Genomic DNA, 72,089 nt, shown 5'->3' on the forward strand with positions numbered 1-72,089 from the left:
CATAACCAATATTGCATCATAATAAATATATATGTTTATAAACAAATTTCTGGAGACTAACATTCTACACTGTTAATTTATATTCATACAACTTTATTTATATTGGAGTGTATATTTATTTTTCATTGTAAAGATTGTGTATCAAGATTTGAGGCTATATTTATGTAAGTATTCTTTATGAGTAAAATTATATATCAATAAATAAAAAAACTTGAATGTTGAGTTGGTAAATAATTAAAAAAATATTTAAATTTGTTTTTTTAATTAATAATTCATCATGGGTACTTCTGAATCGATTATAACCGCTGTATGGCAAAGATGAGTTTTGCTCCAATACAATAATTATCATATGCTATATGAGACACAGATGAATTGCGTACGTTTTCATCAACCTAATACACTGTAATATTAATAGACGCAGGTAACGGGTTATTTTGTTTTGTTACGCCAAAGAAGTGTAAATTCTAACGCGCGTACATAAGTACACACACGATTTTTTTTTTGAATGTCTTTACGTTTTAGCCCCTCCAGAATCTCTCGTCAGCATACTCCATAATGTATAAAAAATATTAAACAATAAATTTGTATTTTGTCGGTGACGGTACGTGTCTGGCACGTCGGATGCTTGTATATATGAAATGACGTTTACACTTTCACTCTCATTTAAATATATATATATATATATATATCACATAGGTCAAAGTTTGAACACATAGGTGTTTATTTCATAATACTTCCTAATTACACAATAATTATTATTATATCGAATTGGTTACGACATTAGTTTTATTGTTTCTTCTGACATTTAAAGAGGATTATAGTATCACAGTGATTACAATGAAATGTACTCTTTTTCTTGTAATTGTGAAATTATAATGAAACGAATTTTACAAAACAATGATGTCTTCAATATTATAGTGCAATACGCAAGTCAAAGGTTAGGATTTATGATGCAATTCACATAATATAATGAAGACTTTTGACATGATAGATGTTTCATGTTAATTTTTTTTATTCAAGACAGAATGGGCACGAAATTTAAGAATTTAGGTATCATTATTTATTGAAAATATATAATATAAAAAAATGTATGCGTAGAGCACGCCCGGCAGTAGTGACTTAGAGTATTAATACGCTTCATAACTTTGCACTTTTTACTACACTGGTACGCCTCTTTCCTGATTACCTCGCGTTAAATTAGATGACATCAGAAAATCGATATTTTTTAAACTAAATATAAAATACTTATATTAAAACTATAAATTAGGTACTTATTCTAAAATTTCTTTGTCATTTTTTTATATCCGTATTAACCAGTGGCGAAGGGTCGAGGTAGGCTGCTAAGATCCGACATAAATAAATAGTACACACTAAACTTTGTATGTCAAACGTATTTGTTTTCATTGCACTAAGACTACGATTTTTTAGTAAAATTCAATTAAACCCTGCTATATCCAAACCATAGTAGATTCTTTTTTCGACCATGTCCGATCCTAATAGGATCATACGGGCCTTCACAGAGTAGATGTTTGTATTGACAGATTTTGTTTTTTACGAGAAATGGATGTCAGCCACTTGCTCAACCTATTAGGTCCATACCTTGACACACACAAATTGAAAAACAATATGTGTGCTTGCCAGACCCAGGATTCAAACCTGGGACCCACGGCGTTAATAGTACATAGTCTAAAAATATTCGTTTATCTATAAGAAATCTAAAATTATGCCATTAAACAATACATCATTTTAGATATTTTATAGAGAGAAGAATATTTTTTATCGATTATGGTTTGTAATTAACTATTTCTTTTATTCAACGAATAATTCACAATATTTAAGAATATAAGCCTTGATTCAGAGGAGCGCTGATGAGCAGGTATTAAAAGGCCAATAGTTAAAATTTGTCGTAATTAGTATGTCACCTCGTAGCATAGTGCATAATGCGTGGACTGTGTTACTTTTACTTTTTTCAAAAAGATTTTTTCTATTGGTTATAGGTAATATATTTTTCAAAAGTGTTTTTCAAAATTATGTATGTTCGATTATGGTTTGGTTTATTAAAAAATAACCAACAATATTCTTAATTCAATGAAAATGAGAAATAATAACTATGATTGATAAGTGTTCACTATTTTGTCGGATCGCCCATAGTGTATTTAATCTATTAGGTATGATTTGGTTTAGGCAGTGTTTAATTGAATTTTAAAAGCTAACCAGCACCATCTTCAAATTATTGTATTGTTAGTTCAATGAAAACAAATAAGTATGACTGAAAACAGTGACAACAACCTACCTCCACGCCTTGCCAGTAGTATTGACTACCTAAAACATTAAAGGTACAAGTCGGTTATGGGGAAACCAGCGGCAATAGCCGATATACTTGATTATTTGTTGGGTTGGGTTAGTTTAGGTTAAGTTAGGTTAGGTTAGGTTAGGTTTTCATTCTTGAATTCATGAATTTTGCCAAAATTGGCTATGATAATTAGTGCGGTTCTCGCCTGGCTTCCCCATAACCGACTTGTACCCAATGACATTAATATGGATGAAGCATCTAGAAAAAAATGACACTCACTTTTTTGTCTGGACTGCCGACTGTTCTAACGCCATTACAATAAAGGTGATATTGCTATAAATTGCCGATGCCTTTTGTCGGGTCTGCCGAATGGCATAATTCATATTTTATTATCAATATCGTTCGCTCAAATAAACATTGACACTAGAAACACTGTTCTAACGCCATTAAAATAAAGGATATTGCTATAAATTCCCGATGCGTGATATCGCATAATAGAAATTGCGAAATTTTTTCACATGACGTCTACCTATACATCTGCGAATGTCGCTATGCGCGAATTTACTTGCTAGCTACTGTACCGAGTGCGTTGTCCATTAATAATGTCATTACTTGTACCACATTAAACTTAATTATCAATAAATTGTATTAAATTATTGTAATATTATGCTTTGCAATTCGCATTCTTGCTTTAAATATGTAAACAATGGCAGTTAGTTAGCTTCAAGTTTAACAGACTGAAATGAAAATCCGTTAAATGCCAATGGCTGCCAATATAACGAAAATACAATAAAAACCCTCCCTCAATAAACAGCCGTCATTCTGAACGTGGATACATTGTACTACTACTTGATCCTCTTCTTTTTCGATTGTCTGTGGTTCGAGTCCCATCGAAAACCCATATCACTCTTCGATGAAAGGTGACTAATTGTGTTTTGTTTGCGAGAACAAACAAAAGCCGCTGAAAACACCCTAAAGCGGCCATATTGGATTCACGCCATTGTTAGAATTTCTTTATAATTATAAAAATATAAATCATACAGCTAGATATTCATTTATTACAGAATTAATTATTATAACTATAAAAAACGTTGTAATTGTTCGTTGTTTCAATCACATTTTAATTCGATATTACATACCTACTCATTTCAGTTTTTATATGGATACAATATATTTTATTAACAAACACGTAACAGTTTTTTATGGTTGTTTATTGTTTCACTAGTGCGAATCGACTACACATTATGAAAATATATATATTAGTGGCGAAGGGTGGAGGTAGGCTGTTAATGTCCGACGTAAATAGTGCACACTAAACTTTGTCAGTCAAACGAATTAATTGTTTTCTTTGGACTAAGAATACAATGTGTAGATCAAAGCCTGAACAAAAACGATGCATGAGTGCGAGTGAGAAAGTATTCGGCACCCTTACAATCTCTGCGACACGCGCTAGAGTAAGATAAAAGGTCTACTAGCTACAAGCTAGTTTCCAAAAGTATCGCCATCAAATCGAGGCGAAACGCTTCACATAGCGTCGATAACTTGCGAGCTCGTGTTGCTAAAATTGATATTTTTTGTGTTAAACATAAAGTCAGTGGTAAATATTTTTGGTTAATTAAGTAGAAAAGATGGTTCTGTGTGTTGTCTTAAAATGTGGTAGCCGTACTGATAAGCAAGAAGATGGTATTACGTTTCATAAGTAAATTGATACATGTTCGTGATAATTTATTTGTATTTTATTATAAATTTTAATATCAGTGACCTAGTGTTTCTTTAAAATAACTTAAATTATGGATATCTTTATCTAATGGTTGCATTTTGACCGCTTAAAATACTATATAACGTAAAAAAATAGAAAATTATATTTAAATTCTGAGCGTCTACTGCGAGCACTTTGGGCGAGCATTAGCGAAATGGTCTATGATCTCCAACATTTGTAGACGAATGCGTTTGCTCGCTCACAAACCAAACGCAAGGCACGCGGTTTCATTTAGCAATGCAACGGGTGGCGTCTAGATGTATCTATAGTCTAAGGTGTAGATAGTGTTTGTTAGTTGTTATGTTACTATAACTGATGATTATTCTTAAATTGGCGATGTGTTTTTCAGATTTGATAGCGGCTCAAACGATGATAACAATATGGTTTCTTTCAGTCATTCTTCAAAGTTTCTTATTCTCATTTTTTCTGCATGGTATAGGACAGTGGTGGAAAAAACTGTCGATCGCGTTTGATTCAAAAAGATTGTCACAAATAAAACTGGTCGTTTTTGATATTAAATTATTTTAATTAAATACTATATAATAATATATAATTAATATTTTTTTAATTAAGTGTTAATATAATATTCTGAAATAAATAATATACGTTTGACATTTTGTGCTTATTTTTCAGAACTTGTGCATAACTTTGCCTAGTTTTCTATCGTAGAATGTATACTTCCCGTTGTTACGTTTGACTTGCTAAAGATAGCTACCAAAAAAATAAATATAAAAAAACGCATCCGGCTACTTTGTATGCAATGCGAGTTTACATACAAATGTAGCACGCAAATTTTACGACAGGCGCTTTACGGGTAGTTGGGGTGGATTCAAAATTTTAATGTAAAGAAATATATAAATAATTTTACGATTAAGGCTGCGATGCTTAAACGTACTTATGTGCATTGCTCTTCTTAACCATATAGTCTAGTTGAGATGAAACCTGTCAACATCGTCATAGGTAGGAAGCTGAAATTTGGCAGAAATGTAGCCTTCAACCTCCTTATTCATCTTTGATTCTATAACAAAGTATATAACAGTGGCGAAGGGTAGAGGTAGCCTGTTTAAATGCGACATTAATAGTTCACAATAAACTTTCTTAATCATATGTATTTGTTTTCATTGAGCTAAGTCTACAATTTACAGATGGTGTTGGTTAGTTTTTTTTAAATTCAATTAAACACTCCGAAAACCAAACCATAAGTGATAATAGTCAAAAAATTATCGTCTATCTATACTACAATATGCCATTAAACCATACATAATTTTGGATATTTTGTAGATAGAATAATATTTCTTATCTTCTATGGTTTGGTTTCGGCAGGGCTTAATGAATTTTAAAAAACTAACCAACAGGATGTGTAACGTGTATTCTTAATTCAACGAAAACAAATAAGTATGGATGAAAAAGTGTGCACTATTTTGTTGAATCGCCCATAACATACCAAACCTATTATGGTTTGGTTAAGGCAAGGTTTAATTCATTTTTACAAACTAACCAACACCATATGCAAATTTTAGTCTTAGTTCAATAAAAACAAATACGAATGACTGACAAAGTTCAATTTGCAATATTTATGTCGGATATAAACAGACTACCTCCACCCTTAGCCACTGCTATATAATATATATCAGTGACAAAGGGTAGAGGTGAGCTGTTAAGATCTGAAATAAATAGTCCACACTAAACTTGTCAGCCAAACGTATTTTGTTTTGAATTGTCAAACGCAACCAAGTAGTGTGCCGTAAACAGGACTCAAGCAAAATTTTAAGTAGGGATATTTTATTTGAACTTCAATACTAGGAATACAATACTTACCTTACTATATTTACCTAATTCTGTTCAGCAATTTGTTTTTTTTTTTTTGTGATTTTACAGCTTTGACTGCGACTCGCTGTCATATCGCCTCTTTTCTTCTAGAAGGGGATCCGTCGATCAGGTCCTCACTCCTATTCTGTTAAATAACTTTACAATTTTGCCTAGCTATTCCGTCTTACCCACCGCCAGGACACCTTTCAATTCGTCGACATTCTCATAGATATCCGCAATTCGCAGCTGTACTCTGTGAGGTTCATATTTAGGGCATTGTAATTGCTATATGTACAAAGTCCTCTAAAACATGACATTCATCGCAGAGTTGCGATTCGCTTCTTCCCATGATGACATCAAATCTTTTGCCCAGTGTGTGCCTTGTTCTTAGTCTCAGTATTAACTTAAGCTCATTCCTCGTCAAAGAAGACTCTACAAACCAGGGCACCTCTCGTGGTGATGGTAGAATAGACTTACTCCATTTCCCCTTTGCTAATGATGCCCTATGGTGAAAATCTATCCACATACTTTGGCCCATTTTCTTTATAGCCTTATTCCAGTCCACGTTTTCTGATATCCACTAATATGGTACCCCTGAATGGCCAACTTCCTTTGCCAGGTCATCCGCCCTTTCATTGCCCTCAATATCCATGTGCGATTGGAACCATTGAAGGCGTAAATTTGTTTGTTGTTTTAGCAGATGTGCAGTGCTCGATAATTTTAAAATGTGCGATTTTTTTTGTTATATACCTACTTAGACGGACAAATGCAATAATAAAATGACGTACTACTACTACTATAGATATTAGCAAGCAACAATTTTTAGCGCGGCAGGCGAAAAAAACTAACTTTCACAAAATATACTGTGACATCATATTTGTCCTTTCTTTATCTGCCACAGTGCATATAAATAATGTATTACTGACTATTATTTAATAAGTTCAATTAATAATATCATATAATATTAATAGACATTGAAGATGTAGAAAGGCGAATCGTTAAATACTTAGTCCAAATTCTATCGAATAGTTTAGAACTCTCATTAATCATAATTTATGTTATAGGTAATAAGATTACCTAAAAGTTTTGTAACAAAACAACACAAAAACCTGTTAATGTTTGTAGAAATAGGTGTGTTCGACATTCCAAGTTTCTTATTAAAGTTTATTGAAAAATGTAACGTTTTATCAAGTCACTTGTTACTGGCCCACACCCATGGACCCCACATACTGAAGCGGACCCTCAGGCTAGGATGTTTGGCGGCCCCCCTACCTATCTTTAAGAGTAAAGGCAGTGTGACGCACTGCAGTAGCATTTTCCAAATGGCGAACGCGGTAAAATTAAAGTGTATTTTTAGCGATTTTTTGTAGTTTTAATATGTACATCCATTTGAATTATGGGGTTGTCGAGTATAGGCACACAGTTAAAAATTGCATCGTAAAACCATTTTTTTTAATCATTAAGCGACTTTTTTACTATTAGAGCAAATTTGTGATCTGTGTTTATCTCATCTTATCTGGTCGACTCGTCACGCCGGGCCCTTCCTGAGCCCGGGCCCCCAGGCTAGAGCCCTGTCAGCCTCCCCTTTGTGGGGGCCATGCCCACACCCATCGCAAATCATGTGGTATACCTTATCAATTAAGTAACGGTGCAACCACTAATCATTTCCAAAATTTCCTAACAATATAAATCTAAGGTTCTATTTCAGACTCCACTCCTTTCTTCGTATGACTTGACGTGGCGCTTTAGCAAAAAATGCTAATTCCCTTACAGCGTCGCGACGCCTCTTTCGCGAAACAATTGAATACAAATGTGCTTTTGACGTTTGTCGAATGGGCTTGCTCGTTTTTAAGGCTTTCGCGGAACTATATTATATGTATATAGCTTTAACAGCTGTCAAATGATTTTATTTGACATATCCTGAAAATCATTTCTGATTCCTGAAATAAATTCTGTCGTTATGTTATTTTATAACTTGAGTAATTCAATTGTTATAGGTATATTCATTATAAGAAGATTATTTAATCCACCTTCTGGTATGGCTATGCAGATAAAGTTGTTTTATTTTATTAAAATAAAGAGGAAGAAGCAATAGCCTGAGTAACCATTTTTAAACTGCATGTTGACATATCTAGGCTCCGTCTATATATGCATGCGGTTTTTCAGTAAAAAAAAATAGTAAGCCATCTGTTACTGTTTTATTGCTTCGAAATTTTTGCAAAAGTAAAGAACACATTATGATGATTTGCATATTAAAATACAATATGATTCACCTACCTACTGTTTATTTTGTAATTATGTTCAGAATTGTATCTTGTATATCACCTCATACTTACTTAAAATTTTAATTTTTGCTGCGATTTGCTGCGTTTTTTCTTATGGAGCAGTAAACTATACCTATAAATAAGAGACAAAGAATGCCTGTAGAAGAGCTGTAGGCGATGAGTGATCGAAAAATATTTTTTAAACAGACATATTAATGGACTTAAAGATTAGTGCTGTTTTCTTTTCATCATTTTAATCATAAACATAATAAAATACAACATCCACTTTTATTTGCTGAACCTTGCAAACTGAATACCACTGAAAATAAACCAAACTAATAGAACAACAAAACCGCTGTGTTATTCTCATACTATTTTCGGTATTCTACGATAAGCTAGTCGCAATCAGGTCATCATTTTTCTAGGAAGAAACGCATATTATTTATTAAAAAATTATGACAGGCAAGACGTGATAATATATCCCATTTTTATGTTTTTCAACTGTGCGAATTTTAAATTGTTTAAATAATTACGTCATTTTTGAGTTGGTAATTATATTTTCGCAAATATCTTTACAAATTGTCAACTTTAAATGTTAAGTAATCTTTTGCTAAAGAGTCTTTCCCTCTGGTTGCATTGTCGTCCTGTGGGGGTAGGCAGATTGAGCGTCACTTGGGGGCGGCAGTTACTCGAAGGGCGGCAAATCGAGGAGAATCATTTAGTATAATAATATATAGACCTTAGATTATAGAAAAATATAGACATAGCTAAAATTATTTTGTTTACATGCTGTACCTACAATAATAGTATCGTAAAAATGGTATGGAAATAATGTATAATATAATAATAATGTGTATTGCTAAATGGTATCTACAAATCAAATGTGTCAGAATATCAACCATATTGAACCTCAGACTCTGTTAATTTGGATATATTTATTCGCTTTTTATATCTAAATTTAATTTTGTATGTTTTAGTGGTATAATATTTTGTTAGTAATTTATCCATACAACGCATTTATCAGATATTGGAGTCGTGAAAGGATGATAAAAATACTGTAAGTATACGAAATGGGGCCGCATTTTGTATAGGCCCGTTACTGCCTGATTGTCATTGTAGAGAGAGAATCTTCAACGCTTAAATCAAAACGAATTGTCAATAAGAATATTACATCAATTATGTGTCATCATTAGCTGAATGAAGGCCTCCCGTATCTAATTCCAGTCTTCTCGGTCCCTAAATTTTCACTGCTACGTGCATCGATTGTACTTTATGAATTCGTCTTTGTGGGCATTTAGTGCCCTTTGGTTACCACTCTATGATTGCATTTATTCACCAGTTGTCCACTCACCAAGCGACATCTCAATCACACTGCCATTTCATCTGCTTAGAGACCTCTAACATAGCAGAGCCTTGTCTACCTCCTTAATCAATTGGTTTATTTTGTTGTCTTTCCGCATTATGCTCAACATACACCTTTCCATGTTACGTTGTATTACTCATATTTTTTAGATTTCTCTTACATTTAGGGTTAATATATCTTATGCATATGTGAAGCAGAATGGGAGGTCACTTTTGAATATATTATTTAGGAACCCAAATGCGCTCAATGACAGTTAAGTTCTGCGAGGAATTTCGTCATAATTATATACCATACAATTATGTATATAAGCTCATAATTATAGATTAAAGAACTGTCAAACTAATATCAAAAACCTTGAACACCAATCAGCATTCACCGCTTTCGAAAGCGTTTGAATTCGGAATAAAAACCGCCAATCATTTTGTGTACGAAATTCCAATTTCAAAATCTCACGTCAAACAAAAAACAGAAAGACAAAATGGAGGACGGTGGAAATTCCCCCGCGGATATAACACAAATAATATTCCATTCCTGTGAACAGAAATATTTAAATGTACTTTCGCGCAATATCTCGTAACTACACGCGAAAACATTACAGGCAGGCTCGTTTACAATAATAATTATAAGTAATTAAAAATAATTAAAACACTGACATTACAAAGTACATTCCAAAATGTTTGAAAATTGGATGATTTTTAACTAAAAGTAATCATTTCTCATTAAATTAATCATCAATAGATACGATTATGATTACCTACAGTCTACAGAATATATCGAAGAAATAAAGTACATTTTAAACGTAAAACAATCATAATTGTGCCATAGTAATATATGAGGACTTTCCTTTCGGTGCAGGCCATCAGTGTCTACTCGGCAGATACACAATATTAATAAATTTATATAGGTTTCTCTCAGATATTCCGATGGCATGTGTCAAGAGAGTTCTGTCGTAAAAGAGCCATGTATCGCACTGGAAGGAACTGCCAAGAAAATATGGCTCCAAGTCAATCAACGCAAGACATAATAAATTCAAGCTCATCATTTATGACCAAACCGATGGGCTATTAATTTAAATTGGGTTGACAAGATGGAGTGGATAAGTTTTCTGAGAATCTTCGTCCAGTACCAGGCGGGTTTGGGGACGTCAAGGCTTGAGACACTGACTGAGTTTTAGGCGTCTAAAACCACGAATTTCAAGTACCAACGTACCTAGAATCAAATTCTGTAACTGAGAATAATTATTATCGAAGGTCATAGTGATGGCACATGAAAATAGCGGTTTACTTTTTTCTATTATAGGTTCTAGGGATTTTGTTTTACTTTGGTTAGATAATAATGTATGTTTACTTAATTTATGAGAAATATGAATGTGTTTAAGAGTTTTATATCATTTAATAATTGTATGACATGTTTGTACTGTTTCGAGGCCCCCTTTTAAAACTTCTGACGTCAAAGAAAATCGCCGCTGCCTATTGAAAAAATCCACTTTGGTTTTTAGTACATTGTGATGATTTAGGCGTCCCCTTACAAAGTTGTGGACGCTGTTTCGAATCCCGCGTCTGGAAAAAATCACATTTTACTAAACGACGTGTAGTTGATCCAGAGCAAAGGCCCAATATGTCGGACAAAATGGTTAATAGTATACTTCGAGAAACCTCCACTATATATATTATGTAAATAATATGTTAATTTACATTTTTACAACGTTATTCTTAGGTCGTATTCTTATTTGTCCGGTGGTTCTTTGTCCGGTACACTCTTGCAATCGATTTTTAACTATCTTCCCGACTAATTAGACATTTAAAACTTTTAGAATATATCATAACACGATACCAATGCATTTTTTTAATACTTTTAGCCATGTTTAAGTAGAATTGAATTCATTTTCAGTTAATTCTGTTTTGTATGAAAAGTTATTTCGACACCATTATCGGTTGCTAGAGGGGTCTGGGGTCCTAGCAACTAAATTATTAATATATACGTGCGTTACTATGGAAATCAATATGACATGTCAAGTACAAATTTTTTTGATCGTTTAAGCTAGTCAAGTCAAGTTTATATGGTTCAACAGAATTTAAAAACGTTGTATATAAAAAGTTCTTTTTATCTTGTAATTATTACATATTTTTATTTCAGCTGTAGGTCATTATTATATAATGAATTTCTTTATTTTATAATAATGATGCCAATTTATAGCGTTAGATCCGAGGTATTACTTGTTACAAATGGACTGTCAAGTTTTTCATCTCTAGTAATACTTCCAAAAGAAAACCTTACAGAAATCTACATAAACAAATACACAGACAGAAATCAACTTACCCGCACACTTCTACCATGGATACTATAGTATCACATTCGCTGTAAAGCTGTGGATTTCAAACATTTAAATTATTTTCATTCCAATATAAGACAATCGAAAAACTCTTCAACCAATCTTCGGTTTTAATCAGTTCTATCAGCGTTGAAATTCGGCGTAAAACTACATGTATTTTTCTGTAGGTACGATAATTTATTAAATTTATATAGAATCAGTGGTACAGTCGCGCCGGAGCGTACCGGGGAAGCCTCCACCACTTATCCAGAGTAGGTATATTCTATAGACAAGGCGGCTATCGGCGGCTGTCGACGGTACAGTTTAAATGGCTAACTTATTGTAACAATTAATTATGATACATAAATATGATAAATTACCGTCAATAGCTGCCGGTATCTGCATTGTGTATGGAATAAACCCACCGGCACAATTTTATTTAGCACTACACTACACTACCTCATAGTATCTGTACAATCGGGTCAAAATTAATTATTCATTTTTTTAAATTAGCAACTTAGGAATTTAATGTTTTAATCTAATGTTACATACATAAAATCTGATATATCCATAAATATGACTAGCAAAATGTATGGTTTGAGTTGAGGTAGTGACTTAATTATTGCTAATTCTGTAAATTGGGAGTAGAAAAGAACTATTTATAATCCAGGAAAGGGACAACTGATAAATAATCAGAGGGGGTAGAAAGAAAAAATCAAGAGAAATGTGGAGCAATTAGTAATGATTTTGTTTATATAACCGTCTTGTGAAATTGCTTATTTTCGTGTCCTTCACTATTAAGAGGGCTCGCACATCAGAACTCGCCGCATGCGTCTTACGACGAATTCGTCGATATGACGTCATCTTAAACCAAGAAACAAACATTATCAAATGGAGCTTCGCAGATTGGCCGATGCAACTGCAACTCTGCGACCCTGCGACATTCGTCTAATTGCATTGGGCCAAAGCCTGCATGTCGATCTCAAAAAATGTCGGCTCCGCGCAAGCGCACAGATGCACAAACGGCCATTTCTCTCCAGACTGTCGCCGCGTTCGGAGCAGCCACGATGCGGCGAATGTCGATATCGCTAGGCAGATGTGCGAGGTTTTATTAAGGAACACCGTCTGCCCGTTCTCGGAAGCTTTGATTTATGGCGGTTAGGCACACGAGGCGAGTTGTGATGTGCGAGCCGGCTAAGGGTTGTGACTCCTTTCAAATGTTATGGCGATCTTTTCAACGTCTTTGACTTATTCGAACCATCGTATAATTATATGAAGGCGATCTTCCTCTTCCTCGTCGACCCTCGATGTTTTGACTGACGATAAGCCTTTCCAAAGTAATAATAACAAATTGGCATATTTGTTAGTTAAATAACCAATCTATATCTATGGATGCTATAATCCACACAAATTCTTCCCATTACCTCAAGTATTAAACTTGCCACAGATGAACCTGAAACATTAAATAACATGCAAATCAATTAACTGAAATTTTGCAATTATAATAGGTAATTAATGTATTGATTACTAGTCTACGTAATCTTTTTTGTGTTATTGTTTTCTGTCACGATCAATTTTTACCTATTTCCCATATACCCAGAGACCTGAGATTCAGTATACACGTGAATAATGCTGTCATAATAAATTATGAGCATAGTTTGGTAGTCCATAAAGAGTCCGAGAGCCGATGCTTTCCATTTTAAGTCATCGAAGATTGCCAGCAGAATAGAATAAAATATCTGGATCTGCACAGAAGAATTTTTCACAGAAGCTACGTAGGTGGTATAAATGTCATCTACATTTTGGAAACCACTGAAAACATAACACAAACACAAATACACACAACGACAAGGGCGGCATTTTCCGATCCGGCAAATTATATTTGGCTTCTCCCATCTACACTTTTCACACACACTCGCACATCCGGAATACCCATCTCCATTTACACATACTTTCTCACAATATTCAGACATGTATACAGTTTGACCCAAAATAATAACGTGATTAAAAATACAAATATTATTATAAAATAAAAAATAAAAATATATGAGAGGGTTAAATATAAATACAAAGACCATTCGAAAGTCTCAAATGACTTACATACTTAACACTATCACGCTCCAACATCGGAGCATATGGAAAACGGGAGGAGGGCACAAGATCTTACAATTTTCCTTGCTCCATTGCCACGTCCTGCGTACCCTACAATGTGAGGTCTGCAGCGCGTAGATTCAGTAAATTAAATTCGGTAGTTAACTGTTTTCAACATTCTGTAAATGAAATTTCGATCTTCGATGTTAAGTAGGTACATTCTTATCTACTGTTCTAGAAAAAAATCATATTTCTTTATGTATATTAATGTTTTTATTGTGTGAAGGAGGTCAACTCAAGCAAATACATTCAAATTATATAGATATGGTTGCTATGAAAATAATAAAAACATTTTAGACAGACCTACAAACTTATCTGAAGAATGTGATGGGGGATCCACTGTCGAAAACTACCCAATCAAGACTCGTAACTGGACAAAATATGACAAAATGGCGTCCTATGGTAGTTCGTAGTTCTATTTTTGGCTATTCCACAGATAAGTTTGTAGGTCTCTACATTATGTTCAATACTCAAAAATGTTTCATACAAACGAAAACCCTGTTTCACACATGAATATATATTATGTGGCAGAAGCGAGGGGTGGAGGTAGGCTGTTAAAATGCGACATACACAGTGTTTCCACTAAACTCTGTCAGTCATAATTATTACGTTTTAAGATTAGTAAGTGGAAGACATACCTACGTACATACCTTGATTCAAAATTACCAAAGATGATAGCATATATTCATGGAATTTGAGATAACACCTCGATGGTATAGTTTATTAGGTAATTTTCGACGTGATTAATTTTGTACATATTGCAATAATTGGTCAAATATATTGGCCTGTTGATACATTTTTTTTCTTCTAATAAACGTGTTTTTGAGACGTTCAAAATTATGTACTCACGTTCAATCACTATCCATGTCTTAAATGTTATGTACTAGTTGAAGTACCCGCCTATTTATCTTACTAACACAACAATAATAGTAGGTAATTAATTATATTTTTCAATATCGACATAACTCTATATAGTAGGTCAAACGAAAATAATAATTCTGACAGCAGTGAAAATCAAACAAATGAATATCAAATTAAAATCGAATCCCAAATATGCACACTGTATCTTAAAATCAAAATTGGAAGGGTCACACAAACAAGCATACTTAATATTTTATATAAAGTATCTATCTATATAATAATATGATAAAAAAGTCAAATTATGTTTGTTTTATTTTTCTTTTTCTTTTTAGCCTATAACTGACGTCTAAATATTATAAAAAATACAAAGTGTGTTTGTTGAAATCTTTCCTGCCAATTCCAATTTTAAATTTACACAAAAGATAAAGTTTGCATATTTTGGATTCGATTTTTTTTTTGTCTGACTTGGCTGTAAGAAATGTTGTTATTTTCATTTTGATATTATGTTGTATCCATAATAAAATTATACTAAAAAAAATTATATTAAGAAGTTAATATAAAAAATTATATTAAGAGTTCGTAGGGACCATCCCCACATCGTTATCATGTCAAAAATACACGTCAGATATTTTTATCATTGTCATAATAAACCTACTAAATTACTTAAATGAACTATTTAATTTCATTTTATCCATCCAAACCCGTCGCAATTTTATAGAGATAATTATTATTATTATACAAATAAATAAACCAATTATTATATTCAATAGAGCCACCTACGTACATATTAAGAAAGCTATGGCATCTATTTTTCGCTGCCGGGGGGGTGACTCAGTCCCATACCGTCGCCGTGGTACAAATTTCATTCTACAAAGGATGTGAATGTATTAGCGTTAGTATACGCATACTGGGGAGCGAATCAAATGACCCCTTGCTGAGTGAAAACGCTCGCTGTATGTTGTTATTCAAAACTGATACTTAATGATTTATCTTTAATAATTATTATTATTAACGAAGTTCATATTTTTAAGTATGATTTATATATGTGATTAAGTAATGACTAAGATAATCATAATATTTACCCTGAAAAAGTACTCATTTCCTCATTAATAAAATTATATTATTATAAGTAGCTTGCTTCATAATATATAATATGTGAAATTAAGTAGGTATGTATATTGGCTAACCCCCACCATCTAAAAAGTTGTCGAGCCGCCACTGATTATAGGTATAGAAATATTTTAATATTGCACAATATAATTATTATTTTTCTGTTAGTAGATAATATACATATTTTTTTAATACTAAATAAACATAAATAAGATTTAATAAACTTAGATTCTTATTAATGAAAATACGTAATATTAAAGTATTCCAACATTTTTTATTTTAGGCTTTTAAAAGTTATGTTATGTTCAATTGTAATATGTCACTTCTAATAATTTAATCTTCAGTACATCAATAATTATGAAATACTATGAATGAGGATTACTTACTTATGAAACATTATATATCTATAAAATATCTCTACTATGAACATGGTGTGCCCAGAAATGAAAATATTTTCACGAACACACACAAAGAAACCGTATAAAACAAATGATGGCGCTTTCACGAACACCATTAGAGCGCAAAGGAAAATGTACACGTACACCATCAAGAGTTAGAAAACAAACAGTGATACACATTCAGAGAGCTTTCCAAACTGTGCCGATATAATTTCAATAACGTTGTCAATCGGCATTGTTCCACTGCTGGACAAAGGAATTACAGAACAGTAACAAAACAGAACACGACTAAACAGAACATGACAAAACAGAACAACGATAAATATAACTATTACCTTTCAGGAAAAACATTAATTTAGTATTGAAATTAGTAACAAAACAGAACACGACTAAACAGAACATGACAAAACAGAACAACGATAAATATAACTATTACCTTTCAGGAAAAACATTAATTTAGTATTGAAATTGTTCTATCTCTATTATGTTGATAGATTTTTAATAGCACAGATTTTCAATACGCCATAATAAATCAAATTATATACTCGTAAGTTAATAATTTCCGCATTACTAATCGCTAGAAAGCCTCAAATAAACGGGACTTAACTCGTTGTTGCCGGCAAGCTTAGGATATCTCATCTAAATCAATATAATATGTTCAAAATGATTGAGTGACTAGGTACAACGAAATAATCAGTTTAATAAAATATTGATGTATTTACGCCGAATGGCCAACATGCAGTGATTACATTATACAATTTTATATACTCTATATATAAAACAATGCATTATTTTCAAAATAACGGTATTGTAAAAAAAATGAAAGTATATATTATTATACCTTGATGATTTCACTTAAAATTTGTTTTTGTTTTTAAATATTAAATATTTAAATATAAGTACGTATATGTATTTCGTTTAAAATTTAATTATTAAATAGATTCCACATAAATTAATGTTTCATTTTTCCTCTGGCTGTTTTGTCGTGTTCTGTTTTGTCAGTGTTCTGTTTTGTCCGGTCACCCTTGCATCTGCGCGCGATGGGATAATGTTACTAGTTAATTTCGTCGTTGTTAGGTAAAACGCATGTAGTTCAATTGCTAAAGAACATTGAATGGAATCTGAGATAAATCGGTTACACGTAAATTTTACGTAAAACATTTCACCGTGGCACAGTTTGCCGTGAGCTTTCTTATCAGACAGAGATGACCATATACTATACGGTCTCTAACTTTATTGGATAGAATATGAACATTAATTCAATTTTCACAACTGATTTTGGCAAAATTCATGAATTCAAGAATGAAAACCTAACTTAACAAATAATCCAGTGGGTATATCCGCTATTTTCAAAATTCGTTTGCTGCCGGCTTCCTGTAAAGTTTAAACCGACAAGAACCGTGTTTTATTTAGACATGTTTATACATTTAAGTTTTATAAGTATTTTTTTAATTAATATTAATCAAATTTAATTTAATTAATTTATAAATAGATACAACAAAAATAAATGTTTTATTTTTTCCCTGGCTGTTCTGTTTGTTCATGTTTTGTTTTGTCTGGTTACCGTTTATTTTAGCATGACGATATATTTCGTCTTTAAGTCGCATTTTAAGAAAATATTCAACTTTCAACTTCGCAAAAATCCTAAAAGATTTAGAAACAATATATCCGGATTTACAATGATATCCTACACAAATGCAGATGTAATTCGTGAACATCAACACACAGATGTGACAAAAATCCCGCTCAGAAATGTATATATATACAATTTGATATGAGATATGACTGTATATATAAGTTTATTAAGTATGTGTGCATAGCGTATACAGACAAACGAGTGAGAGAGGGAATTTTCCTTGCCATTTGCATCCTACATACACTTTCTGCCGAGAAATTCGGGAGACTCACTACAGAAATTTAAAATAATGTTATACCCACATGCTCAGCGTATGTCGAAATGGAGCTTTTATAGTATTTTAAGAGCATAATGCTGGACATTCCCTAAACGTTGTAGATAATCTATTTATATAATTTTGAAGCCTTATTATCCTTTATACTTATTTTAAGCATTTGATGACTGCATAAAGTATTTTTATTACATAAAATAGTATTCTTTTAAACCTTTCGCTTTAATGTTTTTGAATATAGTCATATTTCAGTACATCCATGTGCAGTGGTGTTAAGATTTTTTACAAAACCATTAGTAAAATTAATGTTAACATTATATAGTGACATATTTACGATAAAAAAAATTATTTTATAATCTTTGTGATCCTAGGCATTTTATTATTCAAAAAATGGGCACGATTCATTTGAAAATAATTCTATAGACACTGATTAAAATACTTTATGCAGTCATCAAATATTTAAATGATAATAAGGCTTCAAAATTGTATAAATAAAAATTATCTACAACGTTTAAGGAATGTCCAGGGTTATGCTCTGAAAATTCCATAAAAGCTCCATTTTGATCTACGCTGAGCATGTGGGCCGTTAATAACAATTCAGTTCAATTTATTATTTTTTTTAACATATTGTGGACATTGCAAATTATAAGTTTAAGAAGTTCACAACATGCCATGAAACATTATTATTGAAAAGTAATAAAAGGGATACCTATAAATGAAAATATAAAAAGAGAACATAATATAAACATACAAATCAGTGAAAATACAATTGCAAATATTATAGAAGTTCAAAAAAGATACCGAGTTTGCTAAGGAGACCCTATTTTAAGAATTTATAAAATAGCGTCCACTTAAACTCACCATCACGCAAGTGGAATATATCAACACCCGAAGCAATTTGGTTGAACATAGCTATCGCCCTCCCAATTGGCATTACCAGTGGCAGGTTGGTTCTGCATATTGGGAGAATAAACAACTGATGCTTTCTATATTTCTAAGATGTGTAAGTATGTCTTATATAAGTATAGAAAATTAGTTGTGAGACTAAAATAAAATAAAATATAGTGATAAAACGGATTCTATTAGTGCTTTGGCGGTTTTATTTGCATCCGTGATGTGGCCGTAGCGAGCCGACAATTTCTCCACCCCCCACTCTTTATAATTTTACCCCTTCCATACTACACCCACTCATTCGTCCCCTATTCAACATTTTCAAAGTCTCCGGAAAATTTTCATTTCTGTTTTCATAAATTCCAGAAGCAAACCAGACTTTCTAAGAAAATATCGTGACGTAGGCACTGTCGAGTAGGTAAGTAGGTATGGTTACAACTCAGGGAGGACGAATCCAATAATCAGAAAGAACCCAAAACCCTTTTAGGTACTTACTTATTTATTTATTTTTTTAAATAACGATTACAGCATATTATAATAATTTTTACTAAGAATATATTTATAAATGCAGCAGGCACGAAGTCCCAGCTTGATAAGGGAGAAGGTATTTACTTTAAGCGATAGATTATAAGCGTATATATTGGCAAATATTAATTTTCACGTTCCCACCAATATCACTCGTAACTCTACGCCGGCTTGCACATCACAACTCGCCTCGTGTGCCTAACCGCCATAAATCAAAGCTTCCGAGAACGGGCAGGCGGTGTTCCTTGATAAAACCTCGCACATTTGCCTAGCAATATCGACATTCGCCGCATCGTGGCTGCTCCAAACGCGGCGACAGTCTGGAGAGAAATGGCCGTTTGTGCAGCTGTGCGCTTGCGCGGAGTCGACTTTTTTTTAGATACAACATGCAGGCTGTAGGAAATGCGACATGCTGCATCTGCGGGTCGTCTCGCGTCGCAGTTGCACCGGCCAATCTGCGAAGCTCCATTTGATAACGTTTGTTTCTTGGTTTACGATGACGTCACATCGACGAATTCGTCATAAGACGCATGCGGCGAGTTCTGATGTGCGAGCCCACAAAGGTCTTCAAGATGCCTCGTCGCAGGACAGATGCTATGTTTCATGATGCTGTGTATCGTGCGATTAGCTTATTTGATGACACCATAAAGGTTGATTTATTTTTTATTAACTATATAATGTTTGTGGACGTGTTAAATAGGTTAAATTTATAATTGTATATATTATCATGTTTCTTTAATGTTTACATAAACACATGCTGTATTTTCTACATTCTTGTTATATTAGTTGTTATATGTAATTCAGATGTTTTAATAATTTTGTATGTATTATGTATTATGGCGCATTGGCCAATCGCTGTAATGCCGTAATACTCTTTTTCTAAACAAATAAATAAATAAATATTATTTGAAATTTTTATAGATATAAGAGTATTTTTCTCGAATATGGTTTGGTAAAGCAGGGTTTAATGAATTAAAAAAAAAACTAACCAACACCATCTGTAATAATAAATGTATTATGAATTCAACCAAAACAATTAAGTTTGACTGAAAAAGTGTGCAGTACTATGTCGGATTGCCCATAGCATACATAATTGAATTTTAAAAACTAACCAGCACCATCTGAATATTGTATTCTTAGTTCAATGAAAACAAATAAGTATGTCGCTACATTTCAAAATCAGCCAAGTCCACCTTTATGTATTTTTTACTTTTTTCTGAATTGCTGAAGAACTACTGCTTTCTAATATTTCTGCATTATCAAAATGTGGAATTTATTCATTTTAAATATTCTATAGTCGAAATAATTTAAACTTTCACCCTTGTGACTGTGTATTTGAGAAAACAAAAAGCTGTTTTTTCTCCTATTCATCTATTATGGACTTGGCTGATTTTGAAATCTAGCGACACAAGTATAACTGACAAAGTTTGTTGTGTACTATTTATGTCAAATCTTAACAGCCTACCTCCACCCCTCGCCACTGCTCTGTAGTGTAGTATATAGCTCTAAAAATGTACTACATACAAAATTAATGGTTTTATTTTTAAAAAAATGTTTTATTTACTTTTTTACCAAACATTTCAAACCACCTCGTATTTTAAAAAGTCAATCTAGCTGTCCTTCATTTATTCAGAAGTCAATGAAAGCATGGATACAGTGCTGTAGATAATATAATATAATATAATGTGTTGTACATATACTGTGTACATATTAGTGCATTTATAAAACAATTGCTATGTCATCCATCAAAAATCACCCCGAGCCCTGTAATTAAGCATAAACCGATATGTCTCTTTTTGAGCGACACGGGACCGGATCAAGATTATTTTCTTTTTATATACCTATACAGAGTAAGTATTAAAAAATAAGAGTTAACTTAAATTTAATAATAATTATATTCAAAATTAGTTGTATTTTAAATCTCTGTACAGTTTTGATTAGATTTTAGATTTTAGATTTTGTAAATTATGCAGTCGAATAGTAGCATGCCAAAATTCTGAAAAAATCGTACGGCACCTCAGCTAACGATGACTACATAAAATCTAATACCAGTAGCGAAAGGTAGAGGCAGGCTATTAAGATCCACCATAAATAATGCACATTAAACTTTGTTAGTCATACGTATTTGTTTTTATTGAACTAAGACTACAATTTACAGATGGTGTTAACCCTGCTTAAACTAATCCAAAATGGTTTTGGTATATTTTGGGCAATGCGACAAAATTGTGCACACTTTTACATACATACTTATTTGTTTTCGTCGGATTAATGATACACATTAGACATATTGTTGGTTCATTTTTAAATTAATTTGCCCCTGCCTAAACCAAACTATAATAGATAAAAAATATTATTATATCTATAAAATATCCAGTCATTTATAATTTAATTGCATAATCTTAGATATTTTATAGATCGACGAATATTTTTGAATATTATCTATTATGGCTTGGTTTTCGCAGGGTTTAATTGAATTTTAAAAACTAACTAAATTGTAGTCTTATTTCAATGAAAAAAATACGCATGTATGACAAAGTTTAGTCTGCAAAACCCATATTGTCCTGTTTCAAAAAAATATTCATTCTCTTTTAGTTTTAGCATTTATTTAGTCTCTTTTAGCAGACGTTCTCTCAAGGTTTTTAACAACGTAAAATCTAAATACAAAATCCCATGTATTTTTTCAATTAGTCTAACGAAAAAAAATATGTTACCACCCCAAACAATGTAAAATCATGAACATAGCCAATACGGCAGAATAAAAATAAAGGTGTTTAATTGGATTTAAATCTGTCACTTCGACCACCATCTAACCGTATTCTACAAAACGAATAAATATGGCAATGAATTCGTTCATATTACGAACATAATAATTAATGACTTCATCTATCCATAGGCAACTGTAGTAACAATAATAATATTTGCTAATCCGCCTCTGTATAGACAGGGCCATCAAATGATATGCCAGATAGCAGAGCATCTATAACGAATGGCCATCAATTACGAATGTTATGGTTAAACACTTATACCCATATCCCATAAGATGTTTTGCCAATAAAAATGTCTAAAAGCAATAATAACCTCGACCACTCAAACCAATTTAATACCCACAACTACATAACCTACTCCGATATTACACAATGTTGATTTCGACCTTAGGGTATTGATATTTTTAGCTGTGTAAAATAAAGGTACAATGTTGAATACTATATAATACACTTAGCATATTTTTATGGATTGGACCGGAACCGACTTCTATTTGTCTTATAACTAGAATTTAGCTTTAATTTAATATGCAATATTATTATAATAATCAGTTATGTATTATGTAAGTATATGTACAAAATTAATTAGGTGATATACATTTACTTGGATGTTCTGCCAGTGAGCCATTTCTGAGAAGGTCACACCGGGGCTTGATACAGGGAGTGAAAGACAGTAAAAAAGTATTGTCACTTTCTGTTATTAGCCAGATCGCACATACAAACTCGTTTCGAAATGGAATACTTTATAGCGCCTGATAATTTTACGAAACTATTAACATAGTTATCTAATTGCATTGTTTCATGATGCTGTGTATCGTGCAATTAGCTTATTTGATGGCACCATAAAGGTTGATTTGTTTTTTATTAACTATATAATGTTTGTGGACGTATTAAATAGGCTAAATTTATAATTGTATAAATTATCATATTTCATTAATATTTACACATGCTGTCTTTTTATTGTTATTTGTAATTAAGATATTATTATACATTTGTATTTATTATGTATTATGGCTCATTGGCCAATAGCTGTAATGCCGTAATACTGTTTTTATAAATAAATAATAATAAAAAAAAATATTTTATATAAAAAAACAAGTGTGTTAGATATGTATTATATTATATGGCATATCTAACTCAGACGGTCAAATTAATATTTCCAAGAAAAAGAGCAATAATTTATGAACCAGAACGGCGTTCCGGTGTATTTCCGTACATTTTGAGCCCTGTCGACTGCAACACATCAAATTTGTGTGATATGATTTTTTTGTCGTTTTTTAGTTTTTTTCGACAACCGATAAATACCTGTTGGTGAGTGCACATAGTGCATGAAGATGCTGTAAGGCGAAACCCGGGTCGCAAAAAACTGCTCAAATGGAATAGTACAACACTTAAATCCATTAGGTATTAAAAAATACATTATATTTAGAAGAAAGTTGATATTATGTCGAATCGACGCCGTTTAATTAGTAAATTTCATATTAGATATAGAAACACAGAAGTTCCCATACAAAGTTGTCCAAAATTTAACACTTCTTTTGGCTGTCCTGAAAAACAATCATTGAAGACTTTTTCATTTCGTACATACACAGAATATACGTACCTAGCAATCCGCACGCTCGAGTTGTTTGAGAGGATCACTCTACCAGTTTCGTTATCTATATTCATGCTGGGCTGGTTGTCGTCCGAGGCTGCTGTGATGGTGTTATATTAATCGGTTGTTTCTTAAGAAGGCAAGATGATTAGCCCAGCTGTCTGGGACTCACAATTGTACTCGGCCAAAACCAAATGCAGCCTATTCGACGCTTGCATTCTGACGGTGCTGCTTTACGGTAGCGAATCATGGTACCTTACGAACAGATGTTTGCGATTGATACTAGGTATTTATATACTGTGGTATGACTTTATGAGTTACGAGGAGATAAGGGAACGCACCAAACAGCCTCTCATTACGCTGAGAGTGAAGAGACGACGTTGGACCTGGCTCGGCCACGTGCTGCAGATGCCAGAAGAGAACGTCAACCTGGCTTGCCTGTTCTTCAAGCCGACCGGATTTCGGCGTCCTCGTAGGTCGCTAAATACTATATATAGAGTGTATACGGCGGAGCTACGGGATGCTAGTTTGACCTGGAACGACGCAAAAAGACTGGTAAGCGACAGGGATTCTTGGAGGCGCCACGTGGTGTCCATATGCTCCAACTAAGGGGCGGATATGGCCGAAGAAGAAGAAGATACAGAATGTTATCCTAGAATTAAAATAATAATAAGAAACTGCGATTACTTGAAAATTCACATTGCATATTATGATATCGTGCATAAGTATATTTACGTCGGTGGGGAATTATGTACAGATCTTTTCACGGGTACTGGACAGCATTAAATAAATTTAAAAATGCATACATAATGAAGTTCAGTCACGTAAAGTCGAACTCAATCAATAAAACAATTCGTTTGTTTCAGCGCACAATTCGTTTGTTTCAGCGCGATCTTGTTTGAGTGGCACAACCCTTGGACGCCGTGCCGCCGCATGAGAACGGCCAGAGGCGGCCTCTTTGCCACCGCCACCTAAGTGTTAGGATGACAAGCATGTTTTCATATTTTTGTTAATGTGTAAATAAAAAGATATCACATTTTGTTTAATGGAGATTGCAATTTGTTGGACGTTCTTTCATTAGTGGGCCTCCGCCGCGGTCCGCTAAAGGAAACACTCTCGGCGACAAGTTATCCAATAGAATAAACTAAAAATATTATTATATATTTTTGATTCAATTTTCTTTGAGCGCAGTATTTTAAAATGAACCGATTGAAAGGAATAAATACAACACCAAAACTATTCATCAGAAAGCATCATAATAGTATTCCCTACTCCTCAAGTAATCAACAATTAATCTCCCAGAAAGCTGTTCAATTTATATATTTTTAGTATCGCCAAATTCACATTTCAACTTTTCAATTGCCACTAAAAAAATTCTGATGATTGCCATAAATAAAAATTTCTTAATATTTAAGCAATTCAATTTTTTGTGTCGAATTTAAAGAAAGATGCATATCCAATGCGTCGATCGCAGAGTGGGTTTTGATCGATTGCACTTCTTCTTATTGTGCCATCCCCTAGCGGAGATCGGCCACCATCAAGGCGATCTTGTCTTTGTCATCTGCTATCCGGAACAGTTCGGTGGAGCTGCACTCGTACCAATCACGGAGGTTCTTAAGCCACGAAATGCGGCGCCGTCCTCTGCTACACTTTCCATTGATCTTTCCTTGTATGACAAGTTGGGGAATGCTGTATTTTTGTCCTCTCATAATGTGGCCGAGGTATTGTAGTTTCCTGGTTTTGATACTACGTAGAACTTCTCGGTCCTTCCCCATTCGATTGAGAACTTCAACATTTGTCACCCGGTCAGTCCAAGGAATTTTGAGGATGCGTCTATACAGCCACATCTCGAAAGCTTCAAGTCTCCGCACTATAGGCCCATATAAATTGAGTCATGAAACATAAAAGGGTTACATGAAGCGCCTAGTTTCAAAAGCCCCTAAAACGGTTTTAGGTAGTTCTGAGAAAAATGAGAAAAACGATTTTAGGTAGTTTTGAGAATAATGAGAAAAAATCACTATTTATTAATTCTGTGAACTTTATGTTTTTATTTTTTATTCGTTACATTCTAAAGAGTATTTTGGCTTTGTATTTTAGGGGTATTTTAAAAGCACACCCATCCATTTTAGCGGGTTTTGAAATTTACCCTAATTTTTGATCATACGTATTAACGGTTTTTGGCTTTTTATAAAGTTCAATCTTTGGCCATAATACAGGTTACAAAAATATCCATCTAAATACATATCTAACTCAAAAATTTTCAAAAACCGTTTTAAGGGCTTTTGAAACTAGGCGCCTCAATGTAAATTGTCCGTATTACATTTTGCCGTATCACCTGAGAGAGATAGCTGTATAACGTTGAAATCAAAAAATGACACGTTTTTTGCATCCTATCCGAAATTGCATCCAATTTTTTTATATTGATTTGTACAAAATATCTTATAATAACGCTATCATTACTATCATAATCATATATGTAGCTAAGTTTCAAAACCGGCTATAACACTTTTTCATTTTGTTGAGAAAATCAATAAAAACTTTTAAATTCAAACTAAAAAGGTTTTTAAACGCTTCAGCAGTGTTATAGCGGGAATTGATAGACGCATTGATTTTGTTTCATAAATGACAGTAAATCGTAGTGGATTTTGAAAGAGGCGGTACAATTTTCATGTAGAGATTTTAATAAAGAATCCATCAATATTATGTATTTTAAATATTTCAAAAAAGTGTTATAGCAGGCTTTGAAATTTAGCGACACATATTATATAGTATTTGATAGGTAATACTTGATTCTTTCGAACACCTACTTACCAACCTAATTTTGAATCATTCTATATCTAATTTACTTAATTATCAATTTTCTTCTGGTTTTCCCCTGCGGATATTATTTAATGAATAATATCGCGCACAGCTTTGAAATATTGAGAGTTTCTCATAACAAATTTATATTAATACAAACTTTTGCCTAGCAGTGTATTATTTTATTTTCATACCTATTATACTCGTAAGACACCCTATTTCCACATAGGAAAGTTTTATAACAGAACCAAACCAACATCAACACTTCAATAACGCCATTTGGCGTCATCCCGAATTAGATCTTAATCTACGTGTAGTTTTTTTTTAATGTTATTCGGTATTTGTTTAATGGACGGAACACATCGATTATCGTAAAAAAATGCGTTGTGAATTAAACATATTAGGTCGCAAAAAATGAAACTCAACTAAAACTGACTAACGAATATAAATTATTTCAATCTCTATTACTATAACGTAGGAATATTTTTAGTCTAGACAAAAATATTAAGGCTATACCTCAGTTGAGGCATGGTCTAAAAAGATTGTGGCCAGGCGATGCGCGGATCGAGGGTCGCGGGTGCAAATGACGCATGCCGAACGAAATATAATTTGTCATATAAATCTAACATGCGTCCATTTAATGTTCTGTTTATTTCTTTCTTAACTTTCTTCTTTAAGCACTACGGTGCATGGTTGCAGCATCAGTTCCGTGCGGCTCCGTCTCGTGACGGAATGAGCACTTGAAATCACCTTCTTTCAGACACGTTTAAAGCGTCATAGAAAGTGGTCGTGCTGAATATCCACGGCTGTGCATATATGACGGGCTGTGGTGGGAACTTTAACGTGTTCTATTAGTAACAATAATAATATATTCATTGGCATGTTTTCATTTTAAAGTAAATGGGTAACGTTTTTAGTCATCTTTACACGATTTAAGAATTAATACCCCCGTCGCCATCACGAAACAAATTGACGTATTGACACCTCGACGTTCGCGCTCCGTATCTCACCGAGTCCAAAATTTCGTCGCGCCTATAGTTGAAAATTATTTGCCGTTTCACTGATGTATCGTCTTAAGCATGCAGCTACGTTTGAGGTGGGGAGATGAAATTTGGGAGGAATTTAGTCCTCAACTAACTGTCAATCACAATAGCGCAGACCAGTGTTGCCAACTGTCGTTGACAAAAACATGCCAAACGCGGTAAGAAAACAAGCTATTTGGCAGGAAAAAATGCTAGATTTACTTATTCTACCAATAACGATGTCAATCATAGACTATTATATACATCCAGACGCCACCCGTTGCATTGCTAAATGAAACTGCGTGTCGCGCGTTTGGTTTGTGGGCGAACGAACGCATTCATCTACAAATATTCGAGACCATAGACCATTTCGCTAGTGCTCGCACTGGACGCTCAGAATTAAAATGTAATTTTCTATTTTTTTACGTTATATAGTATTTTTAAGCGGTCAAAATGCAACCAATACATTTCCTTTCGCGTATCGAAAAAAAGTGCAGATATCAAAAAAATGTATATAGTGTAAAAACCATACATTTTAACAAAATATATTTCTAAATTAATAACAAATGCATATATTGTGTCAACGGACAACGACGTTCATGTTTCGTTTCGTGTCATTCCAACAATCGTCAAACTGATGTCAGATGTCACATATCTAAGCACACTTTAAATTATATGATACCATTTCACTATAAAGCCATGTGTGTTCCTATTCTTTCAACGTGTCAAATTATGTTGTTTTATTTCTCGCGCTAAGTACCGACCTTCTTGCATTAAGTATCAGTGACGAAGGGTGACTTTTGGAAAGAGGTAGGCTGTAGAGATCTGATAAATAGAACACACTTGTCAGGTATACTTACGAGAAATAATAAGATAACACGATATTACTACTAATGAATAGGTACACGCTAATGACAACAACACACCAATTCAATGAAACTTCAAAAACTCACTGACAACATAAAATTAAGCGATCAGTTTAAATTAAGTACGTATTTTTTCTAAACATTTTTCCAACCATGTCCGATCCTAATAGAATCATATGGGCCTCCACAGAGTAGAGGGTTTGTATTAACAGATTTTGTTTTTTACGAGAAATGGATGTCAGCCACTTGCTCAACCTATTAGGTCCATACCCTGACTCACACACAAACTGTAAAACAATATGTGTACTTGCCAGACCCAGGATTCGAACCTGGGACCCACGGCGTTATAGTCCAGCGCTTAAGCCCCGCGGCCACCGTGAGTGTAAAAATCATTAAGTAGTTAAAAGTTATTTTTATTTTTAAAAAAACAGTCTATATTTATTAACATTCGATTAAACACCATAGAAATTATTTTCTTTAAATTATCTATTTATTAATTATTTAGTTTTAGGCTCTGCGATTGGAGCTTACCTTAGTTCATACAATTCGATAGACTGGGCTGGGCTACGTGACGTAATGTCCATATGAAAAAAATTGAGAATTATTTGAAACATAACCGACCTTTACTTAACGTCAAGACAGAGATGGCGCGCTGTGGTAGGTATATGTTTTAAAACCTTTACAGATTGTTTTGTAATTATCTGTCTAATACATTCCTACACACACGGCATCTCGCGTTGGCAAAATAAATAATTTTATTGAATATATAATCAAGTGATTATATAAATAAGTCAATATGCAATTAAAAAATATATTTTTTAAGAAGGTAGGCTTCAAATAATCGCCTAGTATGGAGTCTTCGCCACTGTAAGTATTATCTGATAGTCAGATATATTATGAGAATGAAAATAAATAAACTAAATACCTATCAAGCGTATTTTCAGCACATTTAAACGTGTTGGAGGCATCAAAATATGCTAGTAAAAATGCCACAAGCCAGATGCATTTTTTGCAAGCTAGATAGATATCGAAAAATGATAGATCTGGCAGGAAAACACTAAATTGGCAACGCTGGCGCAGACCATGTTCTTATAAGAACCAGTTCTAATGTTTACAGTTAGTATATTGTCTTACTTGGCTTGTAATTATTCTAGTAAACCAATTATTTTTATAAATTTTCATATGCGAAATGAGTCGTGGACACTATGAAATCATTCGTGCTAATTAATAGATATAAATGGAAGATTCTGCAGTAGATATAGGTATAGATAGATAGACCCTTGAGTTGGAGTGAAGTGGGGTATAAATACTATAGCAATACTATTTAATATTATTGCATGTTTTTTTTAGAATTCGACCTAAATTTAGATTTGTAGCATCACAATGAAATATGGTTCGTGACTAATAACTTAGGTGGGTATGTATATACCTACCAAAAAAAAATATTACTTTCAAATGCAGCCAAGTTTTCTTGCATGTTGAAACAATTTTTCCCTATTCCGTAGAATAAAACTACACTAAAAATATACCATTTTGGTAAGTCTTCATCTCAACATAGAACTCTGGAATAACGCTTGATATACATTACAATGTATATAAGTATAATATTAAACTTATAGTTTAACATACATAATTTGAAAACACCTCACTATGAAAAAATCCTTTCAAAAAAAATGCAAGTGGCCTGCATTCACTGGATTTGCACCAATGTATTTTATCAATAATTTACATGCGTCCTATCTAATTACGATGACATTGATTAGCAGAGATTTTTGCATAGTTGAGTATCAATTACCGCAATTACTAACCAGTGTCAGTATCTCTCCAAATTTTAATTGTAACGTACTTGCACTTGTCAATAATTAAATAAAAAATACAACGTTTTTAAATTTTCTGTTGAATCATGTAAACTTGACTTGACTAGCTTAAACGATCAAAAAAATGTATTTGATAGAAATAATACTGAAATGTCATATTGATTTCCATAGTAACGCACGTATATATTAATAATTTAGTTGCTAGGACCCCAGACCCCTAGCAACCAATAATGGTGTCGAAATAACTTTTCATACAAAACAGAATTAATTGAAAATGAATTCAATTCTACTTAAAGATGGCTAAAAGTATTAAAAGAATGCATTGGCATCGTGTTCTGGTATATTCTATAAGTTTCAAATGTCTAGCTAGTCGGAAGGTTAGTTAAAAATCGATTGCAAGATTTGTACCGGACAAACAAGAATACGAGCTAATAAAAACGTTGTAAAATACATAATTTGAAAACACCTCACTTTGAAAAATCCTTTCAAAGAAATGCAAGTGGCCTGCATTCACTGGATTCGCACCAATGTGCTTTACCAATTGAGCTACATCCGTCCTATCTAATTACGATAAAATTGATTAGAAGAGATTTTTGCATAGTTGAGTATCAATTACCGCAATTACTAACCAGTGTCAGCATTTCTCCAGATTTTAATTATAACGTACTTGCACTTGTTAATAATTGAATAAAAAAAAAGTTTATTCAAGGTTTAAAGTTTAATAAACAAATCAATACAATTTTCAGAGAGATATGCATTTCAGCGACGATTTTGTTTCCATCGCGTTACAGTTTCTATGGCCGACCGTCGATCACCGGGTGGTACGAATTCAAAATAAGTTACGACCATGTTAGATTAAATATTTACCCATAACTATGATGTTTCTAGATATTATTTTTGTATTAGTATTCCAGAAGTAGGTAAGTAATCGGAGTGATTACTTTGTACGAAACATTTCGAAAATTTTGCAAATCATCGAAGCTTTTTCGTAAGCATAATACAGCGATGGTCAACTCAGATTATGAAATATGCCAATATCGTAATTTGAATATGTTTAATGCTAAACACCAATGGCAAATGATGTAAGTATGCTGTTAAGATCCAACGAAAATAGTGCACATTCAACATTGTCAGCCAAACGTATTTGTTTTTATTGAACTAAGACTACAATATGTAGATAGTGTATGATAGTTTTTAAAATTCAGTTAAACCCTCCGTGATACAAGCCATAGTAGATAATAGCCAAAAAAATATTCGCTTATCTATAAAATATCTAAAATTATGCCATTAAACCATAGTTCATTTTAATTATTTATAGAAGTAAGTATATTTTTTATCGATTATGACTTGGCGTAGGTAGGGCCTAATGATTTTTAACATCATCTGTAATATGTATTCTTAATTCTACAACCTACCTCCACACCTCGCCACTGCTTACCACTAGTCCAAATATGATCAGTACCTACTCTACCAGCGACGAATACGTATGACTGTAGAATGCACGATTTCTTAAATCTTAATTTTTTGTCCTCTACTAAAATGAAAATAATTGCTATTTTTATCGTAATTTGTATGCTAGGATAAATATTTGTTGTACTTTTGTTATTTTTAAATGCAATCAATACGTTTTTAGGACACGTTGTGTGATTTTTTTATTGAAATTATTGCAAACAACCGCAAGAAAAAATGACACGGCATTAACGTCCTGCCTCTGTGCTATACGTAGCTCTAGACAAGTTTTTAATGGAGTAATATTTTAAACGTAAATAGTCCCAGAAAATTTAAGTATTTTTTATAACAGATATTTAATTTCTAATAGAATCAAAAGATGAAATAGCTAAGTAGGTAAACAAATATTTTAATATTATTAGAGTATCATCATCGTTTGTGGCACTACAACCCTTGGCGAGTCTTCGCCTCCTTCAAAAACTTCCACCATCTTGGACGAGCTAGCGCTGACACTCTCCAAATGCTTTGACCGAGCATTTTAAAATCTCTCGTGGCGCAATCCAGCTATTTCAATTTCGGCCATCCAGGTCTTCTCTTGCCATCGACATAGTTCGCCTCGCCGGTATATCCTCCGGCATTCTATGCACGTGGCCAATCCAGCCTAGTATCTGCATTTTCATATGCCACGTGATCTTTTTGCCACAATAAAGTGTGTACTGCTCCTCATTATACCTTGACCTCAAAATGTCACTATCTTGACTTATTATAAAAATATGCGTAGGTAAATCCAAGATGTTCATACTTTATTACCTTGACTTTTTCGTATTTGAATGTGCCTTCCAGCACGTAATGAATATTATTGTAGAACACTAAAATTAAATGTTTTTAAAATGTTGGCAACCACGTTCAGCCTGTAATCGCGTGACGATGTCATTAAAGTTATTTAGCCTCCACTATTTATAATTATTTACAAAACATGTTGCTATATTTTTCATATATAAAGTACACATTTTTTTTTATCAACTTTCCTTTATTGAATTTGCGCTGTATCTAAAATCGACTTACAACGTGGAATTAAAACAACATTCCCATCACAATTGCTTATATAACATTCAATGAGAATGTATAGTAAAAACGCGTTATATTAAACCAAATTACTTGGCCGAGATAGTATAAGGGTAAGCAGTATTTCTCAAATAGTTTTGTGTTGTAGAACTTTTTTATCATTGCACTGAAAAAGTCGAGCTTTACCGACATTGATCGTGTCTTAGGTTGGCTTTAAAATCATCGAGCATAAAAAATATGGTTCCATGAATTAATAAACAGAACATTAAGAAACAGAACGGTAAGAAAACAGAAAAGTGACAAAACAGAACAGCGATAAAGAGAACTATGACATTTCAGGAAAATATAACATTTGTTATTGAAATTGTTGTATCTCTATATTATGTTTTATAGATTTTTAATAACACAGGTTTTCAACACGCCATAAAATTTCTGCATTTCTAATCGCTGTAAAGCCTCAATTAAACGGAGCTCAACTCGGTGTTGCCGGCAAGCTAGATATATTTCCTTTTAATCAATATATTCTTCAAAATACTTGGGTGATAAATAACCATGTTCTGTTTTGACCCGGTTACCGAAAAATATACTATTAAATTTGCAACCTTGTGATTATACCATTGCCTTGAATCAAATCAAATGATTGCGTAAACAAAAATGTCATTCAGGGAAAAGTCTACAGTATGCTAAACTAGAAAAAATACCAGGTGCAGTGCTACCTGTCAAAATTATTGTCGATACGCACAACAAAGACGACCACTTTAAATATATTTATCGATCACACACACTTCCATAACATGCTTTCTTTCAGCTTTTTAATACGTCGTATCGCTGTCTTCCGCTCTCTCAAACATTTACGTGTATTTTCAGTCTCACCTTACAACTATATTAAAATACTCATTCTCTCTCTCCCACACATATTTACGTAGGTATATTTTCTCTCATTTTACCCCTTTTAATATTTCTTCTATCTCACTCTCTTGCTCTCTCCTGCATTGTTTACGCTATTACAACTAAGAAACTTTTAGGTACTTCAAAAAATAATACGATTCCAATTGTTTTGAAATAAAGTTATTTGCTTAATTCCACTTTCTTTAACGTTTTCAGCTGTTTAGGGCTAAGATTAGATATAGTTGAAGATTGGTTTATTACCCGAAACAGCTGTCAACGTAAATGACTCAGTTAAACTATAATTAACAAAAATAACTTTAATGTATGTATTACTTTAATTACTAACCGACGTCATGGATCACTCCATAGCAAGTTCAAGTAAGTTACAACAAAAAATCGTGGAGTGATTAGTGATGTCGGTTAGTAATTAAAGTAATACCTATTTTGATTTAAAATACAAAAGCCGGTCGCCAATGTAGCTCAATTTAGAAAGGGCTTCAGTGAGTATTAAAAGCCATTAATTAAAATGTGTCGTAATTAAGTATGACTCCTTTAGCATTGTTCTCAATGTGTGTGGGCGCGATACCCGAGAGATGCAGGTTCGATTTGGTCGATTCGATTACGGTCTTACTTTTGTCAAAAAGTTTTTTCTATTGGTTATAATATATTTTTTCAGAAGTGTTTTCGAAATTATGTATGTTCAATAATTAGAATGTTACATTCTTAAATCTTGTGTATTATTCTTTGAATAAAAAATAGTTAATTAAAAATTATTAGGAAGTAAGTTACAACAAAAAATCTTGGAAAAATAACTTTGTTTCAAAGCTATTGTAATGGGGTACTTACTAGCACGTAAATGCCAGTTCAATTATTAATAAGAAGATTTAAAATTATTGAATATTTTTAAATGTCATGTGGGCCCACGAACAGAATAATTTTGAGAACGTTTTGTATATCGTGTTAATACTGTTAATACATCGTGGTGTTACAAGTATAAAAAACCTTTTCATGTGGCCCGACTGTAATTAGGTTGTCAAGATTGGGCAGGAGATTAGCTGTTTCTGTTTCTCATACATTTGCTGCTTTTATTTTTATTTATTTTTTGTCCAAACGCAAAACTCTAATTCATGTAGTGGAGCGGAAGGTGAGTGTATATTTGGGAAGTCAATGATAAAATAAAAATATCAGTATTGTACACTACATTTTTTAAACTGATATTAGAATCTATATACATTTCATCATTCTACCTACTTATAAAATTGATCTCTTTGCAAGCTACTGACGAATCGTTTGCATTGTTTACAACGTTTTTCTTAGGTCGTATTCTTATTTGTTCGGTGGTTGTTTGTCCGGTACAAATCTTGTAATCGATTTTTAACTAACTTCCCGACTAGTTAGACATTTGAAACTTTTATAATATATCAAAACACGATGCCAATGCATTCTTTTAATACTTTTAGCCATCTTTAAGTAGAATTGAATTCATTTTCAGTTAATTCTGTTTTGTATGGAAAGTTATTTCAGAAAAATCCGTAAAAAGTGAAAGACTATTATTGGTAGCTAAGGGGATGGTCCTAAAACTAAATTATTAATATATACGTGCGTTTCTATGGAAATAAAAATGAAATGTCAAAATGACATTTCAGTATTCTATATTTTGTTGGTTTGTTTGTTTTTTATTTACTTCATATCAAGTACAAGTTTGAGCATAATAATCTAATTTGTAGTTGTAATAATCTGTTTTATATGTTTCGGAAAAATTTCTTTAAAAGTAATATTATCTACTCACTATTATTGGTTGCTAAGTGGGTCTTAGCAACTAAATTATTAATATATACGTGCGTTACTATGAATTATGAAATTTCAAAATGACATTTTAGTATTCTATATTTATTAATACATATAATTGTCAAGTTTATATGATTCAACAGAATCCGGTGTTTTTGTCCGGTACAAATATTGCAATCGATTTTTAACTAATTTCCCGACTAGCTAGACATTTGAAACTTTTAGAATACATCAGAACACGATGCTAATGCATTATTTTAATACTTTTAGCTATCTTTAAGTAGGATTGAATTAATTTTCAGTTAATTCTGTTTTGGATGAAAAGTTATTTCGGAAGAAATCCGTAATAGAATCCACTATTATTGGTTGCTAAGGGACTGGGGTTCTAGCAACTAAATTATTAATATTAATATATACGTGCGTTACAATGGAAATCAATATGACATTTCAATATTCTTTCTATCAAGTACAAATTTTTTTGATCGTTTAAGCTAGTCAAACCAAGTTTATATGATTCAACAGACAATTTAAAAACGTTGTAGGTATATAAAAAGTGCTTTTTATCTTGTAATTATTTTTTAAATATACTTTATGTTGCTCTTAGAAATATAATCTGTAGTTTTCTATGTTGCAAAATGTAATCACGATAGACTAGGTTGACAGAAAAATACCACTTAATATTATTATTATGTGGAATTTACAATATCTATTTAGCAATAATATGTCAAAACTATACCAATTTATTAGTCAAAATTCGTTTAGCAGACCTACCCATTAAATGATTAATAAACCTATATAGTATTATTTACTTAATTTTAAATTAGTAACCGACTACCTAGATGTGTGTAACTGTATGTTATGTAGCTAGCAGGTATGTTATAATTGAGTCAGTTCTTTGAGATTACTTACCTGTAATGTTTTCACAACTAAAAGGTTTTAACGCGCGGCACTATTCAAAGAACAACAATATTTTTGTCTACAACTGACAACTCATGTTAATTATCTTTATTCACATTTTTACTTCATAACTAACTACGTGAGGAAAATTATTACACGTCTTAACTGACTCTTTCATTCTATACATATGGTCAAAAGCGCACCCGGGAACGCGATCGTGCGATCCGGACCGCCCCATATATGAATTTGTGTTAGTCGATATTCACTCCATAGGTGAAGCAAATCGAAGAACCCTTCTCGGTCGAAAAGTCGTCAAACGTCGTAAATCATTTAAAATTATATGCGCCTGTCCAGTGACGTTCCGTCGGGGTAGGCAGATTGAGCGTCGCTTGGGGGCGGCAGTTACTGAAAGGGCGGCAAATCGAGGAGAATCATTTGGTAATAGAAATAGCTACCTAAACTTAGTAATAACGAAAATATCTTTCCATTAAAAAATCAGCTCACTGGTCGGAAATAAAATGTATTAATTAACATACAAGGTTTAACAGGACTGCATTTTTTGTTGGGTTTGCGATGTCTAGTTTACTTCCGTTGCGCTTCGACGTTCTTGGTGACCAGAAATCGATTTAATTATCCCGAAATCTTTATATCGCAAAAATGACATGTAAGAAGCCACAGTATTACCGACGTCAAAAAATGGGGGAAAATTTGTATAGATTTAATTTTGTATGTTTGGTATATAATATTTTTTTAGTAATGTATCCATACAACACGTTTCTTCGATATTGGAGTCATGAAAAAATGATAAAAAATACTATATAAAAAATGGGGCGGCATTTTGTCTAGGGACGTCACTGCGCCTGCCAATAACCTACGTGGTCGCAGCCATGATCTATTCTGGATCAGATCTGTTTCCTCGAGTCAAGCCTATCAGGCAGCATTAACGAGGGGTGCATTTGCAATAATAATGTTGGTACTTTTCATTTTATTATGCTATTTTCTTCATCTCTCTTGTGAGAGTAATTTTTGTTTTAATGTAAATCTCATATTGTGAACATTAAATATTGATTTGTTGTGTCCAGAATATTTTGTTTTCTTAAATAAATAAACCATTTATACAGTAAAACCTCGCTGTACTTAACGGACTTCGTATATAACGGACAAAGTATCTGGTCAGATGTGAAGATTACTAAAAACACCTTGTTAGTGTTATCATGTTTAAATCCAAGTGTCACCGCTTGTGAACATAGTTCTGCATTTGACCATACCACTCGCATTCGAATTTGAGTCCTGCTTGTAGACTGAACGTACCACTGACGTTTGCAATGTTGGCCGCTAATTCACACAGTTGCACAGCAGTTTAATTTGTTTACACGAAGTGAATGGATGCATTTACTACTCCATTCAATAAGTTTACAATGGTTAGAAGTAGATGAAGATGGCCCTCATATATATCATCCGAAAACGAATAAACAGGATTTTATTTGTGTTTTTTTATATAACGGACTTTCAGATTTAACGGACACCCTCTCACCTGCATTAGCCCATTATATTATCATGGTTCTACCGTATAATATCGTCACCTCAATACTACAACTAGATAACTATGATTTGGTGATTGTTGGAAAAATTAAATTTAAACTCTAAACTTGTGCTTGTCTAATTGGGTACAATTAAATAATGTTGAATTGTATGAAGAAATATTGTAGATATATTATTTTATTTATTTAATACATTTATGGTGAGTTATCTAATATTTTCAAACACAAAATTTACCAGTTTTATCCAGTTTTATCATTTTGTAGAGAAGGAAAATAAATGTAGAATCATATTCAATAGCTATCTCAAAAACAGTGAAAATCAAGTTATCTATTTGCAGTATTGAGGTGACGATAAAATGTAATAAGATATTCATTAGTTGACAAGTTTTTTTCTTTTTAAGTAGTGCCTTGAGAGATTTTTTTACCACAGCAGACCATAAGGCCGAATATCAATTAATAGTGTAGTAGTGGTTTTGAAACCACAGTTGCGAATGCTCCTTACTAAGCGATTATCAAGCCTACCTTAATAAAAAATATGTTATCTATATCAGTAACCAACTATATAACAGAGGCTACGTAATATATCATAATGTAATAGTTGTCCCAATTTATCTACCTACGACTTCATTGTGTCATATATTTACCAGTATGCGTTCAATAGCTGTAGTAGTCCCTACGTAATTTTATAATATCTTTGCATAGAATATCGTGACATCTTCTCTTTCTTCTTCTTTCACCCTGCCACGACCCAGCATTGGGGCATAGATCAAGTACAAGTTCGCGCACACTTCCCTCGATCCATCTCGAACTCTTGCGCCTCCTGCCATGCCAGACCTGCAGCACGTAGATCGCTTTTGTATCACCGCTGCAGGGTACGGGCCGGCCACGATAACGGAACCCTTGAGGCTGTGCCACAAGGGTACGAAGTGTCGCACTCTTTGGCATCCAGAACACATGTCCTAGCCATGTAAAGCGTCTCTTCGTGATTACCTCAATCACTGAACCGTGACATCTATTAGAATATAATCGTAATAGATCGACAAATTGCGGGCTAGAATCGAAGGCTTTTCATCATCAGCCTTCAAACAAATACATTAAAATTAGATCGTTTCAAAAAAGTTTTTTCCGCGTCGATAAATCATATTTAATTTTAAATATTAAGTTATATTTTAAATATCTATATATATAAAAGAAAGTCGGGTTAGTTACACCATTTATAACTCGAGAACGGCTGGACCGATTTTTACGATCTTTAATTTGTTGTATTTGTCTCAGCCCCGAATAGCAGAATAACTATTAAAACATCGGATAAATCACGGAAAAAATTAATTATGAAGAAAATTCATTTTCTCATACATTTTGTATCGAACGGCTTTTGACTGATATCGATTAATTTAAACGATGGAGCTCGCGCATACGAAAACAAAAGAAAATCACAAAAAGTTTAAATCCGTATACAACGCCATCTCTGATACATGACAGAAACAATTAACAAGAAACAAACAAACAAAAGAAAGTATGAACATGGCGTTTTTGACAGTTGATTCAGTTCTCAGATAATACCGAAAGACTTTGTTGTAGACAAATAGCAATTTTGATCGTGATTTTCAAACGATAAGTTGCCTTCTAAAATGTTCACTTTGTGAGGTTATCAAATTTGTCAATGTCGATATCGCGTATCGATAATTGCTTCATTATGTAATTTTGAATTGTGTGAATAATTTTCCAGTGTTATTTACAATGCTGCGAGTCAGAAGATCTAATCTATATAAAACAAAGTCAGGTTAATTACACCATTTATTTTATAACTCAAAAACGGCTGGACCGAATTTTATGATCTTTAATTTGTTGGATTTGTCTCTGCCCTGAATGAATAACTATTAAAACATCGGAAAATTTCACGGAAAAAGAAATTATGAAGAACATTCATTTTCTTATACATTTCGTATGGAACGGCTTTTTTGATGATGTCTATTGATGATATAGAACTGATTGACTGATTTCGATAAAAAATTTTTGTTCGTCTCGGCTTCGAGAAGCTTCCTCGCGCATTGGAAAAGTAAGAAAATCACAAAAAAAATCCGTATACACCGCCATCTCTGATACATGAGTATTGCAATTCAGTAAAGTACATCAAATACATCTGCAAATATGTCACCAAAGGCAGCGATATTGTGGTTTTTGGCGTTCAAACTCCCAATACCAACGATGAAATCACGCACTATCAAGTTTGTCGATATGTGAGCTGCAATGAAGCAATTTGGCGTATTTTCTCATTCATGAACGTCATCCCACTGCTGTACATTTGGCGGTGCATCTGGAGAATGGTCAACGAGTTTATTTTAATGCATCGAATGTTGCTCAACGTGCTGTAACACCTCCAGCGACAATATTGACCAGTTTCTTTTCAATTTGTCAAAGCGATCCGTTTGCACGAACGTTGCTCTACTCTGAGATGCCACGTTATTACACTTGGAACGCTTCATCGAAGAAATTTCAACGTCGGAAGCAAGGCGATGCGGTTCCTGATCATCCGGATGTGCATTCTAATGATGCTCTTGGTCGCATTTACACAATTCATCCGACGAATGAAGAATGCTTCTACTTGCGGTTGTTGATGGTAATTAATGTTCGTGGGCCGACATAATTTGAATCACTTCGAACTGTCAATGATGTAGTGTGTCCAACATTTTGTGCTGCATGTCAACAGCTCAATTTGATTGAAAACGATATTCATTGGGACATGAAAATCGCTGTAGCAATTATTTCTGCATCTCCAAGTCAGATACCCACATTATTTCGACATGCTTCCCATCAAATCCACCTGAACTGTGGAACAAGTACAAGGGTGACATGTCAGAAGACATTTTACATCGAATTCGTGTCAGTTCAGAGAATCCCGATTTCGAAGTGAATGAGGAGATACATAACCAGGCTTTGCTTTTGATCGAAGACATGTGTTATCTCAAGTTAGGAATGCCAACGCCACATCATGGAATGAATGACGCTTTTAATCGAGAATTGGAACGTGAACGTGAATATGATCGAGATGCATTGAACCGATCGGTTCGATCGAATGTACCAATGTTGAACCCCCAACAAAAGGAAGTGTACGATACGTTAATGAAGGCAATTGATGATGGAAATGGTGGTTTATTTATCCTCGATGCGCCTGGTGGAACTGGGTGGGTGGGACTGGCCACTGTTCGTGTGAGATCCGAAATTTCTGTAGCAGTTGCTTCTTCTGGGATAGCGGCCACGTTGTTAAAAGGATACCGAACGGCTCATTCAGCGCAATTACTCAAGATGTTTTGGTGGCGCAATGATTCTACTATCTGGTAATTTCCGCCAAACACTACCAGTCATTCCAAGATCAACCGCTGCCGATGAAATGAACGCTTGCCTCAAATCATAAACTCTGTGGCGCTATGTGAAGAAACTTCAGCTGACAACAAACATGCGAGTTGCATTGCTAAACGATCCATCTGCCGAAGATTTCTCTAAGCAATTGCTGACTATCGGTAACTGCCGTGCTCCTGTCGACGAATCGAACAGATTGATTTCGTTTCCGCTGAATTTTTGAAATTTCGTCTCAGCGAAGGACGACCTCATCAACAAAGTGTTCCCGAACGTCATTGCTAACCACAAAAATCACAATTGGTTGAGTGAACGAGCAATTTTTGCGGCAAAGAACAAAGATGTGGATCACTTAAACTTCACAATTCAAAATCAAATCGTTGGTCCAATGCATTCCTTCAAATCTATCGACTGTGTAATAAACGAAGACGAAGCAACCAACTATCCAACTGAATTTTTAAACTTATTGGATCTGCCTGGCTTGCCACCGCACAATTTACAACTGAAGATTAACTTGGTAGTTATCATGCTTCGAAATCTGAACCAACCAAAACTATGTAATCTATTTCATTTTGATTTGATTTTTGCACATTTATTGAACTTAATTCATTTTGAGTATTTTAATTCAGCTAATAAGTTTACACAAGATTATTGATTGTGAGGCGGTACGAAGTTCGCCGGGTCAGCTAGTTAACTTATAAATTAGTGTTCTCTATATTTTATACGGAGTTGAGTCATGGACCCTAAATTCAAGGGAGCGGAAGGCAAGGGAGCGGAAGGCAATTGATGCCTTTGAGATGTGGTGTTGGCGCCGAATGCTTCGTATTTCTTGGACGGAGCACAGCACGAGCCAGTCAATCATCCAGAGACTGCAGATAAATAAGCGGCTGGTGATTTTGGGTGGCCTCTAGGGAAAGCGAAGCAGAGGAAAAGCGTCTGCGCGCTGGAGCGACCAAGTGAAAGAGCTGACTGGGGGCACCATTAATTTTACCCTGAGAGAAGCGGAAGATCGAGAAGGATGGAAAGTCTTGGTCCCTCAAAGGACGGCAAAATCAAAAAGTGGTCACAATCCTCAGCTATGAGTGTACAACCAAGAAGAGAAGATATTTAAATAAATTTTAAAAAGTAACCAACAGCTTGATAATATCATAATATATTAATATTATTATTATATGTTTCCAAGAGTGGTGTATCCATTCAAAAATAGTAATTTCACATTATTATTATCGTCTGAAATCCCTATTTATGCACCATGATCCTCATAGCCCACCTACTTTCAAAAGTCACTCTTCGCCACTGGGAAACAATAGTGTAGTAGTTATAGTGAAACAATCACAGAATCACACGTGCTTTGTGAAAATTATATATATGTATTCTGATAATATGATATTAATATATTACGTTATTTTAACTGTTTCTAAATTTGAATATTACCACAGTGCAAAGTGAGTTCTATTGCTTACAAATCTCATTACAAATATTAACATTTAAGGCTTTCAACGCAAGATAGGATATGTTTATTTATAGTATCAGTAACGAAGAAACCAAATTAAATTGTCTGGCAACACTTAAGGCTGCTTTTAGAAATCTCGCGAGAACAATGCTTCTAAAACTTTGTTATGAATTGCGCGCGAAATGGTGTCGGCGGCATCGATAAAATTTGGTGTCCTCAGTTTAAAAAACAATAGTGAGCCTCAAAAATAATTATATGCACTGACTTGTTAATGTTTTTAAGTAGGTATACAATTTCTCTCAGTGTCAAAGAGTGACTTTTTGAAAATGGGTCTACTATAATAATCAATAATTAATGATAGTGCACCTTAGAGTAATAATATTAAGAGCATGGCTATTGTCCTGCAAAATAAAGCCATGTTTCTCGCGTATAACGCACAGTACAACCTCAATTTTATTATTATTTACTTAACAATGACACGTTATACCATCATATTGCTTCTCAGTATGGCTACCAACTAACTAAAAATAATTACCACTAACTTTATATTTAAAACAAAACATTTCAGTAACACGTGCTTGCAATTTTTAAATGAATGTAATCATTCAAATCAATATTCTACTGGTGACGTTTCATAAAAATATTTAATTCAGCCGTAGAAATTCTATCTTACTCTAAGTGGGCTCGCACATCAGAACTCGCCGCATGCATCTCACGACGAATTCATCGATGTGACGTCATCGTAAACCAAGAAACAAACGTTATCAAATGGAGCTTCGCAGATTGGCCGATGCAACTGCAACTCTGCGACCCTGCGACATGCCTTGTGTTGCATTGGCCAAAGCCTGCATGTCGATCTCGAAAAATGTCGGCTCCGCACAAGCGCACAACCTGCGGCCATCGGCCATTTCTGTCTCTGTCTCTGTCTTCACCGTCATTGCTCGCTCATCGCTGGTTTGTTCATACAATCAACACAATAAAAATGGCAGACGAGAGACTTCTCCTTTTTCGCGTTTGACGTTTGCCGCTAGGCAGATGTGCGAGGTTGTAGCATGCAACATTCGTCGGCGGTCTCAGAAGTTTTGATTTATGGCCGTCAGGCACACAAGGCGAGTTGTGATGTGCATCTTGCGGAGATATAAGCGTGCCGAATGCTTTCTCATTCGCACTTATGGTTCGTTTTTGTTCAGGCCTTGTAGCTCACACTGCGTAGGTACGTACTTGTCAGTCATATTAAGGGTAGGTACTTGAAACAATAATAATAATATGATAGTAGAGTATCACTTTGACAAATTACGTATATTCTGGGTTAATTAACAGATCAAATCTTGTTGAAACTTGCATTGAGTGTGACTAGAATGAACCATTCCATTGTTTTAGGTTACTCAAAGTTACTTACATAATAAATTATTAAATATCACAAGACATTATATAACATTCTTGAGCTTTAATCATATTCCCTCAAATCTTATAAATTCTAATATTAAGAGATATTTTCAAAAAATAAATTTGTTTCAAGCATAGTAAAAAATTCTATATTTTACAACGTTTTTATTAGGTCGTATTCTTATTTGTCTGGTGGTTGTTTATCCAGTACAAATCTTGCAATCGATTTTTAACTAACTTCCCGACTAGCTAGACATTTGAAACTTTTAGAATATATCAAAACACGATGCCAATGCATTTTTTTAATACTTTTAGCCATCTTTAAGTAGAATTGAATTCATTTTCAGTTAATTCTGTTTTGTATGAAATGTTATTTCGGAAGAAAACCGTAATCCAATCCACTAATATTGGTTGCTAGGGGTCTGGGGTCCTGAACTAAATTATTAATATATACGTGCGTGACGATGGAAATCAATATGAAATGTCGAAATGACATTTCAATTTTTAAATTACTTGCACAATACTATTTATTTTGGGCGGTCAATTTGTAATATTATAATTTGAAACCCAAAACAACCAGTCACATGTAAATTGTACGTAAAACATTTCGCCGTGAGCTTTCTTATTGGAAAGAGATGATACTATATGGTCTCGGAGATATTAGATTCAATATGAGCATTAATTTAATTGCCATAGCTGATTTTGACAAAATTCATGAATTCAAGAATGAAAACCTAACCTTACTTAAGAAAAATAATCCATTATATCGGTTATTTTCAAAATTTGCTTGCTGCTGGCTTCCTGTAGAGTGTAAACCGACATGAACCGTGTTATATTTAGACAAGAATTTTATATCAGTACTGTACGACACAAAGAGGTTAGACGGCTTTAACATACGGCCATATGTTTCACGGTGAATTGTGATACGGCGAACTGCATACTTACAAGTTTCCGAACATGAAAACAACAGTCAAAATAAATATTGTAGTCGATAAAAACTTACTTTCAAATCGATTTTAATAGAGTCCTGCATAAGCTTTAGTTCAGTTTAAGTCAGTTTAAGAAGTCGCAATAAAACTATCCGGGAAATTATTTAATGTTTTTATTATGTAAGGGATGCAGAATTTCGCAACTGTTTTTGTTATAATAATTTATAAACTAACACCTCTATTCTAGTGTATTGTCTACGAGCCAAAATTTGAGCACCACTACGCCATGTATATTATTTCAGTGGAAAAGCCAGCGGTGGCAAATATCGGCTTTGCAACGCCTAGCTCTCGTAATTTGATTTGCCGCCATATTTCAAAGAGACAAATATAATTACCATTTCTGTAATGCACACTCGCCCGAGAAAAAAGCTTTCAAACCAACATAATTCGAAGTGCCACTGAAGGCATTAATTTTCAAATTACTATTGCACTTTATGCCAGTGACGAAGGGTTAAGATAGGCTGTATAAACTTTGTCAGTCATTCTTATTTGGTTTCATTGAACTAAGAATACAAATTGAAGATGGTATTGATTAGTTTGCAAGATTCAATTAAACCCTGCCTAAAGCAAACCTTTACAAAAGATGCCAACCAGCTGCTAAAAATCAGGAACTGGAAAAGACGTGCGGAGGACCGTTCCGGCTGGAGGATGGCGGTGGAGGAGGCCAGGGCTCGACTTGAGTTGTAGCGCCATCGAAGAAGAAGAAAGCAAACCATATATTATATGTAGGCAGTGGAGATGCGACAAAAATAATACACACACAAGAAATTTAATAAGTATGACTGACAAAGTGTAGTGTACTATAATTATGTTTGTGAAATCCTCACAGTCTTTTATGCAAAGCAAATTGTACATATCTCTTGTACTGATTTAACCAAGGAACAAAACCTGAACAAAAACAAACCATAAGTGCGAGTGAGAAATCATTCAGCACGCTAATATTTCCGCAATATGCGTTAACATAAGATAGAATTTCTACGGCTGACTTAAATTTTGTAAACGTCGCCAGTATTTATATTGATTTGAATTCATTCTTTTAAAAACTGCGAACACGTATTGTTGAAATTTATCGTTTTTGTGTTAAATATAAAGTTAGTGGTAATTATTTTTAGTTAATTTGGTAGAGAATATGGTTAACTATGTTATGTCTAAATTTGGTAGCCGTACTGAGAAGCAACATGATGGTATAACGTTTCATAGTTAAGTTAATAATGGTAAAATTGAGGTTCTACTGTGCGTTATAAATACGCAAGAAACACGACTTCATTTCGCCAAAAAAAATAGTCTGAAGATTTAATAGTTCGATATATTTCATCAGCTAGTGTCAATTTATTGCTGGATGAAAGCCTCCCTTAGCTCCTTCCACTCTTGTCTGTTACCAGTTCTTTGTTGTATGGTTTTGGTACATGCACCGATTTTTATGAGTTCGTTAATCCAGCGGATTTTGAAGCATCCCTGTCGTCGTTTAGTGTCTTTTGGACACCACAGTATGACGGCACGTGTCGATTCTTATAAGATATATCTACAGATGATTTGAACATTCGACAAGTCTAACATTAGTGCATTCAATAAACCAACGGTTGACGAGTTAGTAGAGTGGTCGTATATGAAGCCGCGTGTCAGCTTTTGACCGTATCACAGTGTTTATCTTGAGATATTTACCGGAAATATATGGCCGTATACTATTGAGATAAAATTCATGTCTAAATAAAACACTTAAAAAATACATAATAAAAACGACGAAAATAGGTACGGAAGGTAAATTAGAAATACAATCATAAAGTATAATTTACATAAAATTCTAGTAGGTGTTATTGTCAGATAATTGATATTAATAAATATCAGATCAATGTTCTTATTGAATCTAATAAAATTGGAACATCACTGTCTGCAATACTCCACGAACAACGCGTATATTTTTATCTGGTTAGATGTAAGTTGTACGTATGCAGTTCATCGTGGGACACTTATTCGTGCGCTGCACCTACGTGAAACATGAGTTCGTATAGCATTTTATCAAATGATGAGTTATTCGTTGAACATTTCACCGTGGAATACATTTGTACGTATCTTACAAAATGCGGCGATAGTTTGCAAATAGTACTGTTCCAATTAGATTAACCCAACCTAACTTAACCTAACCTAACCTAACCTAGTAAAGACATCTCATAAAATTCGTCACATGTTGTAGCATACGTACAAATATACTCCATTTGATTAAATGTTACACGAACTCATGTTTCACGTATTGCGGCGCACGAATAGGTGTCCTGCGATGAACTATTTACGTACAAATTTCCGGATACGTTTTTATCTCACTGTTATACGGCCTTCTCTACTTCGTTATTATACAGTGCATAACAATGGAGTTATACACGTTATACAGCTCACGATGAATTATGCTACGGCAAATTTACATGTAACTGGGGGTCAGGGGTTCAATCCTACAGTGATGAATATGTAAAAGCCTGTTTTTTTCAGCAAATCTTTTATTTCCAGTTCCAATATACACAGTTCAAGATTTCGACTTCTGGATTTGACTAGCATTAAAAAAATGCAACTCAAAAAATTCCTGTTTAAATCAAATTCTTTTTTGATTTCTGCAAATTTGCTGGACTGCCATTCTTAATAATTGCGATGTCAATTGCCTGTCAGGTTGGCACACATGTTCGACGTGTCTTCCTTCAGTGCCTTAATGAACGGACTGCATGCAGCCAATTCAGGTGGCTGCAATAATTGCATTTTACTGCAAGCAGGTACAAATCTACATGCAGGCACGCTATGAGAATTTTGAGATAATAATATAATATAAAAATAATATTGATACATACTTTTATCTTAAATAACATTAATTACTTTAAATACATAGATTCACAAGTTAGGTAAGCTGTAGTATATAATATAAAGAAAATCCTAGCACAGTCATATATACAGGATTTGAATTTTAGTTTTGTTTTTGATTGATTGATTTATAATCTCTGTGATCCCAAATTCGACAAGAATTAGGCATTTTATTATAAAAATAATTACAAAATAAAAAGAATTTTTTATATACCACGTTTTTTAATTTTCTGTTGAATCATATAAACTTGACAATTCTATGTATTAATAATTTAGGACAAATAAGGCAATCGTCAACATATCTTTTTTTTTGCTATTTTGCAACAAACAAACAAATATAGAATACTGAAATGTCATTTTGATTTCCATAGTAACGCACGTATATGTTAATAATTTAGTTGCTAGGACCACCCCCTTAACAATCAATAATAATGGATTGGATTACGGATTTCTTCCGAAATAACTTTTCATACAAAACAGAATTAACTGAAAATGAATTCAATTCTACTTGAAGATGGCTAAAAGTATTAAAAGAATGCATTGGCATCGTGTTCTGATATATTCTAAAAGTTTCAAATGTCAAGCTAGTCGGGAAGTTAGTTAAAAATCGATTGAAAGATTTGTACTGGATAAACAACCACCAGACAAACAAGAATACGAGCTAAGAAAAACGTGGTAAAATGGGCAAGATTACCACATTTGAAGATAATTCTAAAGATTGATAATTAATGAGATATGATTGATAACTGATTATTAAAAAAATATTAACCATAGATATATTTTAAACTGGTCTGTTAATTACCATATGAATCTAGTACATATCAGTTCACTGAATATTTTAAGCGACGAGAAACATCAATATTGTTTTCAAATTGAAGACACCAAATATTATCGAAGCGGGGCGTCTTTCCACCGCGACGCTATTTCGCGCGCAAACCTTAACAAAGTGCACGTGGATTGATTGGGCCAATTTGCCGTCACAAAGGGCGTCGAAAATCGCATTAAAAGCGACGCTGGGCGCCGTCTGTCGGCGTCGGCATAACTGCATTATGTAAAGTGAATGCTTTCAGTAAGCGGGGTATGGTTTTGACACAGCGGTAAACGTTGATAGCTATTGTAGAGTCAAGATAATATGATCATGAAACGATATTAGGACCACTCTTCAGAAAATCTATGATATATGGAGTAATTACTATTAGGGAATCCAATCCCGAGTCAAAATTTTGATCCCGGAATTTCGGGATTACAATAATTTGACGATCCCGGGATTGGCGTTTTTTTCGATAGTTAATCTTATTGTTTTTATTTATACAAATAGCATTGATAAATCGATCAAATTTGTCTATTGGAATAATATACTTAGATAATAATGTGAAAGTAAAAAACATTTATTTATTTATTTAAAATTTATGACATTCATAAAATTCGGCGTAGAAACAAGTGTCTGCCTGCACGTCTGTGGCACTGATAATTGATCGCATTCGAGCAATCTGCGGAGCTCCATTTGGCAACGTGTATTTTGTGAATAACGATGACGTCACATCGACGTATTCGACACGTTGCAGATGGGACGAGTTTTCACGTGCGAGACGGCTAAGAGTGAAGATGCAATGTTGAACCCGACTCAGCTACCAGCTACGGATACCTCATAACAATTTAACCTGGATTGCCTGTTCTTTAAACCAAGTGGATTCTGGTGTCTTAAGAACCATTAAATACTATGCACAGATTATATTATGACGGAACTACGGGATACTGGTTTATCCAAATTAGATACAAGAAGACTAGCGAGAGACAGGGAATCTTGGAGGTCTTGTGTGGTGTCTATATGATCCAGCTGAGGAGTGGATGTGATTATAAATAATTTCAAGATAATAATAACTTTTTATATACCACGTTTTTAAATTTTCTGTTGAATCATATAAACTCGACAATTATATGTAATAATAAATATAGAATACTGAAATGTCATTTTGACATTTCATATTAATTTCCATAGTAACGCACGTATATATTAATAATTAAGTTGCTATGACCCTCTTAGCAACGATTTTTTTTCCGAAATAACTTTCCATACAAAACAGAATTAACTGAAAATGAATTCAATTCTCTCTAAAGATGGCTAAAAGTATTAAAAGAATGCATTGTTCATATATTTGTACATATATTCTAAAAGTTTCAAATGTCTAGCTAGTCGGGAAGTTAGTTAAAAATCGATTGCAAGATTGGACAAACAAGAAAAAAATTATACTGGACTCACAAGAAAAAATCTGTACCGGACAAACAAGAATACGAGCTAATAAAAACATGATAAAATACTAATTCATATAAACACAGTTCCGTACCAATTGAACTCTCCTACCCTTCCCCTTCCAGCCTCACCCCTATTTTATGTAAAAAATATGTACCTAAGTATTTGTATATCAAATTTAATACACGAATCAATAAAGGATTAACATTTTTCGCCCTCAACTTAGAAACCCCTTTAGAACATGTTAGATGAACTTAAAAATACTGATAGCTTTCTGAAATATTTTCAAATAATCTATCGGTTGCATATATCGATCATCTAGTTCATTAGTCAGACAACTCAAAAAAATTAAATTTGAGTTAAATAATATGCAGTTTTATGTAAAATTTTACACTCTACCTGGGTCAGCACTCAGATATCTCCAAAATGCCACTAAAAATGCTAATACTGATAAACTTCTAAAGAATTAAACGAAATGTTGATATTGTCTGGTTCATTCAATGACATTAATATGGACGAATTATCTGGAAAAGTAAATAACACTCACTTTATTGTCGGGTCTGCCGAATGGCATAATCTGTTCTAACGCCATTACAATAAAGGTGATATTGCTATAAATTCCTAATGCTTTTTGTTGGGTCTGCCGAATGGTTCGGTTCGAACGGGTTCGCTCAAATGAACATTGACATTAGAAACACTGCTCTAACGCCATTACAATAAAGGTCATATTGCTATAAATTCCCGATGCGTGATATCGCATAATGGAAATTGCGTGACGTCTACCTATGCATGCGAATGCGCGAATTTACTTGCTAGCTACTGTATTGAGTGCGTCGTCCATTAATAATGTCATTGGGTTCATTAAAAGAATATTTCTAAATGTCCTCTCTAAATGTCTCTAAAAGTACTTAATCTTTAAACACCTGTTGATAAAATATATAAAATTCGGATGTAAATCAATATTATTTGATTTTTTGGTGACCATTAGAATATTGCTTTTGCCATTATCTCAAAACTAGTTATTTTGAGTTGTCTGACTAATAAACTGGACGATCGATATGTAACACTATAGACCGTATGTATGAGATTCCCCAATTCTTTATAAGCTATTTAACCGATGTTCCATCATACAACGTATAACACTGTTTGTGACGTAAGCAATCTCATCAAGCGAAATTCAAAATGGCTGCTTCAATCTGTCACTTTCACGTCAATCTTTACCGGCAAAAACTGTATGTATTACCATATGGGAATATTTACTGGTAATACTGTATCCTTTCGTACGGTAGAATTATAAAATAAATGTGATAAAATAAATATAAATTATTGAAAGTTCATAATAATTATTCATTTATAATTATTAAATTTATATAATACCGTTCGCACACTTTCAGACACATTTACAATTTCAAAGTTTTGAATTATTTATCGGGGAATGAAATTTTATAAGATTGCCATAATAGGAACACCATGACACATGAGATGTCACATTCGTGACGTCACTTAACAGCTAATTACGTTTTGTACTCATGCATACAAACGTGCAGTATATAGCCTATAAGGTTTTTGTGATTCTCATGCATACGACCCTATGGTATTATTTTCTCAAATTTTAATAATAAAACGATATTTTTACTGTGTTAGTGTAGTTGTGTAGTTGTGTAGTTGTGTTATTTTCTATGAAACATCAAAACACATATCCGTAACATATCCGCTTTCAAAGAAAATAAGATAAAAGAATTGTCTGAAAGGCTATTCTTCGCATTCTTTAACGTCGTTAGCGGAAGCTTTCGTTATACTTGAAAGCTCGGCCCTCTACGCCTCTACGCTTCTACGGAGCTTCGAAGACGTCTACGAGTTGTTACGTTATTTGTAAACTGTATTCAAAGGCAGAGCCTCGATTTGTTGGTTGGGTTGTAGCTAAACTAGAAAGCTGTTTGGCTTTTCAACTCTCCGATAGTACGTGACGGTCGAAATTCTACGATGTCGGACTGTTTAGTTTTGTATGTACGTATGAAATGGTCCGACCTAAAGATAGGCGTAGGCATTAAAAGCAGTCGAACTTGGTTATTACGAGGAAGATGAGACCGACTCAATTTGCTCGTTATAAGCGTTACTCGTTATATCAAAAAAAAGTCGAAAATAAGAAATCTTAAAACCATCGTTAAAATTCCCGAAACAAGCATGGCATTCATAAACTACAAAAGAAGTTGTGGTAATGTTCGGTTATCAGGAATACAGCGGAAAACACATTTTGAAAATAACCGATAAACTGGATTATTTGTTAGGTTAACCTAACCAAACCTAACCTAACCAAACCCAACCTAACCTAACCTAAACTAAGCCAAACTAACAAATAATCCAGTTTATCGGCTATTTTCAAAATGTGTTTTCCGCTGTATTCCTGATAACCGAACAGTACCGAAGTGGTTTATTGTCATGAACGCTGGTAGGTACCTACTGACTTCACAAACCTTGGATTTTTTTCACTTATTTCAACCATATGCGTGGATACTTTTTCATTATTGTCGGCGAAAACACCAATTAGGTAGATACTTAGACACTTAACTAGTGTCATTCGTAATGCGGTCCATGCGGCATCCTGTCCGGTTAGATTTTATTGCTTAAGGTCGAAATGTTTTTAAACGATCAACACATTAACAGTTTTAAGAAAATTTTTGACGTTATTTTAGGTCGGTATATCCGATAAGTTGCTCGTTATGACAGTGAATAAATGTATGGAGAAAATCATAAACTAAAATGTCAACGAATGTTTCCTCATTACATCTGAAATCTCGCTATATCCGTGGCCGTAATACCCGAGTTCGACTTTTACAAATTTCAAATCTTCTTCCTTTTCTTCTTTGGCATGAATGAACTACATGAAGCATCCCGTAGCTTCCCTGTATACCCTATGTAGGGAGTATTTAGCGTTAACTCAGAAATAATGGGAACTAAAATACCTAACAGGTGTGGAAAAACAGGCAACTGATCTCGAGTGTGGAAAAATATGGGATAAACTTAAACGCATGTAAAGAATACGCTTGTCATCGTTCTGACAACTGCTCTCGTCTTATGCACTGACGCTCATTCAATATTGGTGTTGCAACACACAATATTGCACGTCTATAATGCGTGGTTCATTTTCGAAAGTTACTCACACGTTCAAAACACTGCGTCAAAATGTAGTGTATTAGGGAATAGCCTATCGGAATTCTATTTATCAATATGTTCTGTACATGATATGTTTTCAAATTATGTATGTTCAATATATAGAATGTTACATTCTCAAATCTTGTGAATTATTTGTTGAATAAAAGAAATTTTTATTAAACTATTAGCAAGTCTAAGTACGTTATAAAAAAATTAAAAATGGAGTGATCCTTGACGTCGGTTAGTATTTAAGGAATTAATTGATACCTACCTTAATTTAATATACAAAAACACATAGCCAACATTGTAACGCAATTTGACAAGCATTTCATGTAAGAACTACTAGTTAAAGTCGTCGTAATTAAGTAGGATGCTCTTAGCTTAATTGTAAAACCACACTGGCGAGAATCCAGCGGTTACAAGTTCAAATCCCGCCGGGTGTCGTGTAGGATTATGTAATATGTTTATATTTTTTCTATAATAAAGACTCTTAACATTCTACGTGTCCTGTAATCCGTGACAAGGGTTTTCTTATCTTACCTATAATATTATAAATAATATAATAAGTATAAATTAAATTAAAATAACATGTATATTTTTCACCCCACGCCCTTCATTCGATCGTTTTATTTGTAGGTGTATAATAAAATACCTGTATATAAGAAACTATATAGGTATTGACTTATTTTTTTGCTGGAAAATACGGGTTTGGGAGCAAACTTTGGAGAAACGGACTCATCCCGTACGTGATTGAATTCCTAAAACCCCAAAGTTGTTGTCCTTTCAAAGAGGAATCAATACGCAACGATTTGTTTGCAGTTGAGTTAAATGACGGTTGAAATTGAATTAATGGCTTACAACCAATATTCGTAAAAAGTTTTTAATATGTCAGTGGCTAAAACACATGAAATAGGGGGAGATCCTCGGATCTCTACCCCCCTTCCCAAAAACGAAAAATATAAAAATTATAATACATTATTACTTACTGTAGTGATATCGACCCTCTTAGTGACGGGGACGTAATTTTGCAACGCTTAGCATAAATGCGAAAGTATATGGTCATATCCATAAAACAGATTAATTAGATATAAATTTATGTATATATATATATATACCCATAGCCCTCATACCCTGAAGCGGACCCCCTGGTTAGGATCTTTGGCAGGCCCCCCTACCTATCGCTAAGGAAAAAGTCAGTTTGACGCTCTACAGTAGCGTTTTCCAAATGGTGTACGCGTAAAAATGAATGTGTATATTTAGTGTTTTTTTGTGTATTTTATTATATCTATTTGAATTACGGAGTTGTCGAGTATTGATACACAATAAATACGATACGTACCTATAACCACATCATATTAAATACACATAATGCAAATTTGTGATGTGTGTTTATCTAACTTATCTGGTCAACTCACCTCGCCGGGACTCCCAGGCTATAGCCATGTCAGCCCCTCCTTGTGGGGGGCATGTATATACCATATCCGATCCTAATACGATCACATGGGCCTCCGCAGGGTGGAAGTTTTATATTAAGAGATTTTTTACGAGAAATAAATGTTAGCCACTTGCTCAACCTATTAGGTCCATACTCTGACTCAAACACAAATTAAAAAACAATATGTGTATTTGCCAGACCCAGGGTTCGAACCAGTATTTATAGCCAGTTGCTAATCCATAGATAGATAGACCACGAATGTGAAGCAAGAATCGGTCTACGACTCGTCATAGCCTTGTGTATAGAATAGATCCACAGAACTAGTTTAAAATTTTCTTTTAAATTAATTAACCAATACGATACCCGACCCAACTACCCTCGATAGCTGCCGATAGTAGTTTTGTGCATAGAATAGACCCACAGAACTAGTTTATATTTTGCTTTTAAATGAATTAAACATTCTAATTACGATTATTAGCAAAATCATTCATGAATCAGCACCGACTGGTAATTCTAGTGTCTGCCCAATTCTGGATAAAGACAACCAAAAGCATTGTCAAATTACAAAACATTCTCCATGACAACATATTAGATAGATATAACATACAGTAAATATATATATATATTTTGAAATGCATCTACGTATATTTATTTTTTTCTCTCGAGAAAGAAATTTCCCACTGGCAATACTCCCGGGGGCAGAGCCACAAAACTCCTGAATTTTCCGAACATTTTGCTGATTTAATTACGAAAAAAAGTATCGCGAGAGCTTGGGGAATTCTGACAGAGATACTATAGCAACACCGCACAAATAAAATATCGACGGGAAATAATATTTATTACCTACAGTCAGTCTTTTGTGTCTATATTCCAGCGCCGCACTCGGCAGATTTTTGAAACACAACGCACGCAGAGATAAATGCGATTCTAAATAACTATTTTATTAATTATAACATATTTATCACGGTCTAAATATGTATTGTTATCAGGGCCACGCTAAGGGCACAACCACCCCGGTGCTAGCTGAAAATTAAAACCACCAAGGAAAAAAAATATGGACATATGAAAGCGTGGCCCCCATATCCTGAAGCGGTCGCCTAAGCCAAGATGTTTGGCGGGCCCCCCTACATATCTCTAAGGTTAAGAGCCGTGTAATGTTTTACAATAGTGATCTACAAATGGTATTCTGCGGAACTGCCGGGTTCTGTGTAAAATAACGGGTTTTCCAAGATTTTTGACATTTAAAAATAAATCAACTTGAATTGTCGGCACGGAATCATATTATGAAGCAATGATCGCGACCCCTTTTGTGATAGCCAAGTAACATGCGGCCTTTCGCGGTATTGGATTAATAGTCGTTTTTATTAGACAGGAAACACACTAAATAATTATAAAATAAAATTCCACTGCGACTTTTTTACTATTAGCGCGAATTTATAGTGTGTCTTTATCTCGCTTAAATGATCGACCCGCCACGCCGGGCCCCTCGGCTAGAGCCCTATCAGCTCCCCCTTGTGGGGGCCATGTATGAAAGAAATCAAATAAAAGTTGGAATAATTGTTTTATTGTAATCAAAATAATCATATTACTACAAAAATGCTTTTTAACGTGAAGTGACTTGAAACGTTCTATATGTATTTTGAGTGGTTGATGAAGCATAGAAGTACAATTTAATCAAAATATTTAATAACATGGAAGAGAATTGCAACACATGCGACTTTTTTTTTACTATGCACGGAACAAATATATGAGACAAATTATTATTCCTTGAAATGTTGCACCTCTACCTATAACCTTACTTCATTCATTACAATTCACTCTGAATCTCCGATATGGTCCTCCGTCCTTCGACAATAAGCAACGAACGCATGTACTTGTAGCTTTCAATAAAAAAATTAAAACATATTTATTTTTTAACTTTTGCCGCCCCCTGAATCATCCCGCCCGGGTGTTTGCACCCCAAACACCCCTGCTATGCGTGTCTCTGATTGTTATTATTTTTGTTTGTTTACTGACGGTTTTCCATGACTCAGATGAGGTGGCTAATCCATAATCCTCCTACACACATAACAGATTAATAAATAGGATTACTATAGGCTATATTCCAATACACTACATTTTGACGCAGGGTTTTGAATGTGTGAGTGTCCTACAAAAATGAACCACGCATTATGGACGTGCAATAGTGTGTTTTGCAACCTTTAATGCATAAACTAGGAGCAGTTGTCAGTATTCGACGTATGACGTATTCTTGGAACGTGTTTAAGTTTATCCCGTATATATCCCGCACTCGAAATCGGTTGCCTGCTTCTCCACACCCGTTATGTATTTCAGTTCCCATTATTTCTAAATTCCCTGGCCCTTCACATGGCACGTCCAACACGTTGAACGCGGGATTCGTAGATTTCACTATATTTTAGTTTTTTTTAGAATAAAATTATTAATAACCATGTCCTTGCTTTTTCGTACAAGGTGGTTGTTAGTCATTTTGAACAATCACAAACACCCAGGCTTTGAGAAAATCACATAAATATTGTGTCCTCACCTGATCGAATCCAGAACTATCGGGTGGAAGGCCAGCGCATTACTCACTGCACCACGAGAGCCGCCTGATTTCAATATATAATTTAATATTGTTAATATTAGTTAAATGTTAAATGAAAATGTATTTATTTAGATGGCAGTGTTAGATTAAATATAAAAATAAATTAGCAAATAAATTTCATAGCAGACATAGCGCTAGTGCGAAGTGCTGTGCAAATGAGCTTGCAATGCGAAGTCGAATGTCGTAGTGGTCCTTTTTTTGTTTCAATTTTATAAATTTAGACTATATCTCTATTATAGAAGAAGGTTCTTTCAACATATTCGATTTTTTCTCATTTTAAGTAAGGTCTCTAAATGTATAAGAACGTAGGTATTGCAGAATTTTTATATATATTTTTTAAATATTTACATATGAAAATGAATTTTCATATTATTCTGTGCAGTGACATCTGTTAGTTATTTGTAATAGTCAAATGGAAATGTATTTATTAGGTGGCAGTGTTAGATTAAATATTAAAATAAATTAGCAAATAAATTTCATAGCAGTAGTGTGAAGTAATCTGCAAATGAGCTTGCAATATTAAGTCATATGTAGCTAGTAGTAGTCGTTTTGGCTCCATCTCTATAGAAGAAGGTTCTTATAATAATATAATTTATTTTTTCTCATTTTAAGTAAGGTCTCTAAATGTATAAGAACTTAGGTATTGCAGAATTTTTATATATATTTTTTAAATATTTACATATGAAAATGAATTTTCATATTATTCTGTGCAGTGACATCTGTTAGTTATTTGTAATAGTCAAATGGAAATGTATTTATTAGGTGGCAGTGTTAGATTAAATATTAAAATAAATTAGCAAATAAATGTTATAGCAGTAGTGCGAAGTGCTCTGCAAATGAGCTTGCAATGTGAAATCAATTATTGTAGATTGTATAGCTAACTTAATCAATGCAGTAGTGGTCCTTTTTTTGTTTCAATTTTATAAATTTAGGCTATATCTCTATAGAAGAAGGTTCTTTCAACATTTTCGATTTTTTATGATTTTATGTAAGTTTTCTAAATTTATAAGAACGTTGGTATTGCAGAATTTTATAATTTTTTTTAAATATATTATTATAATATAAGAAAACTAGCTGACCAGGCAAACGTTGTTCTGCCATATAAATTATTTCTAGTGAATATTTTGGTTGTTAAATAAAAAGTAACGAATGTATCGTAAGTGTGTGTGGATGGGATCTATGACAGAAAGAGGAATAGAGCACTGTAGACGATGACCGCCGATAAAAACAAAAAACATCAACCATTCATTTTCTCAATTCAAAATGAGTAATGATGTTCATATTGATTGAATTACCTGTGACAGGATCTCGTTGTTTAATGTTTATGCAATATCCGTCTTGTCCCTTCCAGAAAATTAGCGGATATTGGAGAGCGTCGTATGAACGGTGTGTGTCAGCGATGAACTCCAGATTATTGTTTCTTCTTCGAATCACGATTTCTCGCGTCGATGTGCGGTCGCCAACCATGATTCCAGCAATGTCGTCAACAACAGTCGCATTGAATCGACGTACGTGCTCTCCAGCTGGTGTTTTATCAGGATTGATGACAATAGCGTGATTGTCACTTTGCGATTCGTGCATGTGTGCTTTGAAGAATTTAAATAATTCATTGTGCTCATTCAACAGGGCGTTCAGTCCGCCAACGATGCGCCTGGCATTAGGCAAATTGAGGCTATTGTAGCCGCAACGTGCATCCACATGATTGATGTCCTCACCGCCGCGCCCATGAAGTAGATTTGTAAAAATGTATGTGGTTCGTTTGGCATTAGCAGCAATGAGCCTACTTTGTGGTATAGTTGACCTTTGATTTTGAACGTAGAATGGAATTGTTGACCATTTGCCGCAGTATTGTGAACTATTTCTGTTGCTCCGGACGAAGTCATTTGGAAGCATGAATTGAATGTGCGAATGGACTTCAGGAACAGGTTTGAATCTGGAACCGTGCCAATGAGCAAGCTGTTCAATGGTTCTGATGGTATCTCAATTTCTGATAGTTGCACTTTTCCTGATGCGCAACACATCCCGGCTGACTCATGTTTGAATTTGAGCGCATGACAATAGGGACATTCTTTGTCCATAGCACCAATCAGCACTTTCGGATGAGCGGAATATTCAATATCTGGCTCGTACTCGAATGCGAGACGAAGGAACGAAGCGGATGTAAATGTTCGATGTACTTGTTGGCATTGTCGGTCATTTGCTCTGCGTGTGTTAACTACGAACCGGCGCGCTTGGCTCCGTTCCAATTTCCGTTGTTGATTTCGTTCAGCTCGTGCCTCTTGTGATTGAGATGCACGCAATTTCGACATGCTTACACGCAAGTTTTTGTTATCTTGTTGGATTTGTTCGTCTGTTCTTTCTACTCTACTATTTTGCATGTTTGTTGCTTTATTCGTTCGACGGCCCAAATGGCCCCCCTTGCGTCTTGCTGGCATTGTGCACTGTAATACACGCACATAAAAATAGATAAATTAAAATAAATCGTACAAAATATTGCACGCACTGCTTTGTGATTTGCCGAATGAAATGTCAAAATGACGCGACGCTTCTCTTGAATTCTTCTCGGACGTAGTGCCATCTGTCATTCAACAACATAAATAATTTCGTTCTGTTTGAAATACGAACGACGGTTAAATTTGTTCATACAAAAATAATATAATCGCGATTAAAAAATGGGAGGATGGGGGTAGGAAAGTAAAAATTTGAGGTTATAGGTATTTTTTTATGCCAAATAATAAAAAAATACAAAAAAAAAATTGTCAAAAAAATAAAAGAAAATTTTTCTGGATAGAGATACCCTAATCACCTAGCGGTACGACATATACTTGTTGACCTATTCTCATACCTAACAAATATACATTTAAAAAAATCATAAAAATCGGTCGAGCCATTTCGGAGGAGTTCGACCACAAACATCGTAACTACGAACCGGCGCGCTTGGCTCCGTTCCAATTTCCTTTGTTGATTTCGTTCAGCTCGTGCCTCTTGTGATTGAGATGCACGCAATTTCGACATGCTTACACGCAAGTTTTTGTTATCTTGTTGGATTTGTTCGTCTGTTCTTTCTACTCTACTATTTCGCATGTTTGTTGCTTTATTCGTTCGACGGCCCAAATGGCCCCCCTTGCGTCTTGCTGGCATTGTGCACTGTAATACACGCACATAAAAATAGATAAATTAAAATAAATCGTACAAAATATTGCACGCACTGCTTTGTGATTTGCCGAATGAAATGTCAAAATGACGCGACGCTTCTCTTGAATTCTTCTCGGACGTAGTGCCATCTGTCATTCAACAACATAAATAATTTCGTTCTGTTTGAAATACGAACGACGGTTAAATTTGTTCATACAAAAATAATATAATCGCGATTAAAAAATGGGAGGATGGGGGTAGGAAAGTAAAAATTTGAGGTTATAGGTATTTTTTTATGCCAAATAATAAAAAAATACAAAAAAAAAATTGTCAAAAAAATAAAAGAAAATTTTTCTGGATAGAGATACCCTAATCACCTAGCGGTACGACATATACTTGTTGACCTATTCTCATACCTAACAAATATACATTTAAAAAAATCATAAAAATCGGTCGAGCCATTTCGGAGGAGTTCGACCACAAACATCGTGACACGAGATTTTTATATATATTATAGAGATGAGTTTTGACATTCTTCTGTATAGTGACATCTGTTAATTATTATTAATAGTCAAATGAAAATGTATTTATTTTTTGTTTAAAGATGGCAGTGTTAGATTAAATATAAAAATAAAATTCATTGGAAAAACTTTCTTGTTACCTATCAGTATTTACGTGATCGTGTACGTACAATGATGAAAAAACTTATTTTTTTGACTCATTGTTTTCATAAATAAAATTATACTACGAAAAACTGTCAAATGTAATTAATAGCTTGGTATTAATAATGTATGAAAATGCTTTTACACATTAATTCTGAAATTATGTCGTTGTCAGGCGCGCAGACAAGGAATATTACTTCTTTTCAGTCTTCGCCAGAACCTCATGGCTTGGATCTTGACCCAGATGATTTGATTGTCGAACAGCCTTCTCTACGACACGCAATGTCTATGGTCACTGGAAGACATGTGGCACTCATAAATTTAGAGTAGGTTATTGCGACAATTATACGGGCCATCTAATGTTAGCTTTAATATTCCGATGCAGCATGTTTAAAAGACAACACAGCGCGGACGACATAAACGGACATTAATAAAAATAATAAATATAACTGTTAAGTTTCGCATTCGATAATCGCTTGTGGATGCGACATGTAGATAAAACTCTTAGACTTCAAGTGTGGAGTGTTTGGGTATGGAGAATTTACCTGTAAAAGTGCGCTAGTACTCAGTCGATGTAGAAGTTAGTGGCATCCCGCACATGTTAGATTTTATTAACCCTGCCCCCTACCGCCGCTTTTAAAATCAATAAAAAAATCCTTATGGATATTTTTTCAAAATGAATTTCAATTGAACACGCCTATTACGTACATCTTCTCGTTTCTAGAATCACGGAATAACGCACTTTTCCTGGTGCATTCCTAATACCCAGACACTCGCTTTTATTCTAGCGATAAAACACCTGACCTGCAGCTGTATAACTGAGGGTGTTCACCTACGACCTATTACGACTTGTCGCAGCGAGTGCCACGGGTGTTCCATTGGCCATAGACATTGCGTATCGTAGAATGCGACACGGAGTGGAACTAACCCCTCATAAGGTTGTTCGACAGTTTAATCATCCACGATTCTCGGCTGACTATAAATATTAAGAAATATTATTCCATTTACCTAAATAATTTGTATTTTTTCCGCTTCGGCCCGCTTTAGATTAATAAAGCCTGAGCATAGCTTTTTGCACAAGCAACGAGTGGTCCACTACCATACTATTTATTAATAACGTACTTGCAAGCAGTGTTTGGTATTCTATAATGACTGAAGAGTATAAATAAGTTATTAGTTATTGTCGTTTAGAATCGACTGTCACATTGACAAAAGTCCTAGTGTATTATGAAATTATTATACTTACACAGAAGAAGTTTACGTACGTTGATCGTCACTTCCAATTATTAATAACACATAACCATTAAATCAAATGAACTCCAAGGTCTCCAAGATACGTTAAAATAATCTGAAACTAAGAATACTCCGACAAGTGAACACGACAGACGCGTCAGTATGAGCACTCTATAGACAATGACAGGTCATCCATAGACAACAGGAGGGGCGAAAAGTAGGACATGTCGTGTAATTTATCGGTTTCCTTCTTCAGTGAGCAATGCCCGGACCCGACACCTACCCCCACCCTGTATGCGCGCCTGATATTCTGATGGAAAAAGTATGTTATTTGTGGTATCTAGTGAATAACGCTGTAAACCATGTACCTACTTAGGTATTGTTCAAAAATGTATAGAATCTTATATATATGCACCCGCGGTTTGTGCACGGCCGCCTTCCATGACGATATAAACGTGTCAGAATGAAATGATTTTAGTGCCACACTTCCTTGTCCCTAAGAGATTCTGCATGCTATGCTATGCAAACTGATGTAGCAATACCTGGCCACCCCTGAGCCCGGCACCTTATTAGGCTAGAGCTCTGTCACCCCCCTCCCCTTATGGGGACCATGATGAGGACACTAACTAGTAAAAGTCGGGGTACAAAAAATATTTTTTTTTATCAAAATGTATTTCAATTGATTTTTTTTTATTTATATCTAATCGAACTTCGATATTGCAACAATACAATGTTATTTAAAAGTATACCTAAATTATAACCTGTATTATAATGTATCGACTCTTTGATTATTTGAGAAACACTGTTTTTTTATACATTCGTTAAAAGCTCATTAATCACTTTGACGGTTAAAAATGAACAATGTGACAACATTGTATTAATGATTTACATCCACATTTGTATTATTATCAGTGATATACAATTCGAAGCTCGTGAACTATCCTCGACCCTCCATGCTCTTTATTACAGATTTTTACTTTACATCCACTTATTCATTTTATGTAACTTGAGCATTCAATTGTGTATCAGTGGCGAAGGGTGGAGGTAGGCTGTTAAGATTCGACATAAATAATGCACGCTAAACTTTGTCAATCATACTTATTTGTTTTCGTTGAACTAAGAAACAATTTACCATCAGGGGCCTTATGTTGTAACTTGCGAGTTGAAGTCGCCCGGTCGACATGACGTCATATGACATCATTGTGACGTAATACCGGAGTGAGTCAAAGCATTCGAGAAATTAACGCTACTCAAATACTGGCGTTATTTAATGTCCCCATACACGAATGGGTGCTTCAGCATAATAATATCTATGGTGAGCCGTGTGCGTTGGGCGGCTTGCCTCGAGCGTGTATTGAGCTTACGTCACAATTACGTCATATCGTCGGGTGACTTCATATCACAAATTATAACATAAGGCCCTGCAAATTCCCTGCTGCCTAAACCAAACAATAAGGCTTCGGCCACATAGTCGGGTACCTTGCTCGGTGGCTACGTGCTAGGTGACATATCCTAGTGAACGAACGCACACTATTCTATCGCAATGGCCACACTGCACGCTTCGCGCCTCGCTACGTGATCATGAGTCACCTCGTGAGTCTCCCGGCGAACAAACGTGTTGGTTGTCTATGGATTTTGCAAGATGGCAGATGTTTCTTCACTATGACAAACGTCAAACACCGTATATTTTGAGGTTATGAATAATTACGTATGGGATGAATAATTGACAGTACCTACGCACGCAACAAGTTCGAATTTGCGACTTTCGAAATTTTAAACTTAAATTCTCTGTGAGAAGGCTTTCTGGTGAGTTTTGAGAGTGGCGTATCGTTGTTGACTCGAGCGCTCGCAAATTTAATGTCAAATGGATTTGTACCTAAGCACGTAGGCAGTACGTGGCAGTAGTGTTTTAGTAGACAAGCATAGCATCTAGCTCAGGACTAGCGAAGCACCTACCCATGTGGGCGAAGCCTTATAGTTTAAGTACGCTATGTGCGATCCAATAAAAATAGTGCACACTTTTTCAGTCATGCTTATTATTTTGTTTTCGTCGAATTAAGAATATGTACATATTGCAAATGGTGTTCATTAAGCCCTGCTTAAACCAAACCATAATCGATAAAAAATATTCTTCTATCTATAAAATATCTAAAATTGAGGCATACATAGTTTTAGATATTACACAAATGTTTCGTTTTGGTCGAATACTTAAGAGCATACTTCAGTGAAACGGCAAATAATTTTCAACTATAAGTGTGACGAAATTTCGGACTCACTGCCAATCGGAGAGCGATAGTCAAGCTGTGAACACGTCAATTTGTTTTGTGGTGGTGTCGGAGGAATTAATTTTTAAATCGTGTAAAGATGATAAAAAATCGTTACCCATTTACCTGAAAAAGAAAACATGTCAATGAATATATTATTATTATCATTACTAATAGAACAATAAACATAACATTAAATGGACGCATGTTGAATTTTTATGACAAATTATGTTTTGTTCTGCACGCGTCGTTTGCACAATCTTCCCGTCGCGTAGTCACGATCGTTTTAGACCGTGCCCCAGCTATAGTATAGCCTTAACAGATATCAATGTTGCCATGTATTGTGTTGATGACTAAAATATACTAAAAAGGACATGCAAATAAGGGGTCTAGGACGGTTCGGCGCCGGAACAACTGGGCGCCACGCAATCGAATGCAAATAGAAAATTAAATATACGACCGTGAATAATTATAGTTATTTTTAGAATATATATTTAATATTATTATTTATATTTAAAGTATTATATTATTATTTAATACTTGGTGAGAATTGAAATATGAACAGTAAATAATGATTTAAGGGGGGGGGGGGACATGCTCGTCGAAGGTCAAAATTGAGTTTTTATTGTATTTTCAAACCATGATCCTGGACACTCCTTAAACGTTGTAGATAATCTATTTATATAATTTTGAAGCCTTATTATCCTTTATAGATATTTTAAACATTTGATGACTGCATAAAGTATTTTTGTTACATAAAATAGTATTCTTTTAAACCTCTCGCTCTAATGTTTTAGAATATAGTCATATTTCGGTACATAACTGTGCAGTGGTGTTAAGATTTTTTACGTTTATTAATTTTTAAACGCATTTAAAAAACTATTAGTATAATTTATTACGAGATAATTTTTGTAAAATAGTCACGATAAAAAATTATATTGATAATCTCTGTGATCCCAAATTTGACAAGAATTAGGCATTTTATTATTCAAAAAATCGGCAAGATTAACACATTTGAAGATGATTCTAAATATACTTATTATAAGCTATGTTTTTGACCATTCAAGTGTGATAAACATCTTATGAATAATGATTGCTTTATAATAATTATTGACCTAAGAATAAGGTAGTGTTTTTTTGAAATACGCTATTTCTTTTGTCATTCCCTAGTGGTTAAGCTACAACATACGGCCGTAGCCATAAATTGACAAACTATAATTAGAGTAGGGAGTAAAATTATGTTAACGCGCGTGTTTTTTTCAATTTTTTCAATTTTGACCTTCGACGAGCATGTACCCCCTTAATAATTGTGCATATGTTAGTACTATTACTGCCGAATTCACGCAATTGGCAGATAATTTGCCTAATTCATGAATAAAGCTACGGGTTTGCATTTTTCATGAAATAGGCAAAATTTTGCTGATTTTATGTAATACGCAATTTCACACATTCGGCGTAACATACACATTAAATAAAGATGTCGAAGAAACTTCTTTTGAACACTCTCTAAAACAAGCTTATAGGAAACTCATAAGGACTCCAGATTATCATATATTTATAGTAAAAAGTTGGGAAAATTTGGCGGCCTACTGGTTTTAAAAACACTGATCTAAACTCTGGAGAAAATAATATGTTATTTGTGATACATACCTATGCCTTGTGCAGTCCAAAAACCATTTAAAAATTAATAAACTAACCTAAACCTAACCTAACCTAACCTAATCTAACCTAACCTAACCTAACTTTCAAAAAAAAATTCTATTGGTTATAATATATTTTCTCAGAAAGTGGTACATTCTTAAAATCTTGTGAATTATTCGTTGAATAAAAGAAATAGTTAATTATAAATTATTAGCAAGTTCAAGTAAGTTACATCATAAAAAATATTGGAAAAATCCACGACGTCGGTTAGCAATTGAAGTAATAGGTATCTACTTTGATTAAATAAACAAAAACCGTTTGCCAAAGTAGCTTGATTTAGAAGAACGCTGATGAGTGGGTATTAAAAAGGCCAATAGTTAAAGTTTGTTGCAATTAGCACGTTGCCTTGTAGCATAGAGGTAATGCACGGACGGGGCGTAAACCCAGGAGATGCTGGGTTCGATTCCCTGCCGGGGTGGCTTACTTTTTTCAAAAAGATTTTTTCTATTGGTTATAATATACGAGTATTTTCTCAGAAAGGGTTTTTCAAAATTATCTATGTTCAATAAACTATCCCTTTTGATAAAAAGGTTGTAAGTATATATATATAGCAGGGGTGCCACATTTTTGTTTTCCAGCGGGTCTATTCTATACAAAAGGCGACTATCGACCGCTAACGTGCTAACGTGATAATGTGTTAGTATTTGTTACATACATTTTATATTGAAATATTATAATTTCAATTGTATTGTAATCAGTTAATCAGTCGAAACTGTCTCTCTCTCGCTCTCTCTCTATCGCTCATGCTCTAAATTTTAGCACAGGCAGGGGGCATGCCGTTAAAATATATCATTTATTGCAACAATTAATACCGGCTAATTATAATTGTTACAATACGTGTTAATAATTTGATACAAACATACCCTAGTTAGCGGTTTTAGCGGACGAAAGCAGCCTTTTGTATAGAATAGACCCGCAGGATCGACTAGTTGAAAAAAATATTTATGGCGATCGACTGATATCATTTGTAATTATATCATGCGAGAACAATAAAACCCCATTTATTATAATTCAAACATGTATTTTTAAAACAGATATTTTATACATATAAAAAATAACGATACAGAAACATCGAATTAACGACAATAATATAGGTACTTAAGTAAAATTATTATGTCTTTCACTTCTAAAAAAATTAAGTAGGTACACATTAACTGTAATTTCGACATAGTTACACAATTTACCTGTATATCGAATATTAAATATTTTGTAGTAGCCAAGATGCAACCCTTTGCCAGGAAACATACTTAAAATAAATTCTATACAATATGAATTATCATTTAATCACATCAAATTGCATCGCACAGTCATGTATTTTAAAATTTAAATATCCCTTGAGGGAAATAGCGCCGCTGGCGACTTTTTTACTATTCGAGCAAATTTGCGGCTTGTGTTTTTCTTACTTAACTGGTCGACCCGCTACGACGAGCTTCCCTCGGGATAGAGCCCTGTCAGACCTCCCCTTGTGGGAGCCATGCCTGCTGGCGTATAATTCAATGATAACTGATAAAAGTGGGTACTGTTTACTCATTTTTACATAAAGTAATAAACCCGACATAAGAGATAAGAACTAGCAGATTTTAAGAGATGGAACATCGAGAAGTTTTGACTCGTTTGAACAAGAAATAGTACTGTTGAGAGATAGCCGTCTAATAGAATAATATAACAATATAATTAAGTAATATAATTAAGTAATATAATTAATAATATAAGAATAAAAAAGTACGTGTCGAGACCTAGCACTCGCTGCGCAGATGCTAGATACCGACTATTGTTTGTAAGAGGGAGACAGATTCTACTTTCCATTATTACGCCGCACCTGTTTGTGCGGCGTGATACCAATTAGTTCTCTTCGGTCATTTGTAACGCGCTTATATAAAATGTAATCTGTTATAATAATTCTGTATAATAATGTACATGCAGTTGAATATAAATAAAGTTAATCGTATATTAAAACTACGATGCTTTTTTTGTGATTTTACCGAGGCTTTGACTGCGACTAGCTGTCATATCGCCTCTTCTCTTCCAGAAGGGGATCCGTCGATCAGGTCCTCACTCCTATTCTGTTAAATAACTTTACAATTTTGCCTAGCTCTTCCGTCTTACCCACCGCCAGGACACCCTCCAATTCGTCGACATTCTTATAGATATCTGCAATTCGCAGCTGTACTCTGTGAATTTCATATTTGGGGCATTGCAGTGCTATATGTACAATGTCCTCTAAAACATGACATTCATCGCAGAGCTACGATTCGCTTCTTCCCATGAGGACATCAAATCTTTTGCCCATGGTGTGCTCTGTTCTTAGTCTCAGTATAAACTTAAGCTCATTCCTCGTCAAAGAAGACTCTACAAACCAGGGCACCTCTCGTGGTGATGGTAGAATCGACTTACTCCATTTCCCCTTTTCTAATGATGCCAACTACGTTGCTTATTTACGATCCTCAAAACAATCCACTATTCCCAACAAGTACAATATTATTATGTACGCGATCGACCAAAAATACCTTCGCGATCGACGCACTGGCCATCCCTGCCTTATATGAATGAAGTATGTAGGTACTATACATTGTATTTTGTTTTAATTAATTAATTACAATAAGTACTCGTCGTCCATTTTTAAAACGTTATTTTCATATAGTTTCTATAATAACACAACGTATATACAAAAAAATATGAGTTGTCTACAGGAAAAAAAATATAAAAAATATATAAATAAAATCGAACCGTTCAGAATTTTATATTCTGTTTTAGGCATAACGTATTGTTGTTCGAATGACAATATTTTTATACGATACGTCTCCAAAATATATGTTATACTATTGAGTACAGTGTCGATTGTACTAAAGTATTTTTTAATAATAGAAACACTGACCGAGATTTATAAAATCATTAAAATAATATCTGTTTTCGAATGTTTCATGTATATTTTACAGACGTTAGACGCAGTTTTCATTTGGGTGTTTTTCTCATTTACACATTGTAAATCAATAAATAAACTTGTCAGAAACATTGAAATAATTTCTAGAAATTTAAATGTTATCAATGTGTTTTATCCCCGTACCTCAGTTAATTGTGCAGTACATATTCTATTATTTTTCTATATATTAATCTATATACTCTATATATGGATTATATTTCAATATAATTTTTTTATAATTTTTTCAATAGTGTGGCATCACTTTATGTTGATAGTAATTGACTTAGCTTATTATAAATTCTGTATGAATATACTCATTTTTATGACGTATATAAATCACCTCAACTACAAATTATGTATCACATTTGACATTCAAGATATTGAAGCTTTGCAAACTGATCCGTTATTCGCGTTTATAATTAATAAAATAATAATAAAACAAGAAAGTAAAATAAATACCCTGACAACGAACAAATCAGTGAGAGAAGATGAAATGTTAAATCTTATCACAATATACTATAAACTATCCGAAAGCTTGGATTTACTCCAATCAACTTTTAATACGGTGGTAAAACGCAATTCTATTAATTAAACAATTCCTTAAAAACCGTATACAGTTTGTAGTACCTAGGTACTTAACTCAATTGATTATTTACCAGAGGCGAAGGATTTAGGTAGGCTGTTAAGATCCTACATAAATAGTGCACATTAAACTTTGTTAGTCATACGTACTTGTTTTTATTGAACTAAGACTGCAATTTACTGATGGTGTTGGTTCTTCTTCTTCCACCCTGTCACGACCCAGTATTGGGGCATAGGGAAAGCACAAGTTCACGCCACTTTCCTCGGTCCATCGCCAACTCTTGTGCCTTCCGCCATGTCAGACCTGTAGCACGTCGGTCGCTTTTGTAGCACCGCTGCAGGGTGAGGAAGGGCCGGTCACGGCAAGGGAACCCTTGAGGCTGTGCCACAAATGTACGAAGTGTCGCACTCTTTGGCGGTATCTGGAACACGTGTCCCAAGAAGGCCAACGGCTGCTTTGTCTGCTCACGAACTCGGGTGTTTGTAACGCGGTCGTACCAATGTGCCCCTAAGAGGGCTCGCACATCAGAACTCGCCGCATGCGTCTTACGACGAATTCGTCGATGTGACGTCATCCTAAACCAAGAAACAAACGTTATCAAATGGAGCTTCGCAGATTGGCCGATGCAACTGCAACTCTGCGACCCTGCATTGGCCAAAGCCTGCATGTCGATCTCGAAAAATGTCGGCTCCGCGCAAGCGCACAGCCTGCGGCCATCGGCCATTTCTGTCTCTGTCTACACTGTCATTGCTCGCTCATCGCTGGTCACCGCGTTTGACGTTTGTTCATACAATCAACACAATAAAAATGGCAGACGAGAGACTTCTCCTTTTTCGCGTTTGACGTTTGCCGCTAGGCAGATGTGCGAGGTTGTAGCATGCAACATTCGCCGGCATTCTCAGAAATTTTGATTTATGGCCATCAGGCACACAAGGCGAGTTGTGATGTGCGAGCCGGCTAAGATTCGGCGGAGACATCGATTCTCAAAGCTCAAAAGCCGAGACTATTTAACCTTACTGTCCGACAAAAAGATCCTGGCAATAATCGGAAGTCGTTAGTGCGGTTAAAGTGGGAGGAGCTTGTTAGTTCACAGTTTAACACGTGGACAACTCGTCGCTAACCGGAAGGCGCTTAAATCGGAGTGCGGTTAAAAATGGGAGGAGCTTGTTAGTTCACAGTTTTAACACGTAGCCAAGAAGATCCTGTTGGACAGTAGTAAGATGCCATGTCTCACAGCCATACAGGAGCACAGGTAGCACGCACGCGTTAAACAAACAGCATTTGGTCCTCACAAAATACAGCCTTGACCTCCATGAGATGCGTCGCATGGTGTTGGTTAGTTTTTAGAATTCAATTAAACCCTGGAAAACCCAAGCCATAGTAGATAATAGTAAAAAAATATTCGTTTATCTATAAAATATCTAAAATTATGCCAATAAACCATACTACATAATTTATAGATGGAAGATTACGGTTTGGTATAGGCACGGCTTAATGAAATTTAAAAAAACACGATCTGTAATATATACTCTTAATTCAACGAAAACAAATAAGTATGACTGAAAAGTTGTGCACTATTTTTTCAGATCGCCCATAGCCAATGACATTAATATGGACGAAGCATCTAGAAAAAAATGACACTCACTTTTTTGTCGGGTCTGCCGAATGGCATAATCTGTTCTAACGCCATTACAATAAAGGTGATATTGCTATAAATCCCCGATGCTTTTTGTCGGGTCTGCCGAATGGTTCGGTTCGAACCGGTTCGCTCAAATGAACATTGACACTAGAAACACTGTTCTAACGCCATTACAATAAAGGTGATATTGCCATAAATTCCCGATGCGTGATATCGCATAATGGAAATTGCGTGACGTCTACCTATTCATGTGCGAATGTCGCTATGCGCGAATTTATTTGCTAGCTACTGTATTGAGTGCGTTGTCTATTAATCATGTCATTGCCTATAGCATACCTAAACTATTATGGTG

The sequence above is a fragment of the Rhyacophila brunnea genome, unplaced genomic scaffold, assembly GCF_057557595.1.
Source record: "Rhyacophila brunnea isolate RB1 unplaced genomic scaffold, BYU_Rbru_1.0 scaffold_19, whole genome shotgun sequence".
NCBI classification, from domain to species: Eukaryota; Metazoa; Arthropoda; class Insecta; order Trichoptera; family Rhyacophilidae; genus Rhyacophila; species Rhyacophila brunnea.